At 46.8% G+C, this 59265-nt stretch overlaps 1 long non-coding RNA gene across 1 annotated transcript; it reads left to right on the forward strand.

Annotated features, from left to right (window-relative positions):
* Positions 1-1679: 1679 nt before the first annotated feature.
* LOC132210532 (uncharacterized) lies at positions 1680-38085 on the forward strand. The gene is made up of 3 exons (XR_009446651.1): positions 1680-2632; positions 16139-16223; positions 37970-38085. It is a non-coding gene; the product is annotated as an uncharacterized LOC132210532 (long non-coding RNA).
* Positions 38086-59265: the final 21180 nt, after the last annotated feature.

Genomic DNA, 59265 nt, shown 5'->3' on the forward strand with positions numbered 1-59265 from the left:
CACAGAAGCTTGCTGAGCATACCATTCGTACAGGAGAAATAAATCTCATATCATTCAGAGAACTCATTAGATGAAGCTACAGGATTGAAAACCTAAGTGGACTTTCACTGGGTGATTTGTACAGTGACCTTTCAAATTCTTTATACAAACTTGAAAGCACCCCCCTTATTAATTTGTAGAACCACAAAGCTCTGTTAAACACATGAAGACATGTTGGGAAGCAAAGCTGCTTTTCTTTCAGCTGATTAACACACCGTTCCCAAATCTATGATCATAAAGAGAGCCATGAGCAAAGAACCGCCAAGAATCCTCACTTCGTTCTGTAAACCAGTTCATTGGCAGCAAACAGTGAGAAAGCTAAAGGCTGACATCTAACCCCACAAGGCAAGCTTGGGTTACAATTGGAGCAAAGCAATCATTTTGTTCACATTCCTCGCAACAGTCAACAGTCTCTGATTCAAGATGCCACAATTTGTAGGTTTATCTATCTTGGAGTTGTTTTAAAAGCCCACCTCCAGGCCAACAGTGAGATTAGTTCTCTCAATTCCGAAAGGTCTCCGCCAGTGAACTGATTTAGAAAAGGAGGGTCCGTGAAATAAATCAAACACAAAAAAAAACAGCTTTAAGCTTCAATGCCTCAATATGGATAAGTCTCTGTGATCGTATTTAAAGGATAATCACAATATGGGTCCAAAGAACATGAACTGCTGATAATTCGGTGCAACATTTTACTTAAGATAGCAACATATCTAATTGGGTAAAGACATAAAAATTAACAACTTACAAATGAACTTTCTATTCAAGCCTGTTGCATGGAACCCGAGTGCAACACTCAAGAGGATTTTTAACCTAAATACCCGTTATAGTTGAAATGGAGGGGGTGGGGTAGGTTTTGCACACCTGTGCTCCCAGGGTAATGCAGTCTGCCCGTAAGACCTCGCTGTGACATTCTGACAAGTTCAGTTTTGTGTGATTGCTCAGAATCAATTGCCCAACATTGACCTTAAATCTCAATTGATCAGCTTTCATTTCTCGTTCGCCTTTAGCACACTAAAATTATCCAGACTTTTCCATCACGCTACAACATTTAACCATGAAATAACAGCAAAATACTGTGGACGCTGGGGATCTGAAATAAAAACAGAAAGTGCCATAAAAACTCAGCAGTTTGGCAGCATCTGCAGCGAGAGGAACAAGTTTAATGTTTCAAGTCATTCAGAAATGAGAGGGGCTAGAAAACTGTCCCTTTGATGTTCTTCAGAGGTGGTGGGGTAGGAGCGAGCGGAACAGAAATGAGGGTGTGCAGAGCGAAATGAGAAAGGGAGTGATAAAGTTTGTGAAGGTGAATTAAAGGGAGCTGTAAAATTGGTGTGTATAAAGGAGTGAAAAGGAGAAAATGGGACCATGTGCTGAGACCAAAGGCACAAGGAAGAGCTGGGAAAAGTCAATGGGGTGCAGGAATGTAGGGTAATGGCAGGCAGAGGTCACGTTGTGAAGGTGTGGAGACCAATCCTAGAGGCTGTAAAGTGATTCAGCTAGAAATGACTCCAGTTTGTGTTCAGCATTGAACATTGAGCCTCATTAGGAGATATAAAGTCCAAACGCTTGCTTGTAGATTTCAGAAGCAACAATAATTTATATTTAAATAGTGTCTTGAGTGAATTTAAACATCCCAATCATACGTGCACGATAATATTAAATATGGCACCTAGCCACTTAAAGGAATCTTAGGCCAGGCGTCTGAAAGCCCAATCAAAAGGATAGCTAGAACTGCTGATGCTGGAGTCACAGGGAACACAGTGTGGAGCTGGAGGAACACAGCAGGCCAAGCAGCATCAGAGAGAACACAGTGTGGAGCTGGAGGAACACAGCCGGCCAGGCAGCATCAGAGAGAACACAGCGTGGAGCTGGAGGAACACAGCAGGCCAGGCAGCATCAGAGGGAACACAGTGTGGAGCTGGAGGAACACAGCAGGCCAGGCAGCATCAGCAAGAACACAGTGTGGAGCTGGAGGAAAAGAGCAGGCTAGGCAGCATCAGAGGGAATACAGTGTGGAGCTGGAGGAACACAGCAGGCCAGGCAGCATCAGAGGGAACACAGTGTGGAGCTGGAGGAACACAGCAGGACAGGCAGCATCAGAGAGAACACAGTGTGGAGCTGGAGGACACAGCAGGCCAGGCAGCATCAGAGAGAACACAGTGTGGAGCTGGCGGAACACAGCAGGACAGGCAGCATCAGAGAGAGCACAGTGTGGAGCTGGAGGAACACAGCAGGCCAGGCAGCATCAGAGGGAACACAGTGTGGAGCTGGAGAAACACAGCAGGACAGGCAGCATCAGAGGGAACACAGCAGGTCAGGCAGCATCAGAGAGAACACAGTGTGGAGCTGGCGGAACACAGCAGGACAGGCAGCATCAGAGAGAACACAGTGTGGAACTGGAGGAACGCAGCAGGCCAGGCAGCAGCAGAGAGAACACAGTGTGGAGCTCTTGTCCTGTAAAGGTAGAAACTATTTGCCCTGGAAGGAAGGTTTTCGCGACTGGAGGGACATACAGGAACGGGAGTCAGTCGTTCAGCCCATCGAGCCCGTGCTGCCAGCCAAAGTAAGGGGAGCAGTGAGTTACTGCGATGTGGTAGGTACTCAACTTTAAAACGGCACCTTTCGAAAGGGAGTTGCATGTGTTCTAAACAGGGGAAAACACCATAAAATCCCGGCGAGGGGATAGCAAGAACTGCCGATGCTGGAGTCAGAGGGAACAGAGTGTGGATCTGGAGGAACACAGCAGGCCAGGCAGCATCAGAGGGAACGCAGCAGGTCAGGCAGCATCAGAGAGAACACAGTGTGGAGCTGGTGGAACACAGCAGGCCAGGCAGGATCAGAGAGAACACAGTGTGGACCTGGAGGAACACAGCAGGCCAGGCAGCACTAGAGAGAACACAGTGTGGAGCTGGAGGAACACAGCAGGCCAGGCAGCACCAGAGAGTACTCAGTGTGAACCTGGAGGAACACAGCAGGCCAGGCAGCATCATAGGGGGAGGAATGTTGACGCTTTGGGTCGGGACCCTTCTTCAGAAATGAGGAGCAGGAACGGAGCTCAGAAATGAACAGAGACAGGAGGGATAGGACTGGGGAAAGGTAGGTGGGATGCCGATAGGTAAGTGCAGGAAAGGGGTGGTGGGTGTTGGTCAGTGGGATGGGAGGGATGGATAGGTGGGAGAGAAGATGGGCAGGTTGTGTCAGGTCAAGGAGGCAGGGAGGGTTGGACATGGGGCGAGGCCGGTGGCGGGGAGATTTTAAAACTGGTGAATTTCATGCTTCGGTCATCAGGCTGTAGACTCTCAAGGTGGAATATGAGGTGCTGCTCCTCCAGTTTGCGGGTGGCATCATTGTGACACTGGAGGAGGCCCAGGATGGACATGCCACCCAGGGACTGGGAGGGGGAGTTAAAATGACTGGTGACTGGAAGGTGTTGTTGTTTGTTGTGTGCAGAGTGCAGATGCTGTATGAAATGGTCGCTGAGTCTCCGCTTGGTCGCACCAGTGTGGCAGAGGCCACATTGGGAGCGACAGATACAGTAGGCCAAGCTGTAGGGTATACAGCCTGTCGAATTTGAAAGGTTTGCTTTGGGTCTTGGATGGAGGGGAGGTGGTGGGGAGGTGTAGGGGCAGGTGTTGCACTTCCTGCGTTTGCAGGGAAAGGTGCCGGGAGTGGTGGGAAAGAGGGAAGTAATTATAAGAATTTGGACCCAGACAAATGGACACATGGAGCCAATGGTAGGGCAACTGAAGCAAGCTTACAAGAGACCGGTATTAGAGGGGCACAGATAATTCAGATTGTTGTGTGAATTGCAGGTGATTATGGGAGGAAGGGAAGGCAAAGATCATCGTTAGTGTTTCGGGTCTGGTGACCCTTCCTCAGAACTCCTCCGACACTTCCGCCATCTACAATCCGACCCCACCACCCAAGACATTTTTCCATCCCCACCCTTGTCTGCCTTGAGGAGAGACCACTCTCTCCGTGACTCCCTTGTTCGCTCCACACTCCCCTCCAACCCCACCACACCCGGCACCTTCCCCTGCAACTGCAGGAAATGCTACACTTGCCCCCACACCTCCTCCCTCGCCCCTATCCCAGGCCCCAAGATAACTTTCCATATTAAGCAGATGTTCACCTGCACATCTGCCAATGTGGTATACTGTATCCATTGTACCTGTTGTGGCTTCCTCTACATTGGGGAAACCAAGCGGAGGCTTGGGGACCGCTTTGCAGAACGCTTCCGCTCGGTTCGCAATAAACAACTGCACCTCCCAGTCACAAACCATTTTAACTCCCCCTCCCATTCCTTAGATGACATGTCCATCCTGGGCCTCCTGCAGTGCCACAATGATGCCACCCGAAGGTTGCAAGAACAGCAACTCATATTCCGCTTGGGACCCCTGCAGCCCAATGGTATCAATGTGGACTTCACAAGCTTCAAAATCTCCCCTCCCCGCACCGCATTCCAAAACCAGCCCAGCTCGTCTCCGCCTGCCTAATCTGTTATTCCTCTCACCCATTCTTTCCTCCCACCTCAAGCCACACCTCCATTTCCTACCTACTAACCTCATCCCGTCCCCTTGACCAGTCTGTCCTCCCCGGACTGGCCTATCCCCTCCCTACCTCCCCACCCATACTCTCCTCTCCACCTATCTTCTCCTCTATCCATCTTCGGTCCGCTTTCCCCCCCAACCCCCGACTCCCTATTTATTTCAGAACCCTCTCCCCATCCCCCTTTTGTGATGAAGGGTCTAGGCCCGAAACGTCAGCTTTTGTGCTTCTGAGATGCTGCTTGGCCTGCTGTGTTCATCCAGCTCCACGCTTTGTTATCTCAGATTCTCCAGCATCTGCGGTTCCCATTATCTCTGAAACGTTAACTCTTGTTTTTTCCTTCACAGATGATGCCAGACCTGCTGAGCTTTTCCAGCAACTTTGTTTTATTTCCTGATGTACAGCATCCGCAGTTCTTTCAGTTTTCAAGCGAAAGATCATTCTGGGATTGGAAAACAAATGTGAGAATTTTAAAAATCAACACAGTGCTTGATGAAGAGGCAATGAAGGCCAGTGAGCACAGATGTGAAGGCAGAATGGGACTTGATGTTGGTTCAGACACGGATGCTAGAGATTTGGATGAATTCAAGTTTGCAGAAGTCAGACTGTGGAGACCAGCTCAAGGTGTATTGAAATCTTTGAGGCAAGAGGTAGCAAAGAGATGGATGAAGGTTCCAGGTAGCAGGTGAACTGAGCCAGACAAAGACAAGCAATATTTCAAAACTGGAAATCAACCTTGCTCCAATCAAAAGTGACATCAAAGTCACAAAAGGACTGGTTTAGTCACAGACTGCGGCCAGGGAGAGGGATGGAGTTGATACCTAGGGGAGAGAGCCTGGAGCAGGGACTGAAAACAATGGCTTCTGTTTTACCAGTATTTAGTTTGAGGAAATTTCTGTTCATCCAATACTCAGTGAACAGGTGATTTAGCAATCATCACACTTTCTAAAGGTTGAGAGCTTGCAGAGATCCTGAGGGATCTGTGCGTCCTAATGCATGAATTGCAAAACGTTAGTAAGCAGGTCCAGCTTATGATTAGGAGCAGTTATAGTCTGTTAGAGTTTATAATGAGGGGAATTGAATACAATATTAGGGAGAGTATGCTTCAGTTAGTCAGGGTGCTGTGAGGCCAGATCTGATTACTGTGTACTGTAATTTAAGGAAGGGTGTAAATGCATTGGAAATAGTTCAGAGAAGGTTTCCCAGACTAATACATGGAATGAGTGGTTTGGAGGAAAGTTTAAACAGGCTGGGCTTGCTTTCCCTGAATTTAGAGGAATGAGGAAACCCTTGATTGAGGCTTATAAATAATATTCTGAATGGCCTTGACAAGGCCCCTTGCAGAGGATGCCGTGTAACAGAGGATGCTTTTGTCTTAAATTAGAGTTCACCCTTTTAGGGCAAAGATGGGGGGATTCCTTATCTCTCAGAGGGTGGTGTGATTTTGAAACTCAGACGGCAGTGCAGATGTGTTTTTTAAGCGAGAGAAGGAAATGTCTGGAGGGTGGATGATTACGGGAAATTTGGAAGATGTTTGGATCAGCCATGGTCACCGTGCTCCTGAGATTACATTGCTGCGCCAACATTCCATGTGTGCGGAACGCTGTGCCTTTGCGAATCACAACATTCACATCTGGTTCTGGAAGTCACCGCTACATATGGACCTTGGAGGTCCTTACAGAAGAGAAGATTATTGAGGGAAGGCTGGCCATGGTCTTAGTGAATGGCAGAGCAGATCTTATTGAAGGGCCTTATTATTTAATTCTGCTCCTGCTTCAAACGCATGTAACAAAGACTAGGTTTGTAGATAATCACAACTTACCCTGCTCCAGGGCAGGTGACCCCTCAATTCGAAATGATCAATTACAAGTTACTGAGTTTATTTTAAAATCTCAGTTCAAATCCTGTGACCATGCCTTGACAACGTATTTGGCTATTGTGTTCAGAAAAGTATATCAATAAGAACTCCAAAAGACCTGAGCTGAACAGTTTTGTGCTGTAGTTCTTGACTTTGTTCTCCTGGGAGGCTGGACATCAGTGCAGTTTTTCAGGAAGATGATTCAAAGGCTTGGAAATGTCAGCCAAAATTGCCTACTGCTTCTGTGAGCCGAAATTTAAAGCCTAGCAACCAATTAACAACAGCACTGCATTCCAACTTGGACAGTTACAAGTCCATTCCTAGGCTGTGCATTCATCTATCCTATCATACCATACAATCACACAATCCCTACGGTGTGGAAGCAGGCCATTCGGCCCATCAAGTCCACACCAACCCTCCAAAGATCATCCCATTCACACCTACACACCCTCCCCTATCACTATAACACAGCATTTCCATGGCTAATCCATCTAGCCTACAAATCCCTGGACACTATGGGGTAATTTAGCATGGCTAATCCACCTGCCCGGCACATCTTTGGACTGCGGGAGGAAACCAGAGCACCCAGAGGAAATCCACGCAGACACAGGGAGAACGTGCAAACTCCACACGGTGGAGTGGAACTGTACCCTCATCCCTGGCACCATGAGGCAGCAGTGCTAATCACTGTGCCACTGAGGTGTCCCAAAACATGACCTGAACCCTTGATGCTCAGATTAAAAGTCTGAGGCACTACCCACTAAACTATTGACAGTATAACATCTAATAGTCTGCTGGCTGAGGTGTATCACAGAATTAGATGACCCCCTGTTGAGGCCCTGAGTGCAATTCACTACTTTTGCTCTGCTAAGAAATGTTTTAGTAATGCTGGAAGAATGAACACATTTACTGGTCACAAGTGGGATGAAATTACAACGTTTTCAGTGTTCTTCTGTACTTCTGTAGTTGAGTACACATGACAATAAATCTAATTCTAATTCAGCAGGACATTCACAAGAAAACCAACGTTCAGGGGAGCAGCGATTAGTGCTGAATGAGAAGAGGGTGTTCGTTGCACAGTAGAGGCTTTGCCATGGAAAATGCACCAGTTAGATAATGACTGACCATTAACGGCCAAGCTTTCACTAAATTGAAAAGAAGTAAGGTGATCCTGATTAGTCAAGACATTCCCCTGAGGAATCAAACAGAAAACGGCTGTTGCTTTTTCTTAAATTGAAACATTTGCAAAAAATTAATTTTCAGAAAGGAAACATTTATTCCAGTTCCCTCCCCCCATCCCCCTCTCTGATGAAGGGTCTAGGCCCGAAATGTCAGCTTTTGTGCTCCTGGGATGCTGCTTGGCCTGCTGTGTTCATCCAGCCTCACATTTTGTTGTCTTGGAGTCTCCAGCATCTGCAGTTCCCATTATCTCTGATACTATTTTTGGGCAATAAAGGGTTCAATTGGCATGAGGAGAAAGCAGGAATAAGGGGCTGAGTTAGATAGTCAGCCACGATTTTGAGAATTACAGCAGCAGCACAAGTCAGGTTCACCACTGACAGGAAGCTGCCATCAAGAGCTGGAAGGGCTGAATGGCCTACTCCTGTTCCGATATTCTATATTTCTATGCTTGTACGTGTTCTTTCTGTTTGAAAAGATGGGGTGCCTGTTTCTAGTATTAAGGCTCCTCCGGTACATGCAAATGTGTCACACTTTAACCCTGACTAACAATCCTCAATTGGTTGTCAGAATTACTCTCAGGAATATTTAATAAATGTTGTCTATCACAGACTATACCTCATGTTGGGCACTGTTTTGCAAGCATGGGTTGTTGGGTACAGTCAGTATCTTGCCTGTTGGAAACAGCCAAAGGGACATGCTGTTTTATACAATCTAGCAGTCTTCAGAATGTATGGTCTCCATACCTAGCATCACCCTGGCACTGAAATTCATAGACTACATTCCACATTTGTGTGATAGGCAGGACATTTTTTAGACTGATTGGTAGCTTCCTGTTAGTGGTGAACATGACTTGTTGTTGCAATACACAAGCAATACTGAATTTCTGCATTACCAAGGAACTGAGGCATATTTTGTATTCACATGAATATCTCCAGGATGTCAAAATGCAGGACCAACGACTTAGCATTGTCCCATATCTGTAGCTCCTCCTTTCCCGCTGCAGCCTTTTCTCAATCAAGACCATCAATTTCCATCCATGTAACATTGTCTGATTCCACCAGAAGCTCAATCTCTTATTTCTAAATCCCTTATTCATGCTTCTGTTAACCCCTTAGGCTTAAACATTCTAATGGCTTTCTGCTAAGCACGCCCATATTCCAATCTCCCTCAATTCGAAAGCAGATTACTATGGATGATCGAAATCTGGAATCGAAACAGACACTGCAGGGAACCCTCAACAGATTTGGCAGCACCTGTAGAGTTAATGTTTCATACCTGGGACCTTTCCAGGATGGGGAAAAATCAGAGATGGACATGGGCAAGGTGGAAGAAGGACAATAGGATCGTGATAGGCTGGGAGAGAAGAGAGACTGAACGACACAGCCAAAGGCAAGGGAGTTGAGACAAGAGAAGACTCAAATTAAAACAGTAGGTGTGTCTAGAGCAGACTGGTGTTCCACGTACTGTTTCCCCACCTAACCATCAGCGGCAGCAACACTCAGTGACTGACACTGACTCTGATCCAATGAACTGTCATTTTAAAACTTTCATCATTGATTCTAATTCAGTCTAGGCCATCACTAATCTCTGTCACTGAAACCTTCTCCAGATCTAAAACCTTCTGTGATCTCTGCATTTCATCCATTCTGATCTTTACCTCTCTCCTAGCAGGCAATGCTCTGTCCTCTGCTATACCCTCAGTTGCCTAGACTCTATCCTGTGTGTCAGGACTCTCTACCTTCCCCTACTCTTATATCCTAGCTGTTCAAAATGTTTCACTTCGGGGATTTAGTCCAATTCACTTTTGAGAATCTCAATCAAATCTGTTCCTTTTCAGACGGCATGTTCCACATTTATAACTCGCTATGTAAAAATAGAAATTTCCGCTTGTTTCTCCTGTCAGGATTTTGCCATTTGCCTCAAACCTGTTTCCTCTGTTCCCAACCTTCTGATCCCTGAGATAGAAGGAACTGCAGATGCTGGGAAACCTGAGATAACAAGGTGTCAAGCTGGATGAACACAGCAGGCCAAGTAGCATCAGAGAAGCAGAGTTGCTTTTCTGAAGAAGGGTCTAGGCCCAAAACATCAGCTTTCCTGCTCCTCTGATGCTGCTTGGCCTGCTGTGTTCATCCAGCTCTACACCTTGTTATCTCAGATTCTGATCCCTGGAACTAGTTCCTCCCTAGTTACTTGATCAAAAACTGTTCATTGCTCTGATGCTGCTAATAGTATCTTTGTAAAGATCTTCTTCTGTTGTGAAGAGGTGTTTATGGTTTAAATGGTGGAGATTGTGGTGTTTTTGGGGCTTTCAGGAATTCTGTGTCCATGATACTCTCTGACAGGTGGGTGGCAGTTGTGCATCTGCTGCATTTTATGTCGCTGTAAACTTTTCAAGAGGATTAGTAAAGTTCTGCGGGTTCGTGATGTTGGCCTTTTCTCAAAATATATCGAAACAAGATCATTGTCACCCGGAGGGAACGTTGAGGTAATTGTGCTAATGGGTTTCAGTTAGGTTGTCAGTTCCCTTAGTCCTGTGCGTTTGGATTTCTGTGAAGTTAGGATTTAGCTGCTGGAGGACCAGCAGGAAATGAAAGCGACAGATCAAAGTGTGGCTTAACTCAGATATTCCTTCCATATCACATGGTGTAGTATAGCGCAGAGAGAGATCGTTTAACCCCTCATGCCTGTTACCTGACACAAGCGCACAAGGATGGATAAACTCACCTAACTGGGTAATTTTACTTGAGAAGATGAAATTATGTGCAACAAAATTTGGGAAGCTGGATAGCATGTCTGTTCTCCAGGGCCACCCCTATTCCTCTACCTGCTAGCTACGTGAGTTTACACCACACGGTGACGCACAGCAGTGTTAGCTATGTCTCTGAAAGGTGGACCACACAATGGCATTTTGCTGAAATCCTCACCCATGTTGCAATGCAGTGTAGGAGCAGATGAAGGCCATTCAGCTCATGAGTCTGCTCCCTCATTCAATGATATCATGGCCGATCTGATATTTCTCAACTCTTTTCCCCCATTTTCCCCAGAACCCTTGATTTCTTTACTGATGAAAATCCATCTGCCTCAGCCTTGAATATATGTAATGACCCAGCCTGGACAACCTTTTGCAGTAAAGAATTCCACACGCTTACTACCTTCTGTGAGGAGAAATTTTTCCTCATCCATATCCTAACTGGGCAACTCCTTAATCTGAGATGATATCTTCTGGTCACAGACTCTCCCACAAGGGGAAACAACTTCTCTTCATCTACCCTGTCACACCCTAAGAATCTTCTATGTCTCAATAACATCTTCTCTCATTTTCTCTTTATGATATTGTTTACAATACTATAACTGTGATCAAAAGGATGTCCAATACAAATTTGGCAAAGTGTACCTACTTTTCAATTTGTAGAAATAAAGCCCATTGCTTGATTTGCTTTTTTAAGACTCGCTAACCTGCGGCACCATTTTCAGTAACTGGTGCCTATAATCCTAGATTGTTTGTTACATTACCCTAACTGAGAGCAGTACTGAATAAACGACTTACCTGTACTTCCAACCAAAACATGCAATCTTACATTTATTTGTGCGAGACTTCGCTTATTAAATATTTGTTCTTTCAGCAACTTCATTAATGTTCTTCTGTAATTTGTTGTCATCTCCCTCAGCATTGACTGATCACGCCAATTTGGTGTCATCTGCAAATTTGAAAATGGATTTCTGTGCCCAGAAGTCCTTGCTGTTAATGTGAATTGTGAACAGCAGTGATCCCAACACAGAGCCTTGAGGAAGACCTTTTCACCTGTCACCATTCTGTAATGCACTCGCCTGCGTTCCCACTCCCTGCTTTCTGTTTTTGAAGCTGGCACAGAACCCATTCTACCATGGACTGAAACATAAGAACCTGAGTCACCTTGACAGGCGAGTGCTGGAAAAGGGTGTTTTCCTCTTATGGGTAAATCTAGAACCAGGGTTCACTGTTTAAAAATCAGGGATGGCCCATCTTAGTTAGAATAGAGATGAGGCAAAAAAAATTCTCCAAGTGTGTTATGAATCTGTAGGACTCTTTTCTTGAAAAGGGGTGGAAGCAAGATTCCTTGAATATTTTTAATGCAGAGGTAGACAGATTCTTGGTAAGCAAGAGAGGGGTGAAAGTTTATTAGGGGATAGACAGGAATGCAGATTTGAGTTTCCAATCAGATCAACCATCATATTATTGAATGGCAGAGCAGGCTCAATAGGCCGAATGGCCTGCTCCCGCTAAGTGACTTGATCCCTGACTCCATATTCTCTAATCTCTGAGCTGAGGCTGTCACATCTGTCCTCAGGGGGCGCAACACTGTCTTTCAGAATGAGACGTTAAATCATCCTTCAGGTCCCATAAAAAACTCCCACAAACCTATTGAAGAAGAGTGGTGGAGTTCCTTCTCATGTTCTGCATAATCCTTCAACCCACATCACTGAAAAAAAAACTAAAATAAAACAAAGAACTGTAAATGCTGGAAATCTGAAACAAAGACAGAAGTTACTGGAGAAACTCAGCAGATCTGGCAGAAGCTGTGGTCTTGGAGATCACCTGGAGTTACTGTAAATTTCTTTAAACTATAATATTCCTTCACACAGGTTCCCGTTTTATTTGTCTCTGACGTCATTTACAAAGTACAATTTTGCACTTGGAGTAACTGCTTTCAGCTCTGGCTGCCTCATCTCAGGAAGGTTAGACTGACCTTTTGGGAGGGAGTGCACCCAGGAACACCAGAACTAGCCTGAAATTAAAAGTGTTTAAGTACGAAGACATAGTACACAGATTACATTTGTATCCCTCACATTGAGGAGATTGAGGCTGAAAATATGTGTCCCTTCTCCAGGGTGGAGGATTCCAAGAGTAGGGGGCACATTTTTAAGGTGTGACGAGAAACATTTAAAAGGATACAAGGGGCAACTTTGTTACGCAGAGAGTGGTTCCTGTGTGGAATGAATTTCCTGAGGAAGTGGTGAGAGTGGACACAGTTACATTTGGATACATTCGTGAATAGGAAATGTCTGGAGGGATATGGCCCAAGCGCAGGCAGGTGGGACTGGTTTAGTTTGGGATTATGGTCGGCATGGGCAGGCTGGGCCGAGAGGTCTACTTCCATGATATGTTACTCAATGGCCAATCATCTTTTATTTGCAAGTGTATAGCCTCTGACAACAGCATTGCTTCTCACTGAGTCAGGCATCCAGGAAGCCTTATTTCCCTGACATTCATCCCTTTATGTCAGCCAGGGCTCCCTGATTGGACCAGGTTAACAGCTCCAATCAGGGAACTCATTTTTGATAAGGTCCGGATGGCTGATCTCATTATAATCATTACATAGGTGTGATTTAATAGAGGAGTTTACAAATATTTAAGTATTCAATATGGTCGATAAGTGGCAAAATAGTTGCCTGGTGGGGGGAGTCCAGCACAAGGGGCTAAACGCCCAAATGTGAGCTGATTAGCGGCAACACTGTGGAAACTCTGCTCTACTCAAAGGGAGATTGGTCTCACTCCCCATGAAGCTGTTGAGACTGGGAGTCACATTAAAATATCAAAACAAAGAATAATAAATATTGCAAAAGAATATTAAGGGATATGGAACGAAAGTAGGTAGAAAGAGTTTGGGTCGGTGATCTATTTGATTGGCTCAACAGGTTTGAGGGATTGAATGGCCTCTTCTATCCCTATGTTGGGACTCAGGTGGACAATTATCTCTCTGATCTCTTTCCTTTCCCAAACAAATTACAGTCATAATTTGCAGCACGGCGTTGTGTCTAATTGCCCTGATGTGTATTAATAATATTACTTAGCCTGAGCCTCTTCCTACCTGAGGGAGGGTTCTGGGGAAGGATCGCTGGACCCGAAACGTTAACTCTGATTTCTCTCCACAGATGCTGCCAGACCTGCTGAGATTTTCGAACAAGTTTTGTTTCCGATTTCCAGCATCCACAGTTCATCCAGTTCTTACTTCTCCCCCCACCCATGTTCATTGCGCTCCATTGCTGTTCATATCTCCCCTCCAAGTGTGTATCCAGCTTTCTCCTTAACTGTGTCTGTGCTGTTCACTTCATTTACTCTCATAGAGGCAGAAACTGGCCCTTTGGTCATCAAGTCTGCTCTGGTCAAAAATGACCACCTAGCTAATCCCATTTCCCAACACTTGGCCCATAGCCCTGTATGTCTTGGTATCACAAGTGCACATCTAAATACTTCTTCAATGTGATGAGAGTTTCTTCCTCTCCCAGTCCTACAGGTACTGAGTTCCAGATTCCCACCACCCCCTTGGGTGAAAAGGATTCTACCCCTTTACCTGAAATCCATGCATCACTCCGCCACCCATGTTCATTGATTCCTCCACAAAGGGGGAAGGTTTCTTCGTCTCTGGCTTTTCTAGGCCCCTCATAGTTTTATACATCTCAGTTGTGTTCCCTCTCTCAATCTCCACTGCTCTGGGGGATAACAACTCCAGTCTGTCCCATTCTCTGGGGGTGAGCTCCACAGTTTCCCCACTCTCTGCAGAAGTGATCAGAATTAATAGCCTGTTGACTCACTCAGCCCTTGACTTGAATATTTATCCCTCTTCTATTCACACAGTTATGACTCACCAAAATCACACAGTTCTGGGCAGGTGGGTAAGAAAACCCTATTAAATTGTGCTTTGCAAATGATGTTGGAGACAAATAAAACTGGACCACGTCTGAAGGCTTATCGTAAATTAAAGAAATTTACAGTGACTGTTGACACTTATTAATCATTGCAAAAATGAACGGGATTTGTTTTTAACTATTATAACTGAATCCATTTAATGCTCCTCTCTTCATCTGGAAAAGAGCATTGTGATTAAGGTCTAAGGAAAAGGTCAAAATAATAAAACATTGTGTTTATTTGGATAAGGATTTGTAGCTAAACCTTGATGTTTTACCAGCCTGAACTAGCTCATAAAAGGATTTAGAAGGATAAGTAACTGGAGTACGTCAGCACAATACACCTGAACATTAAGTCGAAAGTAAGAACTCCATTGTTTATTTCCTTGATGGAGGAGGAGACTGTGTGTTGCAATAACAGACTGTGGTTGTAGAGTTAAAAAAACCGTCTGCTTTAATGAGCTTGTGTCATTAAAACCTCGTGAGGCAGGAGGAGGTCAATCAGTCCTCTGAGTCTGCTCATTCAATCAGAACTTGGCATGATTCTCTCTCAACCTCCACTTCCCACGTTCCTCGACCCAAAAATCTATCGATCTGTCTTAAATGTACTTGCCTGCTGAGTATTCACTGCCCTCTGAGGTAGAGGTTCCCAAGATGAAGAGATTCCTCCTCTCCTCCGTCCTAAATGGCTGACCCTCTATATCCCGAGGCCACGCACCCATGTCCTAGATTTACGGACCATGCAGTCTCGCAGCATCCACCCTGCCAGGTCCTTTTGGAGTTTCAGATATCTCAATACCTGTCAATGTCTCCAGAGCCTATTGGTTCATCCACTTACTCTTACCTCATAAGGCAGGCCCTCTCTGCCCAGTCTCCTAACAATCCACAGTTGAGTGCAGCAGGATCGCAGAATCATAGAGTCATAGAATCCCTACAGTGTGGAAGCAGGCCATTCATCCCATCAAGTTCACACCAACCCTCTGAAGAGCATCCATCTCAGAATCCTCCTTATCATATCTCCACAACCCCGCATTTCCCACGGCTAATCCACCAAGTCCACAAATCCCTGGACACGATGGACAATCTAGCATGTCCAATCAACCCACCTAACCTGCGCACCTTTAGACTGTGGGAGGAATCCCACGCAGACACGGGGAGAATGTGTAAACTCCACACAGACAGTCACCCGCAGGTAGTGGAAGCAATGAATCTGAGGGGACTGTTGGGAGAATTGAGGCAGCCTTTGCTGATCTTCCAGTTCCAGTTCTTTGGTGACAGAATGAGGAGAGGCAGCTGTGAGTAGAATAATCAAATTTTAATGTGAGAGATGAGAGCAGGAAGCCTGAGGTTTTACATTTATAAGCTTCTGAAGGCATGACATCCAAAACAAGCTGTCATGGGATGCTTCAATTTATAAATGAAACAAATAAAGTGCAAAAGCAAGGAAGTTCTTAAAACACTAGTTATGATAGGGTTCTTGCGGTGTAGTGGCAATGACCCTGTCTCTGAGCAGGGAGGCCTGGGTGCTCAGCTGTGTAATCACCTCAATGAACCGGGAGATTAGAGAATTTCTAAAACACCAGGATGGCCTCTGCTGGAGTCAGCTTCTTCTCAATGCATGTTGCTAGAACAAATGTGTGCTCTTTTCATAACTAATATTAGATGTGGCTGTTGGATGATATTGGGTTTACTGAAACATGTAGAAATAGGCATGTTCAGAGTCCAATAGAATGCTATTTATACAAAGTTCCCAAGTGTTATGTTTTCAGTCAACAATCCTTAAAAGTAACTTCTGAGGAAGAGTCACCAGGCCTGAAACATTAACTCTTATTTTTTTCTTCACAGATGCTGCCAGATCTGATGAGCTTTTCCAGCAATATCTGTTTTTGTTCCTGATTTTCAGCATCCGCAGTCCTTTCAATTCTACAAAGTAAGATGTTCTTTTCGATTACAGAAAACCATAAATTTCATATTATGCAAACATAAAATTAACGGGCGGAAGATTTAGTACAAGCATGAACTAGTGTGGCATTAAACCACTGAAAAAAATCCCAAGTCTATATTTCCCATTAGTTGATCCCAAATGGGCAATTTATAAACAGGCAAGGAACAGAGGGAGAAGGACCATCTGTAGGCAGAAATGCAGTGGACAGTGAAGAAGGCCACAAAACAGAAGTTGTTGGAAAAGCTCAGCAGGCCTGGCAGCATCTATGGAGAGAGAAACCGAGTTAATATTTCAAGTCCAATAACATTTCATCAGGATTGGGAAATGTTAGAGAGGCAACAAGTATTGAAATAGATATTTCCCAGATCTAATAAAAAGATCACTGAACTTGAGACATTAGCCCTTTTCTCTGCAGATGAGGATAAATGCTCTAAAGCAGCAAATTGCTGTGGTCTGGAACTAACTGCCTGAAAGGAAAGTATAAGCAGATTCAAAAGGACTTTTCATCGGGGGAATTGGAGAACTACTTGAGGAGTGACTCTTTGGAGCTTTGGGAAAAGGACAAAAGGAATTGGGATTAATTGATTGGCCCTACCGACCATACCTCCCTCGAATATGATCAATGGCCTCCTATGATGCATCATTCAATGATTCTGTGATGAGTGGCCCTCAAAAGCCCACTCGCTACCCCCACCCTCTGACTGTGTGGCACTTCATCCAACCCTGATGCTCAATCTGAAATTGAGTTTCATGCTCATGTTCTGAGGAAGGGTCACTGTACCTGAAACGTTAATCCTGTTTTCTCCTCCACAAATGCTGCCAGACCTGCTGAGCATTTCCAGCAACTTTGTTTTTGTTCCTGATTTATAGCATCCACAGTTCTTTTGGTTTTTATTCAGTTTCATGCTGCCCACATTGGACAGAAAAGAGTTAGTAATGAAAGAGTTAGTTCCTGTAGGGAACTAGATAATGGAGTCAGTGTGACTAAAGGGAATAGTAGTCGGGGAGCAGATGATGAAGACAAAGGGACAGGTGGTCTGAGGTGCATTTGTTTTAATGTGAGAAGTGTAGTAGGTAAGGCAGATGAGCTTAGGGCTTGGATCGGTACCTGTAAGTATGATGTTACTGCTATTACTGAGACTTGGTTGAGGGAAGGGCATGATTGGCAACTAGTTGTCCCAGGATATCGATGCTTCAGGCGGGATAGAGAGGGAGGTAAAAGGGGTGGAGGAGCTGCAGTACTGGTCAAAGATGATATCACAGCCGTACTGAAGGAGGGCCCCATGGAGGACTCAAGCAGTGAGGCAATACAGGTAGAACTCAGAAATAGGAAGGATGCAGTAACAATGCTGGGGTTATACTACAGGCCTCCCAACAGCGAGCGTGAGATATAGGTACAAATATGTAAATAGATTATGGAAAGGTGTAGGAGAAACAGGGTGGTGGTGATGGGAGATTTTAATTTTCCCAACATTGACTGGGATTCACTCAGTGTTAGGGGTCAAGATGGAGCAGAATTTGTAAGGTGTGTCCAGGAGGGTTTTCTAGAGCAGTATGTATGTAGTCCAACTCGGGAAGGGGCCATACTGGACCTGGTGCTGGGGAATGAACACGGCCAGGTTGTTGAAATTACAGTAGGGGACTACTTTGGAAATAGCGACCACAATTCCGTAAGTTTTACAATACTCATGCACCAGGATAGGAGTGGTCCTAAAGGAAGAGTACTAAACTGGGGGAAGGCCGACCATACCAAGATACGGCAGGATCTGAGGAATGTAGATTGGGAGAAACTGTTTGAAGGTAAATCCACATTTGATATGTGGGAGGCTTTTAAGGAGAGGTTGATTAACATGCAGGAGAGACATGTTCCTGTGAAAATGAGGAATAGAAAAGGCAAGATTAGGGAGCCATGGATGACAGGTGAAATTGTGAGACAAGCCCAGAGAAAAAAGGAAGCATACATGAGGTCTAGGCGACTGAAGACAGACGAAGCTTTGCAAGAATATCGGGAATGTAGAGCGAATCTGAAAAAAGAGATTAAGAGGGCTAAGAGAGGACATGAGATATTGCTGGCAAACATGGTTAAGGAAAATCCCAAAGCCTTTTATTCATACATAAAGAGCAAGAGGGTAACTAGAGAAAGGATTGGCCCACTGAAGGACAAAGAAGGAAAGTTATGCGCTGAGTCAGAGAAAATGGGTGACATTCTTAACAAGTACTCTGCATCGGTATTCACCAAGGAGAGGGACATGACGGATGTTGAGTTTGGGGATAGATGTTTGATTTCTCTAGGTCAAGTTGACATAAGGAAGGAGGAAGTGTTAGGTATCCTAAAAAACAATAAGGTGGACAAGTCCCCAGGTCCGGATGGGATCTATCCCAGGTTACTGAGGGAAGCGAGAGAGGAAATAGCCGGGGCCCTAACAGATATCTTTGCAGTGTCCTTAGACACGGGTGAGGTCCCAGAGGACTGGAGACTTGCTAATGTTGTCCCCTTGTTTAAGAAGGGCAGCAAGGTTAATCCAGGTAATTATCGACCGGTGAGCCTGAGTCAGTGGTAGGGAAGCTACTGGAGAAGATACTGAGGGATAGGGTCTATTCCCATTTGGAAGAAAATGGGCTTATCAGTGATAGGCAACATGGTTTTGTGCAGGGAAGGTCATGTCTTACCAACTGAATTCTTTGAGGACGTGACAAAGTTGATTGATGAGGGAAAGGCTGTAGATGTCATAGACATGGACTTTAGTAAGGCGTTTGATAAGGTTCCCCATGGCAGGCTGATGGAGAATGTGAAGTCACATGGGGTCCAAGGCGTGCTAGCTAGATGGATAAAAAAACTGGCTGGGCAACAGGAGACAGAGGGTAGTAGTAGAAGGGAATTTCTCAAATTGGAGACCTGTAACCAGTGGTGTTCCACAGGGATCTGTGCTGGGACCACTGTTGTTTGTGATATATGTAAATGTTCTGGAGGAAGGTGTAGGTCGTCTGATCATCAAGTTTGCAGGTGACACTAAGATTGGCAGAGTAGCCGATAGTGAAGGGGACTGTCAGAAATTACAGCAGAATATAGATAGACTGGAGAGTTGGGCAGATAAATGGCAGATGGAGTTCAATCTGGGCAAATGCGAGGTGATGCATTTTGGAAGATCAAATTCAAGGGCGAACTATACAGTAAATAGAAAAGTCCTGGGGAAAATTGATGAACAGAGAGATCTGGGTGTTCAGGTCCATTGTTCCCCGAAGGTGACAACGCAGTTCAATAGGGTGGTCAAGAAGGCATATGGCATGGTTTCCTTCACTGGGCGGGGTATTGAGTACAAGAGTTGGCAGGTCATGTTGCAGTTGTATAGGACTTTGGTTCGGCCACATTTGGAGTACTGTGTACAACTCTGTTCGCCACATTACCAAAAGGATGTGGACGCTTTGGAGAGGGTGCAGAGGAGGTTCACAAGGATGTTGCCTGGTATGGAGGGCGCTAGCTATGAAGAGAGGTTGAGTAGATTAGGATTATTTTCATTAGAAAGACGGAGATTGAGGGGGGACCTGATTGAGGTCTACAAAATCATGAGGGGTATAGACAGGGTGAATAGAAAGAAGCTTTTGCCCAGAGTGGGGTACTCAATTACTAGGGGTCATGAATTCAAAGTGAGAGGAGGAAAGTTTAAGGGAGATATGCGTGGAAAGTTCTTTACGCAGAGGGTGGTAGGCGCCTGGAACGCTTTGCCAACAGAGGTGGTAGACGCAGACACGTTAGCGTCTTTTAAGATATATCTGGACAGGTACATGGATGGGCAGGGAGCAAATGGTCACAGACCCTTAGAAAATAGATGACAGGTTAGACAGTGGATCTTGATCGGCGCAGGCTTGGAGGGCCGAAGGGCCTGTTCCTGTGCTGTAGGTTTCTTTGTTTCTTTGTTTCACTGTCATTAACAGTCGGATTGATCAGTGAGCATTCTCTCAAACCGTTACCAGCACAAAATAACTGGGACATGAAGCAAAACTCAGGAAACCAGAGCAGCAATTGTTCAGAAAACAAAAAATGCTGGAGATCAGGCAGCATCCATGAAGGGAGAGCTAGCTAATGTTTCACGTCGAATCAGGGCACATTTGAAACTCAAAGCAAGTAGGTCAAAATGTTATTTTTCAAAAACATTCCATAATGTTAATGTCTTACTATAAAACAGAGTCATTATGCCACTGGATATTATTGATCTAAAAATAGAGTCCAGGGTCAGTACTCTATATCATTCAATAAAAGGCTATGTTATCTATAACTTCTTAGTTGTCGATTATTGTAATGCAATATAAGAATTTATGAGTATCTCTTCTATATTCTATATCGACTAAAACTGCTCCAAGACTATCTCTGATCCAACAAAGATGGGCAAGTTTATTACTTTTGGTGGTAATTCAAATTTACAATGGCAAAACAGAGGAGGAATCACAAATCTGATTGAGGCTATCTTTAATTACAAAGTAAGATAGCTGAAAATATAACCGGAAGAGACATGGGCAAACCGAGTTTAATAAAAGAATGCTGATTACGGCTGTGATGGAATCTTCATCCTCACTTACAGTCCTCATGTGGAAAAGGAATTACTGTCATGAAAAGGCAGATGCCTCATCTTCCCTCAAGAGAGAGGTTCATCACCTTTCCATGTGCGTTTCTGATTTAATTCCTGGGGTTGTTGGTCAGTAAGGTGTGCTGAATGGCTACTCTCTGTACTGTAATATTTATTCAATCATACAGCGTGGAAACAGAACCTTCGGTTCATGCCAACCAGGCATCCCAATCTGACCTAGTCCCATTTCCCAACACGTGGCCTACATCCCTCTAAACCCTTCCTATTCATTCATGTCCCCATCCAGATGCCTTTTAAATGTTGTAATTGTATCAGCCTCCAGCAATATAAACATCTTGCACTCATCTACAGCCTCTACACACAGGATCACAAAATTATCACTGTGTAGTAGGAGGCCACTCAGCCCATTGTGTGCGTACTTCTCTTTGAAAGAGCATTTCACTTAGTGCCACTCTCCTTCTTCTACAGCCCTGCTCATTGTTCCTTTTTGAGTGGCACTCTAATTTCCTTGAAATAGTAAATCAAGTTTTTAATCCATAAAGGAGAACAAGGGTTAAGGGGAAAAGGCAAGAAAGCGGACTAGAAATTTATCAGATCAGCCATGATCTCATTGAATGGCAGAGCAGATGCAGTGGGCCAAATGGCCTGCTTGTGTTCCTATTTCTTATGGTTTTGTTTTGGTAGCTGAGCGGAAAAGCATTTTCAGGTAGTGAATGTTAGTTCCCATGAAGCACTCCCTGCGTGAGGTAAATGCGATCTCAATTGAGGGTTTCAAAAGGAAATTAGAGTGCCACTCAAAAAGGAACAATGAGCAGGGCTGTAGAAGAAGGAGAGTGGCACTAAGTGAAATGCTCTTTCAAAGAGAAGTACGCACACAATGGGCTGACTGGCCTCCTACTACACAGTGATAATTTTGTGATCCTGTGTGTAGAGGCTGTAGATGAGTGCAAGAAGTTTATATTGCTGGGGGCTGATACAATTACAACATTTAAAAGGCATCTGGATGGGGACATGAATGAATAGGAAGGGTTTAGAGGGTTGTAGGCCACGTGTTGGGAAATGGGACTAGGTCAGATTGGGATGCCTGGTTGGCATGAACCGAAGGTTCTGTTTCCACGCTGTATGATTGAATAAATATTACAGTACAGAGAGTAGCCATTCAGCACACCTTACTGACCAACAACCCCAGGAATTAAATCAGAAACGCACATGGAAAGGTGATGAACCTCTCTCTTGAGGGAAGATGAGGCATCTGCCTTTTCATGACAGTAATTCCTTTTCTACATGAGGACTGTAAGTGAGGATGAAGATTCCATCACAGCCGTAATCAGCATTCTTTTATTAAACTCGGTTTGCCCATGTCTCTTCCGGTTATATTTTCAGCTATCTTACTTTGTAATTAAAGATAGCCTCAATCAGATTTGTGATTCCTCCTCTGTTTTGCCATTGTAAATTTGAATTACCACCAAAAGTAATAAACTTGCCCATCTTTGTTGGATATTGAATATGCTGAATGACCCAGCCTCGACTGTCCTCTGCATTAAAGGTTCAGTCCCCTCTGGGAAAAGAAATTCCTCCTCATCTCTGTCTTAAATGTGCAGCCCCTAATTCTGAGATGATATCCTCTGCTTCGAGACTCTCCCACAAAGGAAAACAACCCCTCAGCACCTATCCTGCCAAGCTCTCCCAATATACCTTGTATGGAGGCCGGTTAGCTGGAGACCCAGTGAGTGACTCTAACAGCACCAGCTGAGGTTACCATGAAGGATTCTCCTTCTCAACCTCTCCCCTTGCCTGAGATATGGGGACCCCAAGGTTAAACCAGCACCAATCAGCACTCTCTCTCTCTAATGAGAGGACAGCCCCGCAGTGACATTACCTTTACAAATCTTAGGTTTCAATAAGGTGACCTCACATTCTTCTAAACACCAATGAGCACAGTCCAACCTACTCACCTTCTCCTCATGAGAAAGTGCCTCTGTACCTGTGACTAACCTAGCATTCTCTAGACTGCCTCCAGTGCCAGTCTATCTTTCCCTAGATTAGGGGATCAGAACTGTTCACAGTACTCTAGCTGGGGTCTGACTAGTGCCTTGTATAGATTTAACAAGACCTCCCTATTTTCACACACTAATCCTTTGAAATAAAAGCTCACAGTGCATTTGCCTTCCCTATCACTCACTGAACATGCAAGCCAGTTTCTTTTTATGAGATTCAAGCATGAGAACTCTCAAATTGCTCTTTTCTACAGCTTTCTGCAGTCTTTCTCCATTTACTTATCATTCAGCTCCTCAATGCTTCCTGCTAAAGTGCATCACCTCAAACTTACCCAAACATCTCCCCAAGGTTTTGTTTACTGCTTACCTGGCTATGGTCCTCTGCAGAGTCTTTGCATCGTCCTCACCATTTGCCTTCCCACTGATCTATGTCATCCAAATCATTAATATATTTGGAAGTAGATCGCTTGTAAATGGTTTAAATATTGCCAATCGCTATTGATTATTTTGTCAGTGAGTTTAAATGTCACAAATATGCATGGCCCTGATGCAGCAAAACATTCCAGGTTACTGCTTTAGCAAGCTGTCAATCAAAGTTTGACACAGAGTCATCTGATTAGATCAGAATAAGTAACAGAGCTGGATCAAAGATGTGGGTTTAAGACAGAGGAGAGGGGTAGAGATGCAGAGACAGCTAGGGACAGAATTCCAAGGCTTAGAGCCCAGGCAGCTGATGTTAAATCACCACGTTTATAACTGAAGTCCCTCATGGCTGGTACTAGGCTAGAAAATCTACTCTCCAAGATAACAAGGGTGTAGAGCTAGCTGAACACAGCAGGCCAAGCAGCATCTCAGGAGCAGGAAGGCTGATGTTTCAGGCCTAGACCCTTCTTCAGAAATGCCGCTAGGCCTGCTGTGTTCATCGAGCTCTACACCTTCTTATCTCGGATTCTCCAGCAGCTGCAGTTCTAATGAACTCTCCAACTTGCTTTAACCTCCTTCCTAATGGATAGTGCCCAGAATTGGAAACTATTTCCTAGTGGGTGCAAAATTGACGATTTTATAAAGGTTTGAAATGACATTTGCTCTGTATTGGCCAGCATTGTGAAGTTGATTTTCATTCTGCTGACAGATTCTGCAAATTATACTGGTAATCTAATGTTCATCTGGGTATAATGACGAAACTCTGTTGATTCTAGGCTTCAAAAAGAATGGTTCAATTTGATGTATGTGTAACTCATTTTGTGATTATATTGAGCAATTCAGTGTAAACAAATTCACACCTTTGAGTACTCTGCTCACACTGAGAGAAAGACTTCCCCCAAACAAATCCAATGGAAATTCAAATTCCGCTGTGATCCTGTAGGAACATTGCGTCAGGATTGCAACTTTCAGCCCAGTAGCCTGCTATCCCTTTCAATTAGTTCTGCCAATCCTTTACCTCAAAATCACTTTCTCACCCCATTCCAATGTCCTTTAAAGTCATTAGTCCCCAGAAACCTGGCAATTTCAGTCTTGAAGTTGCTGGATGTCTGAGTTTCCATCACTCTCGAGGCTAAAGAATTCCAAGAGTTCACCACCCTCCAAATGAAGAAATTCCTCCTCATTTCCATCTTAAACATCCTATCCCTTATCCTGGAGATTATTTTCCTGGTTCAGTTGCCAAGAAAACGTCCCTTCCACATCCAGCCTCTCACGCCCTGTAAGAATTTTGTAAGTTTTGAATAGATCACCTCTTATTCTTCAAAACTCCAGCAAGCATAGAGTGTCTCCTCAACCTGTCCTCATAGCACAGGCCTGCCGGTGCAGGGGTTAACCCGGTGAAGGCCTGCTGCACTCTCTCTGTGACAGGTTGGATAGACATCAGCTAAGCCTTGCGTTTACATAGGCCTTTCCACAATCTCAGGACAGCTCAAAGTGTTTTACAACTAACGAGGTATATTTTGAAGTGCAGAGATTGGTGTAATGAAGGAAACAGGAAACTGGGCAGGCAGTCTGTGCTGAACAAGATCTTACAACAGCAATGTGAAAGTCACCATAAAATTCAGATCAGAGCTAGTAGGAACTGCAGATGCTGGAGAATCCGAGATAACAAGGTGTAGAGCTGGATGTGCGCAGCAGGCCAAGCAGCATCAGAGGAGATTTCAGCCCTGGAACTATGTAATGTAGTTTCCAGGCTTACAAAATGCCTTGGATCACTATTAATGTAGAAAAATGACCCAAAGCATTTTGAAGGAAAGTAAAACAGATAAAATTTGACACAGAGCTACGTTAAGTATATTAATACAGGTGAACCAAAGTTTGGTCAAGGAGGTAGCATTACGAAACACTTTAAAAGAAGAGACAGGTGTTTAGCACACTTGCCTTCATTGCTCAGATTCCTCAGTGTAAGAGTTGGGATGGTGTGTTTTTGAGTTTGTACATTGGTAGGGGCTCTTCTGGAGTACAGTTTCCAGTTCTGGTCACCCTGTTATGGGAAGGATATTATTAAACAGGAGAGGTTCAGAAAAGATTTACCAGATGTCTATGGGAGTGGAGGGTTTGAGTTATATGAAGAGGCTCAGTACTCTGGGACTTCCTTCATTGGAGGTTGAGGGGCGACCTTATAGAGGTTTATAAATACATAAGGGACATGGATAGGGTGAATGATAATAAAATGTGAGGCTGGATGAACACAGCAGGCCAAGCAGCATCTCAGGAGCACAAAAGCTGACGTTTCGGGCCTAGACCCTTCATCAGAGAGGGGGATGGGGGGAGGGAACTGGAATAAATAGGGAGAGAGGGGGAGGCGGACCGAAGATGGAGAGTAAAGAAGATAGGTGGAGAGAGTGTAGGTGGGGAGGTAGGGAGGGGATAGGTCAGTCCAGGGAAGACGGACAGGTCAAGGAGGTGGGATGAGGTTAGTAGGTAGCGGGGGGTGCGGCTTGGGGTGGGAGGAAGGGATGGGTGAGAGGAAGAACTGGTTAGGGAGGCAGAGACAGGTTGGACTGGTTTTGGGATGCAGTGGGTGGGGGGGAAGAGCTGGGCTGGTTGTGTGGTGCAGTGGGGGGAGGGGATGAACTGGGCTGGTTTAGGGATGCAGTTGGGGAAGGGGAGATTTTGAAACTGGTGAAGTCCACATTGATACCATATGGCTGCAGGGTTCCCAGGCGGAATATGAGTTGCTGTTCCTGCAACCTTCGGGTGGCATCATTGTGGCACTGCAGGAGGCCCATGATGGACATGTCCTCTAGAGAATGGGAGGGGGAGTGGAAATGGTTTGCGACTGGGAGGTGCAGTTGTTTGTTGCGAACTGAGCGGAGGTGTTCTGCAAAGCGGTCCCCAAGCCTCCGCTTGGTTTCCCCAATGTAGAGGAAGCCGCACCGGGTACAGTGAATGCAGTATACCACATTGGCAGATGTGCAGGTGAACCTCTGCTTGATGTGGAATGTCATCTTGGGGCCTGGGATGGGGGTGAGGGAGGAGGTGTGGGGACAAGTGTAGCATTTCCTGCGGTTGCAGGGGAAGGTGCCGGGTGTGGTGGGGTTGGAGGGCAGTGTGGAGCGAACAAGGGAGTCACGGAGAGAGTGGTCTCTCCGGAAAGCAGACAGGGGAGGGGATGGTAAAATGTCTTGGGTGGTGGGGTCGGATTGTAAATGGCGGAAGTGTCGGAGGATAATGCGTTGTATCCGGAGGTTGGTAGGGTGGTGTGTGAGAACGAGGGGGATCCTCTTGGGGCGGTTGTGGCGGGGGCGGGGTGTGAGGGATGTGTCGCGGGAAATGCGGGAGACGCGGTCAAGGGCGTTCTCGATCACCGTGGGGGGAAAGTTGCGGTCCTTAAAGAACTTGGACATCTGGGATGTGCGGGAGTGGAATGTCTTATCGTGGGAGCAGATGCGGCGGAGGCGGAGGAATTGGGAATAGGGGATGGAATTTTTGCAGGAGGGTGGGTGGGAGGAGGTGTATTCTAGGTAGCTGTGGGAGTCGGTGGGCTTGAAATGGACATCAGTTACAAGCTGGTTGCCTGAGATGGAGACTGAGAGGTCCAGGAAGGTGAGGGATGTGCTGGAGATGGCCCAGGTGAACTGAAGGTTGGGGTGGAAGGTGTTGGTGAAGTGGATGAACTGTTCGAGCTCCTCTGGGGAGCAAGAGGCGGCGCCGATACTGTCATCAATGTACCGGAGGAAGAGGTGGGGTTTGGGGCCTGTGTAGGTGCGGAAGAGGGACTGTTCCACGTAACCTACAAAGAGGCAGGCATAGCTGGGGCCCATGTGGGTGCCCATGGCCACCCCCTTAGTCTGTAGGAAGTGGGAATGATAGCTGTCTTTTTCCCAGGGGGGTGATTTCAAGAATTTGGGATAACAGTCAGGAGACAAAAGGAATTGTTCATTCTGTACCCAAAGCACAGATTTAAGTTTCAGCTTTGACTGGACACTTACTGTTGGTGGACAGGTCAGGGAAATGTGATAACACAGTGTGGAGCTGGAGGAACACAGCAGGCCAGGCAGCATCAGAGGGAACACAGTGTGGAGCTGGAGGAACACAGCAGGCCAGGCAGCATCAGAGGGAACACAGTGTGGAGCTGGAGGAACACAGCAGGCCAGGCAGCATCAGAGGGAACACAGTGTGGAGCTGGAGGAACACAGCAGGCCAGGCAGCATCAGAGGGAACACAGTGTGGAGCTGGAGGAACACAGCAGGCCAGGCAGCATCAGAGGAGCAGGAAAGCTGTTTCGAGTCTGGACGCTTCTTCAGAACCTGGCTGTGCTTTCTTCTGTGTTACAGCACCGCCTACTGGATTATTCAGGCACTGCCATAATGTCCTTGTGATATTTCTCAGTTAACAGCTAGAGTCACGAAGCTGTACAGCACAGAAACAGACTCTTTGGTCCAACTCATCTATGCCAGCCAGACTTCCTAAATAAATCTAGTCCCATTTGCCAGCATTTGGCCCATATCCCTGTAAACCCTTCCTATTCATGTACCCATCCAGATGCCTTTTAAATGTTGTAATTGTATCAGCCTCCACCACTTCCTCTGGCAGCTCATTCCATACACGCACCACCCTCTGTGTGAAAAAGTTGCCTCTTGGGCCCCTTTTAAATCTTTTCCCTCTCTCCTTAAACCTGTGCCCCTCTAGTTTTTGGACTCCCCCACCCTGGGGAAAAGACCTTGTCTATTCACCCTATCCATGCCCCTCTCGATTTTATAAACCTCTATAAGGTCACCCCTCAGCCCCTGGCGCTCCAGGGAAAATAGCCCCAACCCATTCAGCATCTCCCAGTAGCTCAAACCCTCCAACTCTGGCAACATCCTTGTAAATCTTTTCTGAACACATTCAAGTATCACAACATCCTTCCGATAGCAGGGAGACCAGTGTTTCACTCAGTATTCCAATAATGGCATCACCAGCATCCTGTACAGCTGCAACATGATCTCCCAGCTCCAATACTCAATGAACTGACCAATAAAGGCAAGCATAGCAAATGCCTTGTTCACTATCCTATCGACCTGTGACTTCACTTTCAAGGAACTATGAATCTACAATCCGAGGTCTCTTTGTTCTGCAACACGCCCCAGGACCTTACCATTAAGTGTATAAGTCCTGCCCTAATTGCCTTCCCAAAATGCAGCACTTCATATTTATCTAAATTCAACTCCATCTGACACTTTTCGGCCCACTGGCCCATCTGATCAAGATCCCAGTGTACTCTGAGGTAACCTTCTTCACTGCCCACTACACCTCCAATTTTGGGTGTCATCTGGAAACTTACTAACCATACCTCCTGTTCACATCTAAATCATTTACATAAATGGCAAATGACAGTGGATCCAGCACTGACCGCTGGTCACAGGTCTCAAGTCACCCTCCACCACCACCCTCTGTCTCCTACCCTCAAGCCAGTTCTGTATCCAAATGGCTAGTTCTTCCTGTATTCCATGTGATCTAACCTTGCTAACCAGTCTACCATGAGGAACCTTGTCAAATGCCTTACTGAAATCCATATAGATCACATCCACCGAACTTTCCTAGTCAATCCTCTTCGTCACAAAAAGAAAAGTTGCTGGAAAAACTCAAGAGATCTGGCAGCATCTGTGAAGAAAAATCAGAGTTAAAGTTTCGGGTCGGTGACCCTTCCTCAGAACTGATGGACGCTTGGAAAATATTAGTTTAAATGCAGAAGATAGGATTGGAGGAGGGGGTGCCGAGTAAACAACAGTTGGAGATAGAGCCCAAAGAGAGAGAAGAGCAGTTGAACAGATAAAGGAGTTGATAACGATCAGGCCAGGAGGGTGAATAGTTGTTAATGGGGACTGTTAGTGGGTAACTATGAATAATATGGAGTGTCAAGCTATGTAATAACAAGGCCTGGTATGTGGGGTTGGGGGCTGAGACATGGGACAGTTTAGGCCCTAAAGACCCTTCTGAGGAAGGGTCACTGGACCCGAAATATTAACTTTGATTTTTCTTCATAGATGCTGCCAGGCCTGCTGAGCTTTTCCAGCAACTTCTGTTTTTGTTCTTGATCTACTTTCTTTTGGTTTTTAATCCTCTTCATTACTTCTCCAAAACACTCAATCAAGTTAGTGAGTCACAATTTCCCACACACAAAGCCATGTCGACGATCCCTAATCAGTCCTTGCCTTTCCAAATACATCCAAATCCTGTCCCTCAGGATTCCCTCCAATTACCTGCCCACCACCGATGTCAGGCCCACCAGTCTATAGTTCCCTGGCTTTTCTTTACCACCTTTCTTAAACAGTGGCACCACACTAGCCAACCTCCAGTCTTCTTTTGGCTTTTGATGATCCAAATATCTCAGCAAGGGGCCTAACAATTACTTCCCTCACTTCCCAGAGTTCTGAGGTACCTGATCAATCACTTAATATGTATAAGAAACATTTAGCATTGGTATAGCACCTCTCATGATCCCAGGAGGTTCGAGAGTGTTTGGTAGTTAGTGAAGTTCTCGTTCACTTGTGGTCATTGTTGTAAAGGAGGAAAGTGGCAGACAATGTATGCACAGCAAGAGCCCACAACAGCAATATCTGCCCAATCTGCATTTATGATTTTGGTTGAAGGATAAATATTGACAGAGAAGAATAAAATCATAGAATTTTACAATGTGGGCTTGATAGGGAGAAACCATTTCAAGTCACAAACAGCCCAGTAATTAGAGGACACTGCTCGAGGCAGTTAACAAAACATCAAGGAGGGATGTTGGACCAATTGATTCATAGAATCACAGAATTACAACGGGCCGGGAAGAGGCCATTTGGCACATCGGGTCTGTGCCAGTTCTCCAAATGAACATCTTGCCCAGTGCCATCCTTTCTCTAGTACTGCACACTCTTCCTTTTCAAATAAACATCTATTGCCGTCTTTTATTCATTCATCGCATGAGGATATCACTGGCCAGGCAGCATTTATTGCCCATCCCTAATTGCCCAGAGGGCAACTAAGAGTCAACCACATTGCTATGGATCTGGAGTCACATGGCTCAACCAGGTAAGGATGGCAGTTTCCTTCCCGAAAGGGATATTAGTGAACCAGATGGGTTCTTTTCCCCCCCAACAATTGACCATGGATTCATGGTCATCGTTAGACTCTTAATTCCAGATATTTTTTACTGAATGCAAATTCCACCCTCTGCCATGGCCGGATTCAAACCCCAGTCCCCAGAACACTACCTGGGTCTCTGGATTAACAGCCCATCAATAATACCATGAGACCATCATCTTCTTGAATGTTTGATTGAACCTGTCTCCACTGCAGTCTCAGGCAGGCAAAATGTTTTCCTGATCCTTGTTTTGCAGAAACTTTAAATCTGTACCTCTTGTTCTTGATGCTTTCCTGAGTGCAGATTGTTGCTCCTTATTTTCTGATAAGCTCTCTCAACGTCCAGACACAGAGATGATGGTTCAAATGGCTTCATTATGTATAGCATCATCTTGTTGTTGGCAACAGTCACTGTAGAAGGTTGGCTCCAGAAACTAATCTCCAATTCACCAGAAGGTCCTCCATCAAGGTTCAAGGTTCACTGGAACCCTGGTGAGCCTAATACACTGGTCAAAAAGCCACAGACAGCATCCCACTTTCTTCTGCTGCAAAAAGGGTCAGGGAGCAGAATACTACCACACAACATCCTGAAAACTGAGATCATCAATACTGGGATAACAAGGTGTAGAGCTGGATGAAAACAGCAGGCCCAGACGCTGCTTGGCCTGTTGTGTTCATCCAGCTCTACACCTTGTTATCTCAGATTCTCCAGCATTTGCAGTTCCTGCTATCTCTCATCAATACTGGCCCCGGTTTGATGAGGTGAATGAAAAATTTCTTGTGAAAATGAGATTGTATCAATTACACCATTAATTTGTCATATAAACATATGGTTGTATAGCACAGAAACAGGCCCTTCAGTCCATCCTCTATACTGACCAGATATCCTAAATAAATCCAGTCCCGTATGCTGGCATTTGGCCCATATCCCTCTAAAACCTTTCGAGATGTACCCATCCAGGTGCCTTTTAAATGTTGTATTTGTACCAGTTTCCACCACTTCCTCTGGCAGCTCACTCCATGCATGCACCACCCGCTGCGTAAAAGAATTGCCCCTTGAATCTCTTTCAAATCTTGCCCATCCCACCTTAAAGTTATACCATCTAGTTTGGGACTCCCTTATTCTGAGTAAAAGACCTTGGCTATTCATCCTATCCGTACCCCTCATGAGTTAATGAACACCTATAAGGTCACCCCTTGGCCTCCAACGTTCCAGGGAAAATAACCCCAGCCTATTCAGCCTCTCCCTGTAGTTCAAACCCTCCAACCCTGGCAATATCCTTGTAAATCTTTTCTGAATCCTTTCAAATGTCACAATATCTTTCCCATAGCAGGAAGACCAGAACTGAACACAGTATTCCAAACATGTCCTGACCAATGTCCTGTACAGCTGCAACAGTACTTCCCAACTCCTACACTCAATGCACTGACCAATAAAGACTAACATACCAGACACCTTCTTCACTATCCTTTCTATCGTGACTCCACTTTCAAGGAACTATGAACCTGCTTTCCAGGTTCTATTTGTTTGGCCACTCTCTCCAGGACCCTACTATTAAGTGTATAAGTCCTGCCCTGAATTGCCTTTCCAAAATGTAGCACCTCACATTTATCTAAATTAAACTCATTTGGCCCGTTGGCCCATCTCATCAAGGTCCCGTTGTACTCTGAGATAACCTTCTTCACTGCCCAATACACCTCTAATTCTGGTGTCAACTGCAAACGTACTAATCACACCTCCTATACTCACATTCAAATCAGTTATATAAATGATGAAAAGCAGTGACCCAGCACTGATCCTTGTAACATACTGCTGGTCCAGTCTGAAAAGCAACTCTCCACCACCACCCTCTGTCTTCTACCTTCAAGCCAATTTTGTATCCACATGGCTAGCTCCCCCTGGATTCCTTGTGATATAATCTTGCTAACCAGTCTATCATGCAGAACCTTGTCAAACATCTTACTGAAGTCCACATAGACAACATCCACCGCTCTGCCTACATCAATATTCTTTGCCACTCTTTCAAAAAACTCAGCCAAGTTAGTGAGACATGATTTCCCATGCACAAAGCCATGTTGACTATCTTTAATCAGTCCTTGCCTTTCCAAATACATGGAAATCCTATCCCTCAGGATTCCCTCCAACAACTCGCCCACACGGACATCATTAAGTGATCACAAGGTGTGGAGCTGGATGAACACAGCAGGCCAAGCAGCATCAGGGGAGCAGGAAAGCTGACGTTTCGGGCCTTGACCCTTCTTCAAAAAATTCTGAAGGGTCTAGGCCTGAAACGTCAGCCTTCCTGCTCCTCTGATGCTGCTTGGCCTGCTGTGTTCATCCAGCTCCACACCTTGTTATCTCAGATTCTCCAGCATCTGCAATTCCTGCTACCTCTCATTAAGAAATCAGTTGTGTTTACTTTTCCCCTTTCTGCCCCCAACACCACAGCCCCACGTCCCCCTCCCCAATACCCCCGCCCTGAAAGGTGCTCCAGTATTGGTGACTGCACAGTCAACTGATTAGGGTCTGGAATTCACTGTCTAAACCTTTCGGTCTCAAAGGCTTCGAATGGTGATCGACTTTACACCAAGCCTTCCGACTGACTCGGATGTACTTAGAAATGGCTGCAATAAAGTCACTAGAAGCTATTAAGACTGCCTCCAGCTTAAAAAATGTGATCTTCACACCCCTTGCCCCCAAACCCCACACACACACACACACCACACACACACACACACACACACACACACACACACACACACACACACACGCACACAGACATACACACACACAGACACACACACACACACACACATACACACTCAGAGACACACACACACACACACACACCACACACACACACACACAGACACACACACACAGACACACACACACACAGACACACACACACACAGACATACACACACACAGACACACACACACACACACACACACACACACCACACAAACACACACACACACACATACACACACAGAGGCACACACACGCCACACACACACGCACACACACACACACACAGACACACACACACACACACCACACACACACACATACACACACAGAGACACACACACACCACACGCACACACACACACACACACACACACACACAGACACACACGCACACACACACACACGCACACACACACACACACACACACACAGACACACACACACACACACACACACACACACACATACACACACACACACACACACACACACAATTCGGTGGCCACAGAAGACACTTTTGCTGTGATCTGCTTAGCAACATCCCTGCTATGATATCACGTTAACAGGGGACATGCTACCAGAAAGTAGCCGGGTGCGGGACTTTTTTACATCTTTATTTCAAACTATACTTTATTTATTAAAAAAAACTTTGTATCTGTACATTGACACAAAAGCGGGTCTGTTCTGCACTGTTGCATATCAAGTATACACGCAAACATTGGGGTTTGACTATACACAGAACCAAAGACCTCTCTTCACGTACAGTACTAATATTCACATATATTTGACACACTTGGGGGGTCCAATGACTGAACAGATTCCCATTTACCTTCATTAGGAATATTTCAGACATTGGTCTTTCCCCACTGCACGTTGGCAGCAGCTGCCCCAAGCTTTAATGCATCCCTCAGCACGTAACCCTGGGCCTCGGAATGTGCCAGTCTGTAACACTCGGTCAGGGTCAACTCCTTGCTCTGGAAAGCCAACAAGTTTTGGGCAGAGCAATGAGTGTCTCTCATCGAGTTAATGGTCCTCCAGGCACAGTCAATGTTTGTCCTCTCTGATGAAGCGTCTCGGCCCGAAACGTCAGCTTTTGTGCTCCTGAGATGCTGCTTGTCCTGCTGTGTTCATCCAGCTCCACACTTTGTTATCTTGGATTCTCCAGCATCTGCAGTTCCCATTATCTCTGATGTTTGTCCTGGTGTACATCCCAGGGAACAGCCTGTAGAGCACAGAGTCCCGTGTCACAGAGTTGCTCAGAAAGAAACTCAACAAAAACCACCGCATCTCACAAGTTTCAAAATCTCCCCTCCCCATACTGAACCCCAAAACCAGCCCAGCTGATCCCCGCCTCCGTAACCTGTTCTTCCTCTCACCCATCCCTTCCTCCCACCTCAAGCCGCACCCCCATCTACCTACTAACCTCATCCCACCTCCTTGACCTGTCAGTCTTCCCTGGACTGACCTATCCCCTCCCTACCTCCCCACCTATCTTCTTTTCTCTCCATCTTCGGTCCGCCTCCCCCTCTCTCCCTATTTATTCCAGAACCCTCACCCCATCCCCCTCTCTGAAGAAGGGTCTAGGCCCCAAACGTCAGCTTTTGTGCTCCTAAGACGCTGCTTGGCCTGCTGTGTTCATCCAGCTTCACACTTTGTTATCTTGGCATTTCCCTCCAGACTTCATGTGACCAACAGCCAGTGCACAGTCTAACACAGTGTACAATGTGAGGGAGTTTCAGCTGTGCTTTCCTGTAACTAAACCTCTGTTAGTGATTGTGCCTGCTGAGTAAACCTGCAAAATATCTTCAAATAAAAACACCTTACATTTTGCTCACCGGACCAGGGCTGAGGTTTGCTCATTTTGTGTTTAGAAAACACAACACCACAATATCCACCAGCCTTAAAAGGTGCTATCGAAATGGAGATAGCAATAGGGATGTCCTTAGCACATTGTTTTTATTTTATTTCATTTTATTCTTTTTGAAACTCAAAGTGGCACCAGGTTGTGGTGACAAAACAATTTCACTTAGAATTAAGGCGTCATATTGAGGTTGAAAAAGACATTGATGAGGCCCCTTCTGAAATACTGTCCCCAGTTCTGGTCACCCCGTAAGAGGCAGGATATTTTTAAGCTGGAGAGAGTTCAGAAGAGATTTACCAGGATGTTGCTGGGAGTGGAGCATTTGAGGTATTAAAATACCCTGGGACATTTTCCACAAGACCACAGTAGATTGAGTGTTGACCTTCGAGAGATTTATAAAACCATGAGGGGTATAGGCAAGGTGAATGACACGGGTCTTTTCCCTAGGGTGGGGGATTTCAAAACTAGGGGGCATATTTTTAAGGTGAGAAGAGAAAGATTTAACAAGGACATGACTGGCAACATTTTCAGATTGAGAGTAGTTCATGTGTGGAATGAAGTGCTAGGGAAAGTGGTTCAGTCACAACATTTAAAAGGCACTTCGGTGGATAAATGAATAGGCCGACGCGAAGGCATGACAGAGTCTGCAGATCACACATTGGATTCATCAGCCATGGAACCGGGGTGTGAGCAAATCACCTTCGATCCCCCGTGATTACCTAAAGAAGAGACAGAATTAGAAGCCGTTACTTTAATTTACTGTTGCAGCTGGGGCTCGGTGCTTTGAGTTAACACTGCTTTAAACAATCTGAAAATCACCACCAGATGGCACAAAGGAATGCCTGTGGATTTTATAAATCCTTTGGAAATGTTTCTGACTGCAGAGAGGTTATATATATTTCAATTTGTAACTGTGGGCAAGGCCTGCGCTTTTGACCCATTCCCAGTTGATCTGAGAGGACAGCGATGGGTTGTCCCCTTGAGCACTGTTCCTGGGGCAAGGTGGCAGTGTGGACGTCCAGGATAAAGGGCTAGGAATCAGAGAGTGGTCATTCTCGAGAGACATTCTTCAAATGAGGGGTGGTACGGAAGGGATGTTCTCGCTCCCACAAACAGCACAAGATGCTAATTCAGAATTTAAACCTGAAGTTTATATGACATGACAGGATATGAAGTCAGGGCTGATAGACAGATTTAACTGAGGTATAGATCAGCTCTGATCTCATTGTACAGCTGAGTTTGTTCTAGGGCTGAGTGGTTTCATCCTAGCCTTCTTGTACTTTAGGTCTCAGTGCTCTACCCCTCCCACAGTGGGGTGGGATTTCAGGATATTGCCCCAGTGATAGTGAATGGGCTAGGTATATGTCCATGCGATGATGCTGTGTAACATAGAAGTGTTGGTCAACGTTTGGAGAAAGTTTTGCATTTATCTAACGCTTTCCACAGCCGCAGATGCTCCACAGTGTTTTACAGTCAATGAAGCCCTTTTAGATAGCTTGGGCCTGTACCCATTGAAAAATAAGGTGTGATCGCATCGAAGCATGCAAGATCCTGAGGGAACTTTCATCATTCATACTGTCATTGAGTCATACATCACGGAAACAGACCCTTCGGCCCAACTCGTCCATGCTGACCAGCCTTCCCAACTAGACTGGTCCCATTTGACTGTGTTTTGCCTATATCCCTCTAAAACTTTCCTATCAATGTATGAGTCCAAATGTGTTTTAAATGTGGAACAAAAACAAAGTTGCTGGAAAAGCTCAGCAGGTCTGGCAGCATCTGTGAAGAAAAATATCAGAGTTAACGTTTTGGGTCCAGTGACCCTTCCTCCTAATTCATAAAAAGCTCCTGTTTTAATGTAAAGAATGAGCAATCAATGTATGCAGAGCAAGATCCCACAAACACCAACGTGATAGTGACCTGATAGTCTACTTCAATTGCTTATGCAGACTAAGAGCGACAGATTGGCCTCAGGACTGGGGAGAGCCCTCCTTGCCTCCTTCGAAACACTGCCATGGGATCTTATACATCCACATAAAGTCGCAGAAAGGCCTAGGGTTAATGTCTCATCTGAAAGCTCAGCACCTCCGCCAGTGCAGCACTCCCCCAGTACTGCACTGGGCATGTGAGCTTAGGAATTGTGCTCAGCTCTCTGAAGTGGGATACAAATTCTCAACTTTTGAGGCAAGATCACACCCCGTTAAGCCACTCTCTAATGCTAAGTTATCGCTTTAAACATACAGCTTTTGTTATCACAAGACCCATACAGACCAAGGGATTCTCAAACCCTTGGATAAAGACTGCTTATTAAATGGAATAGTGATCAAAGAGGCTTACCAACACAGCTGTTGTAAATTGTAATCCTGCATGGTGCTCATAGTGTGGAGATACTGCATTTAAGAAGTAAAGTCACCATGGAGTGCTCTCCCATTACAGAGAGACAACTGCAGTGACTTAACCCAAGGGTCACTATATTTCAGCTGAGGGGAAAGGAGAGCCCTCATGATAATTTTAACTGGTGCAGGAATGGAACTCATAGTGTCAGTGTTAGTTTGCATCACAAGTCAGCCATCCAGCCAACTGATCCAACTGAAAGCATGTCGAGTTGCTACCTTCAGGTATCAGATAGAAGTGAGAGGACCCAGTGTGGAGCTGAATGAACACAGCAGGCCAGGCAGCATCAGAGCAGCATTTCTGTTCCTGCTCCTCTGAAGCTGCCTGGCCTGTTGTGTTCCTCAAGCTCGTCACTGAGCTATCTCACTTCTATCTGATACCTGAAGGTAGCAACTCGACATGCTTTCAGTTGGATCAGTTGGCTGACTCCAGCATTGGCAGTTCATGCTATTCTCAGTTATGAGTGATCTGCTTTTTTTGTTGCAGTTGACTATCATAGCCAACTCCCTCCAACTCATTCTGCAATGTGTGTGTCTATCTATGTGTATGAGGCAATTGCGGAAACTTCTCCAAAATGTTAACGCTGTTTCTCTCTCCACAGATGCTGCCAGACCTGCTGAGCTTCCCCACCATTCCCTGTGTTTGTTCCAGATTCCCAGCATCTGCAGTGTTTTGCCTTAGTCCTAATGCACTGGGAGGAATGGGTTCAAATCTGACCGTGGCAAGCAGTGGAATTGAAATGTGACTAATAAATCTGAAATCAGTAATGGTAACCACTAAACTATCATTGATTGTTTTTAAAAATCCATCTAGCTCATTAAAGCCCTTTAGACAGGGAAATCTACTGTCTTTCACTGGTCTGGTCTCCATCTCATTCCTGCAATCAAGTAGAGGAAAAATAAACAGTTTTAAAAAATCAGTAATATTTGGAAATAGTCACACTGGACAGCCTGGCACCTCATCAGGGCTTTAGTTTGAATCCGTCAACAGACAGGCAACTGTCTGTGTGGAGTTTGCACATTCTCCCCGTGTCTGCGTGGGTTCCCGTCGGGTGCTCCGGTTTCCTCCCACAGTCCAAAGATGTGCAGGTTAGGGCAGATTGGCCGTGTTAAATTGTTCATACTTTCCAGGGATTTGCAGGCTGGGTGGATTAGCCATGGGAAATGCAGGGTTACAGGGGTAGGGTATGGGGTGGGTCTGGGTGGGACGCTCTTTAGAGGGTTGGTGTGGATCGATGGGTTGAATGGCCTTCTTCCACACTGTAAGGATTCTATGGCCAAACTGCAGCAGCGAGGTGTACGAAACAAATTTGGGCCAGTGTGGTATTTGCAGCATTACTGCTTTTTGTTTCCTCATGGAGATGTATTGAACTTTCGAATGCCGTCTAAAACAGCCAGCCATACAGTTCGAAGGCAAACAGGGATGGCCAACAAATGCTGGGCTTGCTAGTGATGCTTCGAAAGATATTTGAAATGATGCATGACTCTGCAGGCTACCTGGAAATGAAATGCTAGGTGAGTTTGAGAATCTCACGCTCTGAGGAAGGGTCACCAGACCCGAAATATCAGCTTTCCTGCGCCTAAGATGCTGCTTGGCCTGCTGTGTTCATCCAGCTCTACACCTTGTCATCCCAAAATGTTAACTCTGTTTTCTCCTTCGCAGATGCGGCTAGACCTGCTGAGCTTTTCCAGCAACTTTGTTTTTGTTGTTTGCTAATCTCTCCTTATGCAGGGCCAGTTAACTTACAATGGCTTCACTCTGACAAGCCCAGAGAGAAGGGAGGAATGTTGATGCCCTTGGAGGATGGCAAGGGGATTAACTGTCTGTTTGATAGACCACATTGAGGAGGGGACGGTCAGAGGGGAGACGGTGGTCTAGCGTTATTATTGCTGGACTGTTAATCCTGAGACCCGGATAACATTCTGGGGACCCAGATTCAAATCCTGCCACAGCAGATGGTGGAATTTGAATTCAATAAAAATATCTGGAATTGAGAATCTATTGATGACCATGAATCCATTGTCGATTGTTGGAAAAACCCATCTGGTTCACTAATGTCCTTTAGGGAAGGAAACTGCCATCCTTACCTGGTCTGGCCTACATGTGACTCCAGACCCACAGCAATGTGGTTGACTCTTAACTGTACTCTGGGCAATTAGGGATGGGTAATAAATGCTGCCTGGCCAGCGATGCCCTCATCCTTGTGAATGAATAACGAAAAAAGTTGGAACTTCTGTAGAAATCTGGTGTAGAGGAGAAGCACCACTGTGGGTTATCAGTGAGTTATTTCAGAGACTACTGGTTATTATATACACAAAGAGAGCCATGAGCTTCAGAATGCCTTTTTTATAATGATCACAGGAGGCATCCAAGTGTCAATAAAACATATTTTTGACAAACGATTTATGCAATAATGGAAGAAAACTCTGAACCATTAACAAGGCTAGCATATTGCTCTCGGTTTTAGATATATTTTAGATTCACCCACAGACCTGGAGATTACTGTCTGGTCTAGCATTTATTGCTTGCCCCTCACTATCCTTGAGAAGGTGGGGGTGAGCTGCCTTCTTGAACCGCTGCAGTCTGTGTGCTGTGGGGTGACCCACAATGCTTTTCGGGGAGTGGGTATTCCAGGATTTTGACCCAGCGACAGTGAAGGAATGGCGATATGTTTCCAAGTCGGGATGGCGAGTGGCTCAGAGGGGAACTTGCAGTGAACGGTGTTCCCATGTGTCTGCTGTCCATGTCCTTCAAAATGGAAACGGTTATGGATTTGGAAAGATGTTATGACGATCTTTGGTGAATTTCTGCAGTGCATCTTGTAGACAGTACACACTGCAGCTACTGAGTGTCGGTGGTGGAGGGAGTGGGATGCTTGTGGGTGTGGTGCCAATCCAGCGGCTGCTTTGTCCTGGATAGTATCGAGCTTCTTGAGTGTTGTTGGAGCTGTCCCCATCCAGGCAAGTGGGGAGCATTCCATCACACTCCTGACTTGTGCCTTGTAGATGGTGGACAGGTTCTGGAGTGTCAGGAGGTGAGTTACCCATGGCAGGAATGCCAGACTCTGACCAGCTCTTGTAGCCACTGTGTTTATATGATGATAACAAAGTGAGGAGCTGGATGAACACAGCAGGCCAAGCAGCATCTCAGGAGCACAAAAGCTGATGTTTCGGGCCTAGACCCTACATCAGAGAGGGGGATGGGGAGAGGGTTCTGGAATAAATAGGGAGAGAGGGGGAGGCGGACCGAAGATTGAGAGAAAAGAAGATAGGTGGAGAGGAGAGTATAGGTGGGGAGGTAGGGAGGGGATATGTCAGTCCAGGGAAGACGGACAGGTCAAGGAGGTGGGATGAGGTGGTAGGTAGGAAATGGAGGTGCGGCTTGAGGTGGGAGGAAGGGATGGGTGAGAGGAAGAACAGGTTAGGGAGGCAGGGAAGAGCTGGGCTGGTTTTGGGATGCAGTGGGGGAAGGGGAGATTTTGAAGCTGGTGAAGTCCACATTGATACCATTGGGCTGCAGGGTTCCCAAGCAGAATATGAGTTGCTGTTCCTGCAACCTTCAGGTGGCATCATTGTGGCACTGCAGGAGGCCCATGATGGACATGTCATCTAAAGAATGGGAGGGGGAGTTAAAATGGTTCGCGACTGGGAGGGCAAGTTGTTTATTGCAAACCGAGCGGAGGTGTTCTGCAAAGCGGTCCCCAAGCCTCCGCTTGGTTTCCCCAATGTAGAGGAAGTCTCACTGGGTACAGCAGATGCAGTATACCACATTGGCAGATGTGCAGGTGAACATCTGCTTAATATGGAATGTCATCTTGGGGCCTGGGATGGGGGTGAGGGAAGAGGTGTGGGGGCAAGTGTAGCACTTCCTGCGGTTGCAGGGGAAGGTGCCGGGTGTGGTGGGGTTGGAGGGGAGTGTGGAGCGGACAAGGGAGTCATGGAGAGAGTGGTCTCTCCGGAAAGCAGACAAGGGTGGGGATGGGAAAATGTCTTGGGTGGTGGGGTCGGATTGTAGATGGCGGAAGTGTCGGAGGATGATGCGTTGTATGATGAGTCCAGTTCAGTTTCTGGTCAATGGTAGCACACACGGTTAAGACACCCATTAAAACTTTGCTTTTAGTCCCCTGTAATGATATCACCTTTAGCTGGCTTGGCGCCAGTTTTTGCTAGATAGCACTAATGTGAGATGTTTTATGACATTAGTGACAGTAAATAAATGCAAACAGTTGTTGTTGGAGCAACCATCACCAAAAACATGTCGCCAGTGTGAGTCAGTGACCTTTTGACAGTTTCTTAGTCAACAATGTAAAAGTGTTTCAGATGCACCTGCCTGAGTAATGAATCTAAATCTACAATTCCTTCCTGTATCGCTGTGTAAATAGTACACTCACCTGGAACTGCCCCAGGTGCCTGTTCTCTGATGATCTGTTCAAAGGTGATTATGGGTCATGGGCTGTTTTGAACCTGGTTGGGGCTGAGGCATTCCTGCCTCTAGTGGGATCAAATTCAATAAAAGAGTTTGGAATTTCCTGACGAAAGTGCCTGATTATTGATCCTGGGGCACTGTGTGCATTCTGGATTCTGGGAGACTCTTAACTGTGAGTCAGCTCTCAGCATTTTGCTCCAAATGTTTTCCCCTTCATGCTATGTTTGACTGGGTCCACTCTTTGGGAGAAAATGAGCAGAATAAACAGTAAAACATCACCTCCAGATGAGAGATGTGTCAATATAGAGTTTGCCTCTTTACAGACGCTGTCTTCATTGAACTAAAGAAAAGTATTTGGCAAAACCCGCTTGTTATTTGTTTAGAAGTTCAACACAATGACATAAATCATACCTTCAGACATTTATCATGTACACATTACTAAATGGCACATGACCCATCCAGCTCCTCTTCCTTCTCAAACATCACAGCATTTCCCAAGTATACCTTTTCCATAAGGGCAGCAGTCCTGCGTGAGGACCTATATGCCATTGGGATTGGCTTTCTGTTTCTCTATTTCCTACTCGCACCCATTTGTTGCCGGAAGGTAGGACACATCAGTTGTTTGTATGTAAAAAGGAAGAGGAAGAACCTGCATCTACACAACACCCAGGATAGGACTTTATTCCTTGGAATGTAGGAGAATGAGGAGTGACTTTATTGAGATGTATAAAATCATGAGGGGTATAGATGAATGCATACAGTATTTTTCCCAGGGATGGGGAATTGAAAACTAGAGGACATAGGTTTAAGATAAAAGGAGAAAGATTTAAGAAGGACCTGAGGGACACATTAGTGCTATCTTCCTCACACACAGAGAGTGGTGCGTATGGAACGGGCTGCCAGAGAAAGTGGTTGAGGCAGGTACAATAGCAACATTTAAAAACCATTTGGACAGGCACATGGATGGGAAGGGTTTAGAGGGATGTGAACAAATGCGGAGAAATGGAACTAGCTGAGTGGGCACCGCGGTCAGCATGGACCAGTTTAGGCCGAACAGCCTGTTTCTGTGCTGTATTATTGTATGGTTTGACGAGGGAGAGAGGCTTGCAGCAACCTCTTTTCAAAACCAGAGTACAGCCTGGGTCACTGCGTGTGTGGGGAGAGGCCTGGCCCATCACTGTGCTACATGACTCCTGATATATGACACGGAGAGCTGGTGCTGGCAGGATGGGGCAATTAGCGAATTAGGGAATTGTACATCATATCCTGTTGGAGTTTTGTTTGTGCATTTGTATAATGTAAACTCGTGCAGACTGTGCTGCGATGAAGGGCACCGTCCTCAGAATTTTGCAAATGAAATTATTATCAGGAGCCTTGATGACGCACAGGATGACAAAGTAGCCTCTGGCAAATACTGTGTAAACATTGTAGCCAACATGTGTTCAGCAGGAGCTTTCTAGACACAAGAAAAAAAGAGATTGAGGATTATCAGATCAGCCATGATCTCATTGAATGGTGAAGCAGACTTGATGGGCAAAAGGGCCTACATCAGCTCCTATATCTCTTGGTCTTATTGGATTTGCGTTTATAAAGAGCTGAAGACTTGTCAAATTGGCTCCTATCTAATGAGGTACTTTTCACTAGTTGAGTTGAATTTGCATTTTGGAACCTCCGTCTTGAGTAGAGCCCCATTCTCAAGAGTTTACCGCAAAGTCTCAGCTGAAATGTTGCATGATGCTGAGATACAAGCTACTAGACTAGGTGGGATTGAGGTTCACAAGGAAGAGGTATTAGAAATCCTACAGAGTGTGAAAATAGATAAGTCCCCTGGGCCAGATGGGCTTGATCCTAGGATCCCATGGGAATCTACTTTGGGGAAACGAAGCGGAGGCTTGGGGACAGAGGCTGCATTGTCCAAAGTGGCATCTTTTACATTAATCTTTATTCAAAACCTGCTCTATCTTTGCAACTGACCACATGCACAACCATCATTCAAGTCAGAGTGGGGGATTCTCCTCAGATGACCTGCCCAATATTCATTCCCTTGCTAACATCACTGAAATCAGATTATCTGGTTATTATCACATTACCGTTTTTAGCAATTTTGCTGTGTACATATTTGCTGCCGGTCTTCCTACACTACATCCATGCCATCACTTCAAAAGTACATAAATGTTTGCAGAGGATTTTGGAATATGCTGAGGTGCTATGTAAATGTAAGATTTTCTTTCCCTCCATCACTATTGGGAGCTCTGCATTATGCACCAAACACAGTGAATGATGGAGAAACTCAGCAGCAATAGAGAGAGAATCAGAGTTATCTTTGAGTCTGGTAAGTCTCCTTTTACGTACACTGTGTCTCAGGGTGCCTTAATTCTGTTTATGATTAATGAGGTGACGACAGACAAGCTGCTGGGGCAGGTCTTCCATTTCACACCATTCACACAAGGTGTTGGGAGCTGGAATAGGCCTGTTGTTCTCTGCAATGCAGTCATGGCTGATTTCTCACCTCAATGTTTTTATCCTATCCCCACCCGCTGATCATCCAAAAATCTACTGATCTCCATATGAGCATCCACTACTCTCAGTAGGTGAGATTGCAGGGTTCCCAAGCGGAATATGAGTTGCTGTTCCTGCAACCTTCGGGTGGCATCATTGTGGCACTGCAGGAGGCCCATGATGGACATGTCATCTAAGGAACGGGAGGGGGAGTGGAAATGGTTCGCGACTAGGAGGTGCAGTTGTTTATTGCGAACCGAGCGGAGGAGTTTTGCAAAGCGGTCCCCAAGCCTCCGCTTCGTTTCCCCAATGTAGAGGAAGCCACATCGGGTACAATGGATACAATATACCATATTGGCAGACGTGCAGGTGAACCTTGCAGCCCAATGGTATCAATGTGGACTTCACCAGCTTCAAAATCTCCCCTTCCCCCACCGCATCCCAAAACCAGCCCAGTTCATCCCCTCCCCCCACTGCACCACACAACCAGCCCAGCTCTTCCCCTCCACCCACTGCATCCCAAAACTAGTCCAGCCTGTCTCTGCCTCCCTAACCTGTTCTTACTCTCACCCATCCCTTCTTCCCACCCCAAGCCGCACCTCCATCTCCTACGTACTAACCTCATCCCACCTCCTTGACCTGTCCGTCTTCCCTGGACTGACCTATCCCCTCCCTACCTCCCCACCTATACTCTCCTCTCCACCCATCTTCTTTTCTCTCCATCTTCAGTCCGCCTCCCCCTCTCTCCCTATTTATTCCAGCACCCTCCCCCATCCCCGTCTCTGATGAAGGGTCTAGGCCCGAAACGTCAGCTTTTGTGCTCCTGAGATGCTGCTGGGCCTGCTGTGTTCATCCAGCTTCACACTTTATTATCTTGGATTCTCCAGCATCTGCAGTTCCTATTGTCACTGAGGCAACTTTCGAGGATCTGTGTACATGGACACCCAGATCTCTCTGCTCATCTACACTACCAAGAATCTTACCATTAGCCCTGTACTTTGCCTTACGGTTACTCCTACCAAAGTGCATCACCTCATGCTTGTCTGCATTAAACTCCATTTGCCACCTCTCAGCCCAGCTCTGCAGCTTACCTATGTCTCTCTGCAACCTAAGCATCCTTCGTCACTGTCCACAACTCCACCGACCTTAGTGTCGTCTGCAAATTTACTAACCCATCCTTCCACGCCCTCATCCAGGTCGTTTATAAAAATGACAAACAGCAGTGGACCCAACACCTACCCTTGCAATACACCACTAGTAGCTGGTCTCCAGGATGAACATTTCCCATCAACTACCACCCTCTGTCTTCTTTCAGCAAGCCAATTTCCGATCCAAACTGCTATATCTCCCACAATTCCACTCCTCTGCATTTTGTACAATAGCCTACTGTGGGGAACCTTATCGAATGCCTTGCTGAAATCCATATACACCACATCAACCGGTTTACTCTCACCTACCTGTTTGGTCACCTTCTCAAAGAACTCAATAAGGTTTGTGAGGCACGACCTTCCCTTCACAAAACCGTGCTGACTATTCCTAATCAATTTATTCTTTTCTAGATGGTTATAATTCCTATCTCTTATAACCTTTTCCAACACTTTACCAACAACTGAGGTAAGGCTCACTGGTCTATAATTACCAGGGTTGTCTCTACTCCCCTTCTTGAACAGGGGAACCACATTTGCTATCCTCCAGTCATCTGGCACTATTCCTGTAGACAATGACGTGTTAAAGATCAATGCCAAAGGCTCGGCCATCTCCTCCCTGGTTTTCCATGGGATCCTAGGATCAAGCCCATCTGGCCCAGGGGACTTATCTATTTTCACACTCTGTAGGATTTCTAATACCTCTTCCTTGTGAACCTCAATCCCACCCAGTCTAGTAGCTTGTATCTCAGTATTCTCCTCAACAACATTGTCATTTTCTAGAGTGAATACTGTTGAAAAATATTCATTTAGAGCTTCCCCTATCTCCTCTGACTCCACACACAACTTACCACTACTATCCTTGATTGGCCCTAATCTTACTCTCGTCATTCTTTTATTCCTTAAATACCTATAGAAAGCCTTAGGGTTTATTCTGATCCTATCCGCCAACAACTTCTCATGTCTCCTCCTGGCTCTTCTGAGCTCTCTCTTTAGGTCTTTCCTGGCTACCTCGTAGCCCTCAAGTGCCCTAATTGAGCCTTTACATCTCATCCAAACATAAGCTTTCTTCTTCCTCTTGACCAGAGATTCCACTTCCTTCATAAACCACGGCTCCCGCACTCTACAGCATCCTGCCTGCCTGACAGGTACATACTTATCTAGGACACACAGGAGCTTTTCCTTGAATAGCTCCACATTTCTAATGTGCCCATCCCCTGCAGTTTCCTTCCCCATCCTATGCTCCCTAAATCTTGCCTAATCTCTTCGTAATTGCCTTTCCCCCAGCTATAACTCTTGCCCAGTGATATACGCCTATCCCTTTCCATCACCAAAGTAAACATCCTCATTCACATCAGCCTTGGGGTGAAATGGAAGTTTTCTTCAATCCTTTCTTTGGCTTGTGAGCATTATCTTGTACAATTATGTCTCCCACTGTGGGCCTGACAGTAATTGGAACTGTTTACTCAATATCTTAAATCTTTCATCAATTTAAGGCCGTCAGTTAAGTCTCCTCCTAGTCTCCCCATTTTCTGCGAGGAAACTAACCTCAATCTATAGTTTGGGAATGTAACGATAGCTATCAAATCCTTTCTAATAATTGCCTGCTCTCTGTTCTGGTGACGTACTCACAAATCTTTTCTCCAGTGTTTCAGTGTCTTTCTTGTTTTTCCTGGAGACCAGAATTGCACACAGCACATCAAGTGTGGATTAGGCAAAATTCAGTACCAATTTGACATTGTCTTCTTGCTTGTTGGTTTCAATTTCTTCTGTGCCTTTGGTATTCTTTGTGGATTCATCAACTTGTGTTTCTTAATTTTAAAGATTTTCTCATCGATTATCCCTGTTCTCTTTGCTGTTCTTCCATTGTATACATCTTCACCATTCAATAGTCTCTTCACTCCTGATCTCAAAAATAAAACACCTGATTATTGTAACAGTGAATCTCATTTACTGACCTGATCTGAAAGACGAGCAATCTGCAGTACTTCGGTGCAGCCTCCAGACCTTTAGCCGGGAACATTAGCCTGGGATTCGAGATTACAAATGCAGTGACAACACCACTATGCCACCTTTATCACCACGGTCACACAGTCAGTGCTGAGGGAGCGCCGCACTGTCGGAGGGTCAGTGATGAGGGTACGCCGCACTGTCGGAGGGTCAGTGCTGAGGGAGCGCCGCACTGTCGGAGGGTCAGTACTGAGGGAGCGGCGCACTGTCGGAGGGTCAGTGCTGAGGGAGCGCTGCACTGTGGGATGGTCAGTGCTGAGGGAGTGGGCACTGTCGGAGGGTCAGTGCTGAGGGAGCGCCGCACTGTCGGAGGGTCAGTGGTGAGGGAGTCCCGCACTGTTGGAGGGTCAGTGCCGAGGGAGCACCGCACTGTCGGAGGGTCAGTGCTGAGGGAGTGGGCACTGTCGGAGGGTCAGTGCTGAGGGAGTGCCGCACTGTCAGAGGGTCAGTGCTGAGGGAGCGCCGCACTGTCGGAGGGTCAGGGCTGAGGGAGCGCCGCACTGTTGGAGGGTCAGTGCTGAGGGAGCGCCGCACTGTCGGAGGGTCAGTGCTGAGGGAGCGCTGCACTGTCAGAGGGTCAGTGCTGAGGGAGCGCCGCACTGTCGGAGGGTCAGTGCCGAGGGAGCGCCGCACTGTTGAAGGGTCAGTGCTGAGGGAGTGGGCACTGTCGGAGGGTCAGTGCTGAGGGAGTGGGCACTGTCGGAGGGTCAGTGCTGAGGGAGCGCTGCACTGTCAGAGGGTCAGTGCTGAGGGAGCGCCGCACTGTCAGAGTGTCAGTGCTGAGGGAGCGCCGCACTTTTTAAATTAAAAAATTCTTTATTCATGTAAAAAATATACACATATATGTAGTCACAATCAACTTGGCTCTGCAGTGTCATATCAAGGAAATAAACAAAGATTGGAGTTTGACTGTATTCAAACAAACCAAAGGGTCTCTTACTTGAACCAGAGTAATTTGCATACACAGAGTTTCATTGACATCCTGACCAATATTTAGCCTTTGATCAACACTAATACAACCAGTTTATCTGCTGTTATCAAAAATAATGGGAACTGCAGATGCTGGAGAATCCAAGATAACAAAGTGTGAAGCTGGATGAACACAGCAGGCCAAGCAGCATCTCAGGAGCACAAAAGCTGACGTTTCAGGCCTAGACCCTTCATCAAAGAGTTTCTGATGAAGGTTCTAGGCCCGAAACATCAGCTTTTGTGCTCCTGAGATGCTGCTTGGCCTGCTGTGTTCATCCAGCTCCACACTTTGTTATCTGCTGTTGTCACCTGGCTGTTTGCGGGTCCTTGCTGTATGCAAATTTGTTGCTAGTTTGTACATTCTGTGGTAATGGAGCCTGAAGATACAACAGGGAAGTTTTCGTCAGTTAGCTGATTGTGAAGGCTTTTAGTGTAATTATATCAATTTGAACCTTCTCAGTTGAGCTTGCTGTGTGCATGGAGTGACAGAGTGAACCATAATACAACTGAAGCCTGTATTGATGTATGAATCCCTTCTCACAGAGCAACACCCTGAGACATTTTATACAGATCAGAATATGTGGGGACAGGTGGGGAGATCCAAGTGCTGTGAAGTGGATGAATGGCGATGTACTGCCACAGGACCCTGTCCTTCAGCACTATCCCACATTCCCTCCACCCTGCATTTCAGGTATTCTCCCACACCCTCCGACCCCAACCCAGTGCACCAGCCCTACCTCCAGCCTACACCTCCCTGTCCCCTAGCTCCACAGATTGTAACAAACTTCAAATATTAGATCTGGCAGAGATAGTAGGAACTGCAGATGCTGGAGAACCTGCGATAACAAGGTGTAGAGATGGATGAACACAGCAGGCCAAGCAGCATCAGAGGAGCAGGAAGGCTGACGTTTCAGGTCTGGACCCTTCTGTTCCCCACCTGCAGTTCCCTGGGACTAGCATTTTGAGGTTCTACAAATTTGCAGCAAGAACTGGAGAGTGCTGCCTCATCGAGCCAGAGGGTCCCAGTGTCCTAGAGCAAGAAAGTCCTGTCATTGCAGCAACATGTGGCTCACATTTGCATGTGTCTACTCAGTGCAGTTCTGAAGAAGTGTGATTGGAAATGAAAAATTAACTGCGTTCCTCTCTCCGTGGAAGCCACCAGACCTGCTGAGTACCTCCAGCAATTTCTGTTTCTATTTCAAATTTCCAGCATCTGTCGTATTTTGCTTTGGTCATGCAATGCAGTTGCTTCAGTCCAAACCAATTCTTTAATGTATGGTCAATTGAAATGCAAGACAGAGATAGCCATTGTCTTCTTAACTTAAAACTACCTTTAAAAAGGAAGGTGGGTTATCACAATGAGAATGATGAGTGTGGGAGGGAGGGTAGGGGAGAGTTGGGTAAGGGGTTTGGCCAGTTTACAAAAGTAACTGTAGACAAAGAGGTGCCAACCTTTGATTTACTATCTCCTCCAGTCTTCTCTTCATCCTGCACAACAAACATTGTGTAAAGTACTGCACTTAGCATCTGACAGCCCGAAATCCCCCCAGAGACTCCTCAGGCCCTTTGTCAGCTTGTGACCTTTCACAGGTTTAAATGTGTCTTATTCTTATTCTCTTAGCTTCAAACAGCTGATCAAACTACGCCCCGGATTTAGAATTCTCATCAATGCCTTCAAATCTTTGTGTGGCTTCCTCTCTCTCCACATCTCCATTAGCCCTGCCAACCCTCCTGGATCTAAGCAGGAGGGGAGAAGCTCACTACCTGTCAGATCCTCACATACGCCTCAACTCTCTCCGTCACCACACGCTGCTCTCGAAGTACCTGGGATGGAGACTGTCATAAGTTTCCTTCTGGAATGTGCCGTTGCAGAGAAAGAGATAGTAGGAATTGCTGATGCTGGAGATTATGAAGCAACAAGGTGTAGAGCTGGATGAACACAGCAGGCCGAGCAGCATCAGAGGAGCAGGAAGGCCGACGTTTCGGATCAGAAGGAGGGTCTAGGCCTGAAATATCAGCTTTCCTGCTCCTCTGTATCGTCTTACAAAATTTATGAATGTAAGACCATAAGACCATCAGAGCAGAAATTAGGCCATTCGGCCCATTGAGTCTGCTTTGTCATTCAATCATGGCTGATAAGTCCCTCAACTCCATTCTCCTGCTCTCTCCCCATAACCCTCAATCCCCTTGATAATCAAGAACCTATCTATCTCAATCTTAAATGTACTCAATGACCTGGCCTCCGTAGCCTTCTGTGGCAGTGAATTCCATAGATTCACCACTCTCTGGCTGAAAAAGTTTCTCCTTATCTCCATTCTAAAAGGTCTTCCCTTTACTCTAAGGCTGTGCCCTCGGGCCCTAGTCTCTGCTACCAATGGAAACTTCTTCTCAACATCCACGCTGTCCAGGTCATTCAGTATTCTGTAAGTTTCAATTAGATTCCCCCCTTATCCATCTAAACTCCAATGAGTATAGACCCAGACTCCTCAACTGCTCCTCACATGTTAAGCTTTCCATTCCTGGGACCATTCTTGTGAACCTCCTCTGAACCCGCTCCAGGGCCAGTAGATCCCTCCTGAGAAATGGGACCCAAAACTGCACACATGTATTATGCTTTTGGAAAAAAGACCTTACATTTTATATCGTCCTCACACCATCTCAGAATTTCCTAAAGCTCTTCTCAGCCAATTAGTGACTTTCACATTTGCTACGTAAAAAAGTGTGGGTTTTTATTCGGCCGAGGGAAGGGTTCTGTAAAGCTAACCAACGCCTTTTTTTGATTCAGTGTTTGGCATATCCATATTCAGGCACTTGTGCTTTTCAAATACATTGGAGTTTAAAATGGTATAGACCATCACTTTCAGAGGTTGTATTACAAGCCCAAATGCTTGCAGTATGTAATTACTCACACCACTGTGAACAACAATTGCATTTATATACATCCTTTATCACTGTGGAACACCCAACATTGACTTTAGGGGATGATTATGTAACATATTTGACGCTGAACCACATAAGGAGCTATCAGATGGTAGGGAAATCAAGCATTATGGGGATGTGAGGACTGATGAATCAGCCATGATCTTATTGAATGGTGGAGCAGGCTCGGCAGGCTGGACAGCTTACTTTTGTTCCTACTTCTTATGGTCTCAGTGGGGCAGGTGGCCAACGGATTGACCAAAGGGGGTAGATTTCAAGAAGCAATGTTCCAGCCGGGTACAGGAGCAAAGGGATGTAAGGAAGAAACATTTTCACACTGTGAGTAGTTATGGTCTGGAATGCGCTGCCTGGAAATGTTGTAGAGGACGTTTCAATAGAGGCATTGAAGAGAGGCATTGGATGGCTGTTTGGGTACTAATGGTGGGCAGAGATAACGGGAAAAGGCAGGAGATTGGCACTTGGGGATAGGAAGATTGCAAGCAGGACGGGCCGAATGGCCTCCTTCTGCCCGTAATAACTCTGTGATTCTGAGGCAGCTGCAAGGGATTCTCAGGCATTTTCAGCCCTTTACCAACCCAGTCCACCTACCAAGCTGTCCCCCCCAACCCACTGACACCATTCCACCTCTTCCCCAAATGCCCACTCACTGCTCTTTACCCCCTCCCCTGCACATCCACACCTTTGCATGGCCACGCCCCTCCCCACCACAGAGCCGCAACTGGCCTCCGCGACAGCACCTCACCAGAAGCCCCACAGCTGAGGCCATTTTTGGATTGAGTATAAAAATTTCAAACTGCCATCTTGAGCTCCATTTTCCCTTGAAAAGGCACCTGTAGCAGTCAGGAACATCCCCTTGGACAGGCAGGAACAACCCCCCTGTGCAGGCAGGAAATTCCCCCCTGCGCTGGCAGGAACATCCCCCAGTGCAGACAGGAAGATCCCCCCGTGCAGGCAGGAACACCCCCCCGTGCGGGCAGTGCAGGCAGGAACATCCCCCCCACCCCGTACAGGCAGGAAAAAACCCCTGTGCAGGCAGGAACATCCCCCGGTGCAGACAGGAAGATCCCCTCGTGCGGGCAGTGCAGGCAAGAACATCCCCCCCGTGCATGCGGGAACATCCCCCTGAGCAGACAGGAACATCCCCAAGTGCAGGCAGGAACATACCCCTGTGCAGGCAGGAAAGCCCTCTGTAAGGACAGGAACATCCGCCCGTGCAGGCAGGAATATCCCCCCGTGAAGGCCGGAAAATCCCCCTGTGCAGGCGGGAACATCCTCCTGTGCAGGCAGGAACATACACCTGTCCAGGCAGTACAGGCAGGAACATCCCCCTGTGCAGGCAGGAACATCCCGCCGTGCAGGTGGGAACATCCCCCCGTGCAGGCACAAAACAACCCCCTGTGGAGGCAGTGCAGGCAGGAACATACCCACGTGCAGGCAGGAACATCCCCCCGCGCAGGCAGGAACATTCTCCTGTGCAGGCAGGAACATCCCCCAGTGCAGGCAGGAACATCCCCATGTGCAGGCAGTGACATCCCCCCGTGCAGGCAGGAACATCCGCCCATGCAGGCAGTGCAGACAGGAACAACCCCTTTGCAGGCAGTGCAGGCAGGAACGTCCCCCCGTGCAGGCAGGAACATACCCCTGTGCAGGCAGGAACATTCCCCCGTGCAGGCAGGAACATAACCCCCATGCAGGCACGAACACCCCCCCGTGCAGGCAGGAACATCCCCCCGTGCAGGCAGGAACATCCCCCCGTGCAGGCAGGAACACCACCCCGTGTGGGCAGGAACATCCTCCCCGTGCAGGCGGGAACATCCCCCCCGTGAAGGCAGGAACATCCCCCTGTGCAGTTAGTGCAGGCAGGAAAATCCCCCTGTGCAGGCAGTGCAGGCAGGAACATTCACCCCGTGCAGGCGGGAACATCCTCCTGTGCAGGCAGGAACATCACCCCGTGGAGGCAGGAACATCCCCAAGGGCAGGCAGGAACATACCCCTGTTTAGACAGGAACAACCCCCCGTGCAGGTGGGAACATTCCCCTGTGTGGGCAGGAACATCCCCCCGTGCAGGCAGGAACATAACCCCCGTGCAGGCACAAAACATCCCCCTGTGCAGGCAGCGCAGGCAGGAACATAACCCCAAGCAGGCAGGAACAACCCCCGTGCAGGCGGGAACATCCCCCTGTGCAGGCAGGAACATCCCCCCGTGCAGGCAGGAACATCACCCTGTGCGGGCAGGAACATGCCCCAGTGCAGGCAGGGACATCCCCCTGTGCAGGCAGGAACATCCCCCCGTGCAGGCAGTGCAGGCAGGAACACGCCCCGTGCAGGCAGGAACATCACCCCACGCAGGCAGGAACATCCCCCCATGCAGGCAGGAACATGCCCCCGTGCAGGCAGGAACATCACCCCATGCAGGCAGTAACATCACCCCATGCAGGCAGGAACATCCCCCCCGTGCAGGCGGGAACATCCCCCCGTGCAGGCAGTGACATACCCCTATGCAGGCAGGAACATCTCCCTGTGCAGGTAGTGCAGGCAGGAACATCCCCCCGTGCAGGCAGGAACATACCCCCATGCGGGCAGGAACATCCCCACGTGCAGGCAGGAACATCCCCCTGTGCAGGCGGGAACATCTCCCCGTGTGGGCGGGAACACCCCCTGTGCAGGCAGTAACGTCCCCACGTGCAGGCAGGAATATCCCCACATGCAGGCAGGAATATCCGCCGGTGCGGGCAGGAACATCACCCTGTGCAGGCAGGAACATCTCCCCGTGCAGGCGGTGCAGGCAGGAACATCCCCCTGTTCAGGCAGGTACATCCCCCCGTGCAGGCAGTGCAGGCAGGAACATCCCCCTGTGCAGGCAGGAACATCCCCCCGTGCAGGCAGGAACATCACCCCGTGCGGGCAGGAACATGCCCCAGTGCAGGCAGGGACATCCCCCTGTGCAGGCAGGAACATCCCCCCGTGCAGGCAGTGCAGGCAGGAACACCCCCCGTGCAGGCAGGAACATGCCCCCGTGCAGGCAGGAACATCACCCCACGCAGGCAGTAACATCACCCCATGCAGGCAGGAACATCCCCCCGTGCAGGCGGGAACATCCCCCCATGCAGGCAGTAACATACCCCTATGCAGGCAGGAACATCTCCCTGTGCAGGTAGTGCAGGCAGGAACATCCCCCCGTGCAGGCAGGAACATACCCCCATGCGGGCAGGAACATCCCCCCGTGCAGGCAGGAACATCCCCTCCATGCAGGCAGGGACATCCCCCCGTGCAGGCAGTGCAGGCAGGGACATTCCCCAATGCAGGCAGGAACATACTCCATGTGCAGGCAGGAACATCCCCCCATGCAGGCAGTGCAGGCAGGGACATCCCCATGTGCGGGCAGGAACATCCCCCCGTGCAGGCGGGAACATCCCCCTGTGCGGACAGGAACATCCCGCTGTGCAGGCAGTGCAGGCAGGAACATCCCCCCGTGCGGGCAGGAACACCCGCTCCGTGCAGGCAGGAAAGCCCTCCGTAAGGACAGGAACATCCCCCCGTGCAGACAGGAAAGCCCTCCGTAAGGACAGGAACATCCCCCTGTGCAGGCAGGAAAGCCCTCTGTAAGGACAGGAACATCCGCCCGTGCAGGCAGGAATATCCCCCCGTGAAGGCCGGAACATCCCCCTGTGCAGGCCGGAACATTCCCCGTGCAGGTGGGAACATCCCCCCCGGGAAGGCAGGAACATCACCCTGTGCGGGCGGGAACATACCCCTGTGCCGGCAGAACATCCCCACGCGCAGGCAGTGCAGGCAGGAACATTCGCCTATGCAGGCAGCAACATCCCCACGTGCAGGCAGGAACATCCCCCTGTGCAGGCGGGAACATCTCCCCGTGTGGGCGGGAACACCCCCCTGTGCAGGCAGTAACATCCCCACGTGCAGGCAGGAATATCCCCACGTGCAGGCAGGAATATCCGCCGGTGCGGGCAGGAACATCACCCTGTGCAGGCAGGAACATCTCCCCGTGCAGGCAGTGCAGGCAGGAACATCCCCCTGTTCAGGCAGGTACATCCCCCCCGTGCAGGCAGTGCAGACAGGAACATCCCCCTGTGCAGGCAGTGGCTTCCGTCTCTAAACTTAAAGTGACCACCTCTAAAGTCACACGATGACAGCGAGTCACCGTACACAAATATATTTGGCCAAAGACACAATGACATTGGTATTCTATTGCATTGGAAGCAGTTCAGAGAAGGATTGCGAGGCTAATACCTGGTGAAGAACCTGAAGAAGTTACCGTCCTCCCTCAAACCTCAGGGGATCTCTCTCCCACTGCAGCTCTCCACCTAGCTTCTCCTCTATCCATCTTCGATCCGCCTCCCCCTCTCTCCCTATTTATTCCAGAACCCCCACCCCCTCCCCCTTTTCTGAAGAAGGGTCTAGGCCGAAACGTCAGCTTTTGTGCTCCTGGGATGCTGCTTGGCCTGCTGTGTTCATCCAGCTTCACACTTTGTGGTCTCTTAATCCCTGGAATGGGTGGGTTGTCATTTGAGGAAATGATGGTCAGGTTGGGTGTTTAAAAGAGCCAGAGGTGACTTGATTAAAACATATAACATCCTGAGGGGTCTTCGATGAATGGTGGAGAGGATTCTTTTGTGGGAAAATCTAGAGGGTCCTTGTTAAAGAATCAGGAATTACCTATTTAAAATGAAGACACTTGAATTTATTTTTCTCTCATAGGGTCATGATTCTTTGGAACTCTCTTCCTAAATGTGTGATGACAACCAGAGACTTTGAATATTTTAAAGGAAGAGTTGGATAAATTCTCGTCCAGCAATAAAGGAAGCAAATACAGTGATAGTGGATACACCGGTAGCAAACTTCCAGGAATCTTTAGAGTTTGGAAAAACCCTAGGGGACTGGAAAAGTGCCAATGTAACACCCTTATGCAAAAGAGACAAAAACAGGCAACGCTACACCAATTAGCTTGTCATCTTTCATCAGGAACATGTTAGAGTCAATTATAAAGAATGTAATAACAGAACATTTACAAACACATAATATGATCAAGCAGAGATAACATGGCTTCATGAGGGGAAAATATGTCTGATAATTCTACTGGAATTCATTGGCAAGGTGACAAGTAGAATGGGTGACAAGCAAAGAGGGGAAGCCGTCAATGGATTTACTTGGATTTTCAGAGAGCATGTATCACGCATTAGGCTTTAGTCATAAGAGTTTATGGTGTTAAAGGAAATAGATTAGCACAGATAGAGGATTAGCTAGCTAATATAAAACAGGGAGTTAGGATAAAGGTGGCATTTTTAGGATGGCAACCGTGAATTGTGAGAAAGATGTAGAGATGTTTCAGTGTGACTGAACAGGCAGAGTGAGTGGGCAAATGCATGACAGATGCAGTATAATGTGGATAAATGTGGGCTTATCCATTTCAGAAACGAGAAGCAGACCTTTATCGGAATGGCTATAAATTGAGGAGGAATTGTGCAGTGGGATCGGGTGTCCTCGTGCACCAGTCACTGAAGGTCATTGTTGCAGGTGCACTCAGTATTCTGTTTCTGCTTTCAGAACGGTACACGGGGGTTGGTGGTGAGAGGATTTGGGTACAGGAGTCGGGGTGCCTTGCTGCAATAGTATAGGCACTTGTCAAACCACACCTGGACCACGGACAGCTTTGGTCTCTTTATCTTAGGAAAGATATTCTTGCTGTAGAGGGAGTGCAGCAAAGGTTTACCAGACTGATTCTTGAAATGGCAGGACTGATGTGTGAGGAGAGGTTGAATCGATTAGGATTATATTCAGAAGAATGGCGGGGGGAGATCTCATTGAGACATATAAAATTGTAACAGGACTGGAGAGGTTAGATTCAAGAAGGAATTCCCTCTCTAAGGACTGAGATGAGGAGAAAGTTCTTCAGTGGTAAGCCTGTGGAATTCTCTGCCACAGAAAGTGGTTGAGGCAAAACATTGTGTGATTTAAAGGAAGAGTTGGATGTTGCACTTGGGGCTAAGTGGATCAAAGCATATAAGGAGAAAGCAGAAACAGAATACTGAGTGTTCCAGTGAAGCTCAACGCAAGCTGGAGGAACAACACCTACTTTTCTGCTTGGGGACCCTGCAGTCCTCGGAACTCGATATTGAGTTCAATAATTTTAGGGCCTAAACTCTCCCATGTCCCAGCCCCCCACCCCACACACCGCATAGCCTGCCACTACACACCCCCTGTTGTTAGTCACTAACAGCCCCCATTAACAACTACTCACCCTCCCAACCTGATCGGTACCAACTCCTTTGTCTGTTCAACTGTCTTTCTCTCTCTTTGGGCTCTATCCTATCATTTACTCCCTACCCCCTCACTTTTTTCTCCATATAAATTGACGTTTTCCCAGCCACCATCAATTCTGTGAAAAGAGTCACCCGAACCTGAAACATTAGCTCTGGTTTTCCCTTCACAGATGCTTTGTTTTTGTTGCAGGTATGAAGGGACCGTCATATGAGGAGGGATGACGTAGACGGCCCTGTACTTTTTTGGCGTCCAGAAGAATGAGAGATGACATTTTTGAAACAAACAAGGTTTTCAGGGGATTTTGACAGGGTGGATGTGGAGAGATTACTTCCTCTTTTGGGAGAGTCTGGGACCCAAGGGCAGAATTTTAGAATAAGGGGTGAGACGTTTATGGAAGAGATGAGGAGGCATTTCTTCTCTCAGAGAGATCCTCTCGGATGAAGGGTCTTGGCCCGAAACGTCAGCTTTTGTGCTCCTGAGATGCTGCTTGGCCTGCTGTGTTCTTTCAGCTCCACACTTTGTTATCGTGAATCTGTGGAGTTTTTTTAACCACAGAGGCCATTGAGTCTGGGTCATTAAGTATATTTGAGGCTGAAGTAGACAACATTTTAATCAGAAAGCGGATCAAGGGTTATGGGGAAAAGGCAGGAAAGTAGAGTTGAGAATTATGAGCTTAGCCATGATCCCATAAAAAGCCGAGTAGACTCAATGGTGGAATAGTCCATCCCTGTTGCAATGTCGCAGGGTCTTAAGCAAGTGAAAAGTTGTCAAGCCAAGTGGGAATGTTGATTTGATGGTCTTATTGACTGGAAGAGAAGTATTGAGGGGCTGAATGGCCTACAACTGCCCTGAATCCTCAATCCCTATTGGATGATAAGTCTGCTCCACCCCCCCAAGCATTAATTGGCCAGTTGGGGGAAATGCCTGTTCCCCGCAGAATGCACACTCTGGGCTCCCGTTTGACCCCTACCCCATGGGTGATAAAAACCTCCTGATTCCCACTGAGGGTTTAAAAAAATTTTCTTGATGGGTAATGGGCGTCACTCGTTAGGCTGCCATTTGTAATCTACCCCTAATCACCCTGTGGTGTTTATACATGAGAGGGTGGAGGGCCATCAACTTTCTCAGAGTGGCGATAATTGACGACCTGTCCTAGACTTCCCGTATAGATGTAACGGTCAAGGAGTCACAACAGCGCCTCTTCATCCTCAGGCAGCTCAGGAAATTTGACATGTCCCTAAGGTCTCTCACCAACTCCTACAGATGCACCATTGAAAGCAAACTATCTGGGTGTATAACGGCCTGGTAGGGCAACTGCTCTGCCCAGGGCTGTAAGAAACTACAGAACGTGGTGAGCACAGCCCAGACCATTACAAAAACCAACTCTCCATCTGCGGACTCCGTTTACATGGCTCGCAGCCGCGGAATGGCGGCCAACATCAAAGGCCCATTGCACCCTGGTAACGCTCTCCTACAGCCTCTTCCATCAGGCAGAAGATACAGAAGCCTGAACACACATACCAGCACTTTCGGGAACAGCTTCTTTCCGGCCCTTATCTGACTGAGTAACGGACTCTCTAGCCTCAAATAATGCCGCTTTTGTTAAGGTTATCTCGCCCAACGCACG

This window comes from Stegostoma tigrinum, chromosome 1 (genome assembly GCF_030684315.1).
Source record: "Stegostoma tigrinum isolate sSteTig4 chromosome 1, sSteTig4.hap1, whole genome shotgun sequence".
NCBI classification, from domain to species: domain Eukaryota; kingdom Metazoa; phylum Chordata; class Chondrichthyes; order Orectolobiformes; family Stegostomatidae; genus Stegostoma; species Stegostoma tigrinum.